Below are 55503 nucleotides of genomic sequence, written 5' to 3'. Positions count from 1 at the left end.
AGTGGTCCATTAGTTGTTTATGAAACACCAAAGGACCTTTATTCTAATTGCTTGCTATATATTCTTGATTCCTAACCAAATAACATCCTCAAGAATTGTAGCCTTAAATGTAGCTAAATTTAAAAAGCATGGACCAGGATCAATTTTTTGATTAACTAGGCTTTTGTTAACTAATTGACTTCTTGGTGTCCAAATGATGTATATGCGGTGACTTGCTTTTATTGAAACTATGGCAATCGCTTTACATTTCCCACTATCTGTCTCAAAGCACACCTCAGTAGCTCGATAGACAGAACAATGTTAGTTCGATAGGGGCTACGAAACAACAGAATAATTCATTGCCTGTAAAATTCTTTGGGATGTCCACAGAGACAGATTTGAGAGAGCGCAAATTCTTGTAGCTCTGCAATCTTTCATAGTCCCAAGCCATCCAATACACTTTACCATCTTTGTTAGATATGCCAGTCAAGGCTTTTATATTGCAGATGCAAGACACGGGGTATAACCATACACATGACTGCACATTAATACTTTTGAATATAGTTATGGAAAAGAGGCCATCCATGCTGTGATGCAACCCAATAAAATGCTTTTTACGGCGCGTCTGTAGACGTTGGTGAGAGTTCCTGGGGACATGCCGAACTTCCCAAGTCTTCTAAGAAAGTAGAGGCGTTGGTGTGCTTTCTCGGCCATTGTTTTGATAGTTGAGGGCAAGATGGTCCGAAGGGTCTTTTTCTGTGCTACGCATTGCACTCCATGTCCCTCCTTATCTGACACCCATTTGTCTCCTTTTCACCTCCAGCCTTTGTCACTTATTTCAACCATCTGTCAATCAAACCACCCTACGCGCCTGTATCCACCTATCATTTGCCAGGCTTTGTTCCACCCCAACCTTTCTTTTCCAGCTTTCTCTCCCCTACTCCACCAATCTGAAAGGGTCCTGGCCCAAAATGTTATTCTCTCCACCCGACATGCCATTCCACCCCCAGATCTGCCTGACCTGCTGAGTTCCTCCAGCACTTTGCTTTTTGCTCCAGATTCCAGCATCTGCAGTTCCTTTGTGTCTCCTGACTACCCCAAAATATGGGGTGGTGAACTGGGATAGCGGTAGAGTTGCTGCCTTACAGCACCAGGGACCCGGGTTCGATCATTATTACGAGTGCTGGCCATACGGAGTTTGTACGCTCTCCCTGTGACTGGGTGGGATTAGACAATAGACTATAGGTGCAGGAGGAGGCCATTCAGCCCTTCGAGCCTGTACGCACCGCCATTCAATGTGATCATGGCTGATCATTCTCAATCAGTACCCCATTCCTGCCTTCTCCCCATACCCCCTGACCCCGCTATCCTTAAGAGCTCTATCTAGTTCTCTCTTGAATGAATTCAGAGAATTGTCCTCCACTGCCTTCTGAGGCAGAGAATTCCACAGATTCACCACTCTCTGACTGAAAAAGTTTTTCCTCATCTCAGTTCTAAATGGCCTACCCCTTATTCTTAAACTGTGGCCCCTTGTTCTGGACTCCCCCAACATTTGGAACATGGTTCCTGCCTCTAATGTGTCCAACCCCTTAATAATCTTATATGTTTCGATAAGATCCCCTCTCATCCTTCTAAATTCCAGTGTATACAAGCCTAGTCGCTCCAGTCTTTCAACATAGGACAGTCCCGCCATTCCAGGAATTAACCTAGTAAACCTACGCTGCACGCCCTCAATAGCAAGAATATCCTTCCTCAAATTTGGAGACCAAAACTGTACACAGTACTCCAGGTGCGGTCTCACTAGGGCCCTGTACAACTGCAGAAGGACCTCTTTGCTCCTATACTCAACTCCCCTTGTTATGAAGGCCAACATTCCATTGGCTTTCTTCACTGCCTGCTGTACCTGCATGCTTCCTTTCAGTGACTGATGCACTAGGACACCCAGATCTCGTTGTACGTCCCCTTTTCCTAACTTGACACCATTCAGATAATACTCTGCCTTCCTATTCTTGGATTACTCCGGGTGCTTCAGTTTCCTCCCACACTCCAAAGATTTGTAGATTAATTGGCTTTGGTAACATTGTAAATTGTCCCTAGTGCATAGGATAGTGTTAGTGTATGTGGATCGCTGGTAGGCATGGACTCGGTGGGGGACGGCCTGTTTTAGTAAAGTCTAAAGATCTTCCCGCAACCTCCTGCGTTCAAGAGCAAACAATCCAAGTCTGTTAAGAACTGTGATGACTCAGGAAGATGGATCACCAGCAAGTGCATTTGGGGATGGACATTAAATGGTGCTCAGGTTCCCAAACCCCTCTCCAGTGAATAGACATGTCTGATTGTACTGTGATGGCTTTTCAACAACCCTGTTTTAATTCTGGGAAATACACTAAGTGCTGGAGTAACTCTTCAAATTTCTTTAAAAGATTCTTCAAAAAAACTTCAAATTTCTAGGAGTAAATATCACTAACAACTTCTCCTGGACCGCCCATTTTTAAGCAATGGCCAAGAAAGCACACCAATGCCTCTACTTCCTTAGAAGGCTTAGGAAGTTCAGCATGTCCCCCAACAACTATCGCCAACTTCTACACTTGCGCCGTAGAGGGAATCTTATCAGGAGGCATCACAGCTTGGTTTTGGGACAGCTACATCCAAGACCGCAAGCGATTGCAGAGAATGTTGGACGCAGCCCAGACCATCACACAAACCAACCTCCCTTCCATTGATTCCATCTATACTTCATGCTGCCTCGACAAGGCCACCAGCATAATCAAGGACAAGTCGTGCCCCGGTTACTCCAATTTCTCCGCTCTCCCATCAGACAAAAATTATAGAAGTATAGAAGTATGAAAACACACACCTCCAGATTCAGGGACAGTTTCCTCCCAGCTGTTATCACGCTACTGAACCATTCTACCAAAAGGTATAGAGCAGTCCTGAACTACTATCGACCTCATTGGAGAGCCATGGACTATCTTTGCTCAGACTTTACTGTCTTTATCTTGCACTAAATGTTATTCACGTTATTCTCTTATCCTGTATCTGTACACTACGGACAGCTTGATTGTAATCATGTATTGTCTTTCCACTGACTGATTAGCATGCAACTAAAGCTTTTCACTGTCCCTTTGCACATGTGACAACAAACTAAACTATACTCAGCAGGCCAGACAGTATCTCTGGAAAAAATGGACAGGTGACATTTCAGGTTGGGACCCTTCTTCACACTGTGCTGGGCTTGTTTTCACTGGAATGAAGAAGGCTTCTTGAGCTGCTGAGTTACTCCAGCATTTTGCATCTATCGTCGGTATAAATCAGCATCTGCCATGCCTTCCCACACAAAGGATACAAAGTGCTGGAGTAACGCAGCGGGTCAGGCAACATCTCTGTAGGACATGGACAGGTGAAGTTTCGGGTTGGGACCCTTCTTCAGACTGAAAGTTGGAATGAGTGGGTGGAGGGGTGAAGACCTGGAGGCGAGAAAAGACCGAGACCAAACAAGGCCGGCCACAAATGATATCAGGCAGGGTGGCGCCTGGTAGGCCCATTGTTGGCTAGGGAAGGTGTAATCTCAAAAGGGAAACAATGTGGAGAACTGTGGAACTGGTAATACGACTAAGGTGGAGGAAAGGGGCAAGGGGGGGGGGGGGGAGCAGGGAGTGGAGGGGAATGTAAGTAGAAGTTATTTTAAATGAGAAAATTTCATCCAATGTTGGCTGGGGAGAAAGGTCCCAACCCGAAACGCCACCCTTCCTTTGTCTCCAGAGAGCGGCACGGTGGTGCAGCAGTAGAGCTGCTGTCTCTAAACACCAGGGACTTGGGTTCAATGCTGACAATGGGCGCTGTCTGTACGGAGTTTGCACGTTCTCCCTGTGACCTCGTGGGTTTCCTACGGGTGCTCCGGTTCCCTCCCACACTCCAAACACGTGCGGGTTTGTAGGTGAATTAGCTTGTGTAATATAGTAGATTATCCCTAGTGTGTAGGATAGTGTAAGTGGACGGGGGTGATCAATAGACAATATCACTACCACCAAACGCATCCATGTCTTTCCCAATATCAAACCATGGATGACCAAAGGCATCCAACTCCTGTTAAAAGCCCGCAACATGGCTTTCCGGTCCGGCAATACAGAGCTGCATCGTGTGGCCAGGTCCGACCTGAAGAGGGGCATCAGAGACGCCAGAGCAGCCTACAAGCGAACGATTGAGAGCCACTTGGACAACTCAGATCCCCGTCGTGCATGGCAAGGTATACGCACATCACCAATTACAATAACAACACCAACCCGTCCACCAGCAGCAGTGCCTCACTGCTGGAGCAGCTCAACCTCCTCTTTGGCCGTCATGAGGTGGAGAGAACAGAGACCGTCATGCCCACTGCTCCAGCTCCAGCTTCCAACAGCCGGACACTCATCATTCAGACTGCTGATGTCACACGCACACTCCGTGATGTCAACATACAGAAAGCAGCTGCCCCGGACGGAGTTCCAGGACGGATTCTCAGAGACTGCGCTGCTGAGTTAGCTGACGTGTTCACAAACATCTTCAATCTATCCCTGGCACAGTGCATTGTCCCCACATGATTAAAAACATCCACGATAGTGCCAGTTCCAAAACAGACAGCCATAACCTGCCTCAACGACTACAGGCCGGTCGCACTAACACCACTAATCATGAAGTGCCTGGAGAGACTGGTCCTGAAGTACATCAAGGCTGCTCTCCCACCCACCCTGGATCCACACCAATGTGCACACAGAGCCAACAGACGACGCCATTGCCACTGCCCTCCATACTGTATTGCTCCACCTAGACCAAGGAGGAGCATATGCACGGCTGCTGTTTGTTAATTCCAGCTCTGCATTTAATACAATCATACCCAGCAGACCGGTCTCCCAGCTGTCCAACCTAGGCTTCGAACGCAACATCTGCCTTTGGATAAAGGACTTCCTAACAGACCGGCCGCAGTCAGTCAGGATGGGCCCCCACCACTCTCCCACTCTGTCACTCAGCACAGGGGCTCCACAAGGCTGTATGCTGAGCTCCCCCTCCTCCACTCTCTCTACACCTATGACTGTACACCAACCCCCAACACGAACACAATCATTAAATTTGCAGACGACACGACAGTGGCGGGGCCGATCATTGAGGGCGATCAGTCAGCTTACAGGGAGGAGGTACAGAGGCTAACAGGCTGCTGCTCAGATAACAACTTGGCACTCAACACCAAAAAAAACAAAAGAGCTCATCATCGACTTCAGGAAGAAGCAGGATGACCATCCCCCACTGCACATAAACAGAGAAAGAGGGGATAGACTCTCCAGTTTCAGGTTCCTGGGCACCCACATCTCAGAAGATCTCACGTGGTCATCCAACACAAACTCTGTGGTTAAGAGGGCACAACAGAGGCTTCAGTTCCAAAGAACACTCAGGAAAGTCAACCTGCCACAACACTGCTAGTGTCCTTCCACCGCTGCTCCATTGAGAGTGTCCTGACACATGGGATTCTGGTGTGGGATGGCAACAGTTCTGCAGCTGACAAGAAGGCTCTGCAGTGAGTCACCAACACAGCCCAGAAGATCACCAACACACGTCTGCCTGCCCTGGAAGACATCTATAGCTCCCGGTGCCTGCGGAAGGCATCCTGCATCCTAAAGGACCCATTTCACCCCGCCCATCACTTGTTTGCCCTTCTGCCCTCAGGAAACCACTACAGGTCCATCAAAGCGCACACCACAAGACTAGCAAACAGTTTCTACCCTAAGGCCATCACCACACTGAACTCTGCACTGAATGCAAACACACCCCCACCCCCCCATAGACAATATTTATATACCATACAATACCTACCTCTGTGCCATACATATATTCATTATTAATATTCATTTTTATACTATTCTGTGCAATATCTTATATTCTGATAAGGGTGCATACTTGGGCATAATGTTAATGCGTGTGTGAATCTGTATGTGTCACAGTGTGCGCACGGTGTATGAACAGTTCTTTATTTTTTTCACTCTTTTACTGTTATTTTATGGTTATTTTTTATCTTGTACATTTGAGCTTCGCTCAGGGAGTGTGCCTGAATTTCATTGTATGCACCACTACAATGACAGTAAAGAAATTTGATTTGATTTGATTTGATTTGATCGCTGGTCAGCACGTCTTCGGTGGGCCACGAGGCATCTCTAAAAACGCTGTCTGACCCGTTGAGTCTCCAGGTGGTTATGCCTCCAGCGTCTTCAAATTCGGCTGCAGGAGGTGCCGCCGTGATACAAAGATGGCCAGGCAAGGAGAGGAGAGGAGAGGAGAGGGACGTCGGTTCGCGGGAACTGCTCCAGTAGACCAAGGTCGCGGGCCAACCGGACTTTGGAAATAGCGCCAGAAAAGCCGCGCCTACATGTGCAACATACGCAAAAAAAGAATTTCACTGTGCAGTTGCATAAAGCACCATGGAGCCATCGTCCCTGGAGGTCGGGACATGGTGGACGGCGTGAGAACAAAGGGGGACCCAGCGCGGGGAGGGGGGAATGAAGAAGGGACCAACATTAGTCCCTTCTGAGGAAGGATTCCAACTTGAAACATCAGACGGGCCCGCAGTGGGTGCCAGAGGTCGGTCAAGGGGATTCGCCACTGAGAGAACAAAGAGGGAGCCGGCGTGGGGTGGGGGGGGGGGAGGGGGAAGAGCAAGGAGGGACCATTGGGACCACATTGTACACTTTGTAACTTTGTCGGCACCCTATACTTTGCATACTTTGTGTGCGCAACACAAAGAATTTCACAGTGACATGTGATAATAAAGTATCATTCATTCATTCATTCATTGAGTTACTCCATCACTTTGAGGCTATCTTTGGTATAAACCAGCATCAGCTGTTCCTTGTTTCTCCATTTTATCCACAGTTCTTTGTTCCTTCTCAGGCCAGAAGGGGTCCCCATTTTTTGCAGTGAGCTGTCCTTTGCTTTTCTTTTTTTTATACAAATACTTTTATTCCGAAAAAAACCCAAACATACAAAAAAGGTAACACGATCAAAACTGCCTTAGTGGCAGTTCACAAACCAACAGTCATCAATTCTAAAATAACGTCATCCTCATCAGTATTACACTCGACCTCCCGCGGCGACCAGCTTTCAGGGAAGGCCTCCAAAGTCCCCGTGGACACCGCGTGTTCCCTCTCCAGGGACACGCGAGCACAGACGTAGGCCCGGAAATGGGGCAGGCAGCCGGCCCCCTGTGTGGCCGTCGACTACCCGCTGCCTGGACCCGCGAATGGCCATCTTGGCCAGGCCCAGGAACAAACCAACAGGGACACCTCCCCCTCCCTCCCCCCTCTGTACTGGGTGCCCAAATATCATTGAGCTGTCCTCCCTTTGCTCCACAATCCCATCATTTGTATTAATCCATTACAACAGTAGATTTGCAGAGAGCATTGGGATTAGATTCTTCAAAGTGCTAAATAATGAGAAAAGTTCCATTCATCTGCCAGTCCCAGCTGGGAGTGTATTGTATTTGATCTGGTGACTCTGCCTTCCATTTCTAAACATTTCCCGCAGTTTATTTGATCATTTTAATTGCGGAAATTTGTTTGATCTCCAATTCAGTTGCTGGAGATTGGAAATAAATTGTATCCACTCCAAATTAGGTGCTTCTCAGCCTTCTCCCCAGCATTACGCCTTTCTTCCTTGAACTCTGGTCCCAGACCCGTCCACCTGCGCCTCAGGAGGGAAGCACAACTACCTCCAAGCCACAACACTGTTGCCCAGCACATCTATTCCAGAGCACAAGAAAGCTTTTGGCACATTGGCCTTCATCAATCGGAGTAACAAAGAGGATAGAAGTTGGGAGGTCATGTTGTAGTTGTATAAGACGTTGGCGAGGCCACATTTGCAAGATGTTGTGAAGCTTGAAAAGGTTCAGGGAAGATTAACCAAGATGTTGGACACAAAATGCTGGAGCATCACAGGAGAAATGGAATAGGTGACTTTTTGGGTTGGGACCCTTCTTCAGACCAGGATGTTGCCAGGACTTGAGAGACTGAACAGGCAAGGGCGTTATATCTTGAACTGCAGGAGGATGAGGGGGTAATCTTATAGAGGTGCACAAAATCATGAGGAATAGATCAGGTAAATGCACAGAGTCTTTTGACCTGCGTTTGGTCCATATCCCTCTAAATCCATCCTATCCATGTACCCATCTAAATATTTCTTTAAAATTTCAATAGTGCCTGCCTCAACTACCTCCTCTGGCAGTTAATCCATACACCCACCACTCCTTGCGTAAAAAAGTTGCCCCTCAGGTTCCTATGAAATCTTTCCCCCCTCTCCTCAAACCTATGTGCTCTGGTTCTCAATTTCCTTACTCTGGGTAAAAGACAATGCATTCACCCTAACTATTCTTCTCATGATTTTGTACGCCTCCATATGATCACCCCTCATCCTCCTGTGCTCCAAGGAAAAAAGTCCAAGCGAGATGTTCCTCCAGTTCATGTGTGACCTCACTCTGGCAATGGAGGAGGCCCAGAACAGAAAGGACAGTACCTGTATGGGAATGGAAAGGGGAGTTTAAATGGTTTGAACTGTAGTTTGCTGACTAGACACTGCCACCTGGTGGGACAATGCAGTGGCATGACAGGGTAATTCGAGAATATTTTTACTGAAATAGGCATGCGACGAAAAGCAAATGATAACTTTCTATTTTGTAAAAAATTGTAAATTGTCCATAGTATGTAGGATAGAGCTAGTGTGCTGATTGGCGCAGTGATTGCTGTTTGGCGCGGCCTCGGTGGGCCGAAAAGCATGTTTCTTTGCTGTATCTCGAAAGTAAAGTAAACCTGGGTGGCACAGTGTCGCAGCTGATAAAGCTGCTGCCTCATAGCACCAGAGACGTAGGTTCCATCCTGATCTCAGGTGAAATCTGTGTGGAGTTTGCATGTTCTTTCTGGTTTCCTCCCACATCCCAAAGAAATGATGGTTTGTGGGTCAATTTGCCCTCTGCAAATTACCACTAGTTTGTAGGGAGTGGATGAGAAAGCAGTTCTCACATAAAATGGACATGAAACCTCTCACAAACCTCTACAGATGTAGACAATAGAAAGCACACTATCGGGTTGTATCACAGCTTGGTTTGGGAACAGCTCTGCCCAAGACCACAATAAATTGCAGAGATAGACACAAAAAGCTGGAGTAACTCAGCGGGATAGGCAGCTCTCCAGGATGGAGAGACGGAATGGATGGCGTTTCGGGTCGAGACCCTTCTTTGCCTATCTTCGGTTTAAACCAGCATCTGCAGTTCCTTCTTACATAAATTGCAGAGAGTTGTAGATGTAACCCAGTCCATCACACAGACCAAACTCCATCTGCTCTTCATGCTGACTCGGAAAAGCAGCCAACATTATCAAGTATCTTTCCCACCTCGGTCATTCCCTCTTCCCCCCTCTCCCATCAGACAGAAGGTACAGAGGTTTGATAGCGCGCACAACCAGTCTCAGGAGCACCTACTTCCTCGCTGTCATCCGACTACTGAATGGTCCTCCCATAAGCTAAGATGTCGTCCAGATTTTCCAATTTACCCCATTGTGTAATTTGGACATTTCTTTGTTACTGTAACATTATAATGCTGTGAAACTGGCCACCTGGTTCATAAATCTGAGGAGCAAAGGGACATGTGAGTGCTGGTGCAGGATTCCCAAAAGGTAAATTTGCTAGTTGAATTGGTAGTAAGAAAGGCAAATGCAATGTTAGCATTCATTTCTAGAGGATCAGAATATAAATACAGGGATGTAATGCTGTTTCCACTAGTGGCAGAGTCTAGGGCCAGAGGGCACAGCCTCACAATAAAAGGACGTACCTTTAGAAAGGAGAACGAGGAGGAATTTCTTCAGTCGGATGGTGGTGATTCTGTGGAATTCATTGCCACAGACAGCTGTGGAGACCAAGTCAATGGATATTTTGAAGATGGAGATTGACAGAATCTCGATAAGTAAGGGTGTCAGGGTTTATGTGGTGAAGGTGGGAGAATTGGGTTAAGAGGGGAAGATAGAACAGCCATGATTGAATGGCGGAGTGTACTCATTGGGCTGAATGACCTAATTCTATTTCTTTGATTTACGAAAGCTATATTTGGCACTCTGGTATTTTTCTCTTTGCACTACCTGTTGTTCTTGTGTATGGTTTGATTGTACTCATGTTTAGAATAATTTTATGTACCTGGAGAGCACGCAAACAAAAGCTGTCCACTGTATTTCAGCACACAAGCCAATCATAAACCAATTCCTTTTACCACTCTCAATACTCAGCAGTTCGAAGACAGGGCAATAAAAGGGAAGTGTAATCTTCTTCCATAGATGCTGCCTGTCCTGGTAGGGTTTTCCTGCATTTACACCACCTGTTTATCTATATTAACTATTTTTCTCACACGGAGTGAGGGGGTATGGGGAGAAGGCAGGAACGGGGTACTGATTGAGAGTGATCAGCCATGATCGCATTGAATGGCGGTGCTGGCTCAAAGGGCTGAATGGCCTACTCCTGCACCTATTGTCTATTGTCTAATGTTTATAGAACCCTTTAAATCTCTTTCCAAATGCCTCTTAGCGAGTTCCTAATATCAACCACACTCTCAGTGAAAAACCTACCCCTCAAATCCTCTTCAAAAGTCCTTCCTCACATCCTAAACCTTTGCCCTCTTGTTTCTGGCTTAGTTTAGTTTAGAGATACAGCGCAGAAAAAAGTCCCTTTGGCCCACCGAGTCCACACTTCCCAGCGATCACCCATACACTAGTTCTATCCTACACAGCAGAGGCAATTTACAGAAGCCAAGTAACTAGACAAATATGCACATCTTTGGAAAGTAGGAGGAAACTGGAGCACCCGGAGAAATAAGTTTAAATAAATCCTCACTGCCATCGGCAGCAAAGATGGCAGCCGCTGAGGCATGACATAAAGATTAATCTCCCCTCTTCCCCTCCGATTTTATATTTTGCTTACAGTGGGAAACGTGATCAGTCTCGCTGGGATCATTGACATAAACTGCCGTCCGTATGCCGTCCGCATTTGGATCATAGACTCATCGCTTCATCGAGCCACACAGCACAGAAACAGGCCCTTCAGCCCAATTATTCCCTGCCGACAAAGATGGCTCTTTCCCCTTGTATCAGTCTGGAGAAGAGTCCTGACCCAAAACGTCACATAGAAACATAGGTTAGGCTTATACTCGCTGGAATTTAGAAGACTGAGGGGGGATCTTATTGAAATACATAAAATTCTTAAGGGGTTGGAGAGGCTAGATGCGGGAAGATTGTTCCCGATGTTGGGGAAGTCCAGAACCAGGGGTCACAGCTTAAGGATAAGGGGGAAGTCTTTTAGGACCGAGATGAGAAAACATTTCTTCACACTGCCACAGAAGGTAGTTGAGGCCAGTTCATTGGCTATATTTAAGAGGGAGTTAGATGTGGCCCTTGTGGCTAAAGGGATCAGGGGGTATGGAGAGAAGGCAGGTACAGGTTACTGAGCCGGATGATCAGCCATGATCACATTGAATGGCGGTGCAGGCTCGAAGGGCCGAATGGCCTACTCCTGCACCTATTTTCTATGTTTCTATGTTTCTATGTTTCTATAAAACCCATGCGGTCACGGGGAGAACGTGCAAACTCCATACAGACAGCACCTGTAATCAGAGTCGAACCCAGGTCTCTACTGCTGCACTACTGTGCCGTTCTATCATGGGAGAAAGGTTTTGACTGTACACCTTATCTAACCCTCTCATAATCTTGTATACTTCTATCGGGTCACTGCTCAGCCTTCTTCATTCCGGTGAAAACAAGCCCAGCATTGTCTGAAGAAGGGTCCCAACCTGAAACGTCACATATCCATTTTCACCAGAGATGTTGTCTGACCGGTTGAGTTACCTCAGCATTTTGTGTCAGCATAGACAATCTCTCCCATATAACAACATTTAAAAGACACTTGAACATGGATAGGAAAGGTTTAGAGGGAAATGGGCCATATGTAGGCAGATGGGGCCAGCCTATCAACAACTAGGCAGCGATCCTGACCTAACATCTATCTCATTGGAGACCCTTGGATTATCTTAAATCGGACTTTACCTTGCAGTATATGTTATTCCCTTTATTGTGTATCTGCACACTGCGGACGGCTTGAATGGAATCATGTATAGTCTTTCCGCTGACTGATTGGCACACAACAAAAGCTTTTCACTGTACCTCGGTATACATGACAATAAACTAAACTAAACCTAAAAATGATAACATTTAAAAGACATTTGGACAGCTACATGTATAGGAAAGATTTCAGAGGGATATAGGCCAAATGCAGGCAGATTGGACTGGCTTAGATGGGGCATCTTGGTTGCAAGGACAAGTTGAGCTGAAGGGCCGGTTTCCATGCTGTATGACTCTGCATCTCAGATCATGCGACAATGAAGTGGCATGAATCATGGAATTAATCCTCTCATAATCACGGTTCTGTCTTTACTGATTAGAGTGACAGAAAGTATATTAATGCAAATTTGCTGTTAGTTTTAATATTCCCTTTAATCTTTCAATGCAAGGTAATATGAATGCACTGGAGATCTCACTGGGGAAAAAGGCATAGACAGATCTCAAGAACATAAGCTTGAGTTGTGCAAACAGACGCGGTGAATTCTGACAGACACAGTTTAGTGGCGAAGTGCTGGCTGAAGGCCGAACTCGGAACATGTGAGCCCTTAATCTAAACTGGCAAGTTGGTGCTGAGGTGTTGAAGATGCTACCCGATAAATGAGATGCTAAATTCAGAAATTAGTTCCCTGATTAGCTATTAATCTCTAGAGACTTGCATAGAACAAAGAACTGTGCAGTGTGTACACCAAAGATAGACACAAAATGCTGGAGTAACTCAGCAGGTCAGGCAGCATCTCTGGATAAAAGGTGATGTTTCAGGTCAAGACCCTTCTTCAGATTAAGAGTCAGGGGAGAGGGATACTAGAGGTATGCACATCAACGGTATATTGATTTCTCTCATGTCAAGTAACCCTTGCATTCTCTCTCTCTCCGTCTCTCCCCCATCCTCATTCTCCTGCTAGTTTCACTGCTCATAACCCTTTGCTATCACCTCGTCCACAACCAACGATGGACCGTTGCGGGCTCTACCTTTCCTTAGCCATCGGTGATGGCTCTGATTTGTTCTGTACTTTTCATACCTCTGGTTTCCCTGTGCCCTGACTCACAATCTGAAGAAGGGTCTCGACCCAAAATGTCACCTATTTCTTTTCTGCAGAGGTGCTGCCTGACCCATGAAGTTACTCCAGCATTTTGTGCCTATCTTCGGTATGGAACAGTACAGCACATTGTTTGTGCCGAACATGATGCCAAGTCAAACCGATCTCATCTGTCTGCACATGATCTATATCCCTCCATTCCCTGCAGTTCCGTGGGCCTATCTAAAAGCCTATTAAATACAATTATTGTATTTGCCTCCACCTCCACCCCTGGCAATGCGTTCCAGGCCCCGACCATCCTCTATGTAAAAAATGTAACCATCACATCTCCATTAAACATTCCCCCTCTCACCTAATAGCTGAGCCCCCGAGTGTTGGACATTTCCACCCTGGGAAAAAGGTTCTGACTGTCTGCACTGTCCATGCCTCTCATCATTTTATATACTTCCATCAAATCGCCCCTCAACCTCTGACGTTCCAGAGAAAACAATCCCAGTCTGTCCAACCACTCCCTAATTTTAGACTAAGAACAACAAAATAAAAGTACTAATCAACAAAAACAAGGTTTGAACGTGAGCAAGAAAGTATTATTGCAGTATTCAGAGTTAACGAGGGCATCAAAGAGGTTGAGTTAGAAGGAATGGGATGGAGATATATCGTGACTTCAGGAAGGGGGGTACCCTTCAGCACCCATAGTCTCTGGTGTTGTAAGGCAGCAACTCTATCGCTGCACCACCGTGCAGCCCCATTAAAAAATTCTCCAGATCCATCATAGAAGGCATACTGTTGGGTTGCATCACAGCTTGGTTTGGTAACAGCTCTGCCCATGACCACAAGAAATTGTAGAGTTGTTGCCCAGTCCATCACATAGACCACATCCTCCACCATTGATGCCATCTACACTTCACGCTGCCTCAGGAAAGCAGCCAACATAATCAATGACGTCTCCCACATCATTCATTCTTCCTTCTCCCCGCTCTCGTCGGGCAGAAGGTACAGAAGCTTGAAAGCCAGCCTTGAGGGTGCGGAAGGCATGATTCCGGATCTTATGACCGGCCCTTTGTCCAGTGTCATTGCAGTCACTGACACCCTCCACCCTTCTCCCTGCGGCCCACAATATCTGTGCTGAACATGATGCCAAATTAAACTAATCTCTTCTGCCTGCAGCCAACCCATATCCCTCATTCCCTGCATATTACTGTGCCTTTCTAAAAAGCCTGCTGAATCCCACTATCATTTCTGCCTCCACCACCGTCCCGTGTCCCAGGCACCCGCCACACTCCATGTAAAAAAAACTTGCCCCGCACATCCCCATCCAACTTTGCCTCTCTCATCTTAAAGCTATGCTCTTTAGTATTTGATTTTTCCATCCTGGGGAAGTAAGTTCTGACTTTCTACCCTATCTATGCCTCTCAATAATCAGACACTTCAGGATGTTACTGTCTGAATTCATTCTAGATTCTGGTCTTGACAGTTCACAACTGCAATACAAAACTTAAAGGATAGGAAATATTTTTCTTCATATAATTAATTGATAGTGTAATCAAATTAACACTGCATTTCAATTCTCCCATTGCAACATCACCCGTCCTTTTTTTTCCCCAGAGATGTTGCCTGACCCGCTGAGTTATTCCAGTATGGTCATACAACGGGGAATACGCTCCGATCTTTATCAATGGGGACAGTGTGGAGAGTGTCCAGCTTCAAGTTTCTGGGCACTCGCATTTCGGAGGATCTCACATGGTCCACTAACACCGCTGCGCTGGACACATCAACGACTGTTCAACCTGAGAACACTGAAAAAGTCTGGTCTGCCCCAATAGCTGCTGATAACCTTCTACCGTTGCATCATCGAGAGCATCCTAACGCATGGCATCCCTGTGTGGTACCTCAGCTGCACGGAGGCAGAGAGGAGAGCTCTTCAGCGGGTAGTCCATAGAGCTCAGAAGACTATCGGAACACAGCTACCAGCCTTGGAGGACATCTACAACACACGATGCATCAGAAAAGCCACCACCATTCACAAAGACTCCTCACACCCCTGCAATAGTCTGTTTGAACTTCTACCATCGGGCAGATGCTACAAGGCCTTCTACGCCCGCACCTCCAGACTCAGGAACAGCTTCATCCCCAGGGCCATTGGTGCTATGAACCGGTCCTGCTGAGCCAGATGGTCACATCGCACAGTGAACTGGCACAGACCTACCTGAACTTTATACTGTTTTTAAACTGTTTCTAATTTTGTTTCACTGGGTTGTATAAATTTATACTGATTAGCTAGTTCATTTATTGCATCGTATGGAAGGCGCATTCCCAATCTCGTTGTACCCCTGTACAATGACAATAAAGATATATTGTATTGTATTGCATTATGCCAATCTTTGGTATAAATCAGCATCATCTGTTCCTTCCTACACAAAGCAGTATTGTGTCCTGCCATTAGATGGCGCCAAGTCACAGATTCCTGCAGCACGGAAACAGGCCCTTCGGCCTGTCCTGTCCAAAATGCCCCTTTTTACCCATTTATTCTAATCCCGCATTAGCACATTATCCTTCTGTACTTTGCCTATCTAAGGGTCTGCCTAAATGCCTCTTTAACATGGTAATTGTATCTAATTGTATCACCTCCTCTGATAGCTTAAAGCTTCTAGGAACTTAAAGCTTTCAAAGTTACTTTGGCACCGTCAATGCATACCAGGGTATGTGTGCAGATTCACTTCCTGCTGTCAATAGTGACGCAGCCCAGACCATCGCACAAACCAACCTTCCTTCAATTGATTCCATTTACACTTCACGCTGCCTCGGCAAGGTCACCTGCATAATCAAGGACCAGGCTCACCCCAGTCACTCCCTCTTCTTCCTTCTACTATCAGACAAGAGGTGCAGAAGTGTGAAAATGCACACCTCCAGATTCAGAGATAGTTTATTCACAGTTTTTATTAGGCAACTAAATCATCCTATCACCAACTAGAGAGCAGTCCTGAGCTACTGTCTACCTCATCGGAGACCCTCAAACTATCCTTCATCGGACTTTACCTTGCACTAAATGCTATTGCCTTTTTGTGGCAGCGACTCCATTAAATCCCTTAGATGGTGGGGAGGTCAGAACCCATGATGGACTGGGCAGTGTTCACAAATTTTTGCAGTCTTCTTCAATCCTGGACATTCAAGTTGCCGAATCAGGCCGTGGTGCAATCAGTCAATATGCTCTCTACTGTACAAGTGGAAGTTTAACAGAATCCTCTCTGACAATACCGAATCCCCGCAATCTTCTCAGGCAGGAGAGGCATTGATGGGCTTTCTTTACAATTGTATCAGTGTGCTGGGTCCAAGAAAGATCTTCAGAAATATTCACAGATCTTCAGAAATATCTTCAGGAATTTGAAGCTATTGACTCTCTCCACCATCGTCCCATTGAGATAGACAGGTTTGTGGGTCCTCATCCTTCCTCTTCCAAAGTCCACAATCAGTTCCTTGGCCTTACTGACATTGACAGCCATGTAGTTGTGTTGGCACCATTTGATCAGTCGATCGATCTCACTTCTATACTCTGACTCATCACCATCTGTAATTCGTCCCACAACCGTGGTGTCGGCGGCGAACTGAGGATGGAGTTAATCGGCCTCTGCAAATTGCCTCTAGTGTGTAGGAGGTGGATTGTAAGTGGGATAACATAGAATTAGTCTTGAGAATGTAGGTTAATTGGTGTTGGGAAAAAAAATGTAAATTGTCCCGAGTGTACGGGGGTGATCATTGGTCAGCGTGGACTCCTTGGGCCGAAGGACCCGTTTCCATGCTGCGTCTTTCAAGCAAGTCAACCTGGGTAGCAGCGAAATATGGATTGAAATAAGGGTAAGGGAATTTCTCTGACAGAGTGAAGACATGTGTGATTTGTGGGGTACAGGCAAAAAATGGTTAGCAGGCCAGAGATGGAAAGGAGAAAGGGTGACAGGTGAGATTTGTCCTTCTATAGAAAGGAAGAAAGTTCATAGCTCACAAGAGCCACTCCGTGTTCAGAAGCTGAATGTCAGAGAAATACAAGACACTGTGTGTACTGCAGATGCTGGTTTACACCGAAGATAGACAAAAAACATGCTGGAGTCTGGCAGTAGCTCTGGAGAAAAGGAATAGGTGACGTTTCTGGTTGAGACCCTTCTTCAGACTTTTCTCCAGAGATGCTGCCTGACCCGCTGAGTTAGTTTTAGATTAGAGATATAGCACAAAAACAGGCCTTTTGACCCAATGTGTCCACAGCGACCAACAATCACCCATACACCAGTTCCATGTTATCCCAGTTTCACATCTCACACACTAGGGGTAATTTACAGAAGCCCTACAAACCTCCTTAGAATGTGGGAGGAAACAGGATCAACTGCGGAACTCCAGGCCCCTCCAGGTCCCGCTGCTCCTCTCCCTGCTCTCTTGACCCCGTCCTTTCCTCCTCCTTCACCTCTTCTCCCCCCGGCGGCCCTCTGCTTCTTGTCCTTGCTCCTGCCTCCGTTCCCGGCCGCATTTCCCCTTCTCCCGCCGGTTGGCCAACGTCTTCCCAGCTGCTTCTTGCATCCATGGGCTTTGCAGCTCTTCTCCCGGTTCCTCTTCCTCCGCCGGATCCTCCAGCTTCTTCCCCATTTTCTACAGCACAAAAATTGACCATTTTGGCGTTTTTTCAAGGTAAGAAAGTACATGTTGCATATGTTACGAGTGTATGCCAGAAGCTGCCATGTCCTCCAGATAGCTTGAGCGACTCTGCATCATGCCCTTTGACCTAATGACCTTAGGGCAATCCCCCCATTCATTATTTCCACCCGTACCAATTCTATATCTCTGTCTCTTGCATCTTTTTCACGACTCAGCATAGCCACCATGCCTGGTTCCCCTTTTGGCCCAGTCTTTCGGGACATTGTATAGCAATTGGAATACTGAGCACCCCCTCCTGGTCATCCTGCAACAATATCTCTGTTATGGCTGTTAGATCATGTTTAAAGGTTTTATTTCCCCAAGTGCAATGTAGTAAAACAACCTTTAAGCATTTTACTCTATATCTGTTTATATTGCTGTATAGTTACTAGAGCATTTTGTGTCTATCTTCAATTACAAGACACTATAGACAATAGGTGCAGGAGGAGGTCATTCGGCCCTTCGAGCCAGCACCGCCATTCAATGTGATCATGGCTGATCATTCTCAATCAGTACCCCGTTCCTGCCTTCTCCCCATACCCCCTGACTCCGCTATCCTTAAGAGCTCTATCCAGCTCTCTCTTGAATGCATTCAGAGAATTGGCCTCCACTGCCTTCTGAGGCAGAGAATTCCACAGATTCACAACTCTCTGACTACCACTACCTGGTTTGCAGTTTAGCAGAAAACATTTCTACGAATGTTAGAGAAATCCTCGACCATTTCCTGGTTTGCAATTGTGGAGAAAACATTTTATGCATGTAAATAAAAGTTTTGAAATAAATTTAACGAAAGAAACGTCAGTCGAAAGAAAACGTCAGTCAGCGCCCGTGGTTAGCCAGCCGCGAACTCGCGATTGGGAATGTGGTCGATACAAACGAAGTAACCTCTGAGCTAAAGCCGACGCCAATGGCATAAGTGATATACACCCTATTTAAAGGATTACATCATATGATTGATTCATGAATGGGATTGTAATATTCTCCCGATTACCAATCACTTAAAACGTAAAATCGTCATAAGGTGCACCTCAAGATATTATTTGTCGGCACTTTCCGCTCGCTCCTTCGTCTCTTGCTATAATTCTGCATCTTTTGTCGCACTTTTACGAGTGAATTCAAAATCTCGCAATGGCGCCCGAGGTACCCAGCGCCCACTGCGGCAGGAAAGTGATCTATTAAATCCACGGCCCCATGCTTCCTGATTCCAGGTGGTCACGTGACGAGGAGTGCAGTCACGCCATCATCAAGCACCAGCTTTGAATTAGAATCAGTGAAATAGGGGGAATAAATGAGGTGTGTAGGATGGGAGGGAGGGATAACATAGAACTAGCGTAAGGATGATCGATGGTTAGCGTGGACTTGGTGGGCTGATGTGCCTGTTTCCATGCTGCATCTCTAAACTAAACTAAAAAGTAATGGGTCTATGTAGCACATCAAGTATTAATACACTAATCCCATTGACCAGCAATTCAACTGTACACTACTGTGCCTTGAGGATTCAGTCAAGCTTATTATTGGCACGTGTACCGAGGTACAGTGAAAAGCTGTTTTGTTGCATGCTATCCAGTCAAAGAAAAGACTATACGTGATTACAATCGAACCGATCCAATATCAAATCAAGAATAAAGAGTACAACTTTTAGAGCAAAAATATAACATTGAACGCCGATAAAGTCTGATTAAAGAAAGTTCAAATGTCTCCATTGAGATAGATGGGAGGTCAGGACCGCACTCTAGCTGATGGGATGACGGTTCAGTTGCCTGATAACAGCTGGGAAGAAACTGTCCTTGAATCTGGAGGAATGCGTTCTCACACTTTTGTACCTCTTGCCTGAGGGGAGTGGGGAGAAGAGTGAGTGACTGGGGTGAGACTGGTCCTTGATTATAATGGCGGCCTAGCCGAGTGTAGATAAAGTCAATGGAAGGGAGTGTGTGGGAAGGAACTGCAGATGCTGGTTTACACCGAAGATAGACACAAAATGCAGGAGTAACTTAGCGGGACAGGCAACATCTCTGCAGAGAAGTAATGAGTGACATTTCAGGTCGAGACCCTTCTTCATACAATGGAAGGGAAGCTGGTCTGTGCAACATCCACAACCCACTGCAATTTCTTGCTATCTTGGTTGGAGCTGTTCCCAAGTCTCAAGTGCTTATCCAGATATTTCTTAAATGTTGTGAGAGTCTCTGTCACCACCACCCCTCAGACAATGTGTTCCATATTGCACCCACCCTCCAGTGAAAATATTCTTTCTTAACCTCCCTCTGAATCTCTTCGGCCTCACTTTAAACGTATACCTTCTGTTCTTAGACACTTCTGCCTCAAGGAAAATTTTTGTTACTATCAGTTTAGTTCAGTTTAGAGATACAGCGTAGAAACAGGCCCTTCGGCCCACCCAGTCCATCTCAACCATCAAATCACCCATTCACACTAATTCTGTTTTCCCACTTTCGCAACCACTCTCTACACACAAGGGGCAATTTAACGCTCCATTTAACATGGGTGAACTGCTGTTAAACTTTACTTTTGAGATACATCATGCAAAGAAGCCCTTCGGCCTTCCGAGTCCGTGCTGACCAGCGATCACTCCATGCACTAGCACCAACCTACACACCAGAGGCAATTTACAATTTAGAGATTTACAGGTCAATTAACCTACAAAGCTACACATCGCGAGGATGTGGGAGGAAACCCAAGCACCCGGAGGAAACCACATCATTCGCAGGGGGAACGTATAAACTCCGCACAGACAGCACCTGTAACCAGGATCGAACACGAGTCTCTGGTGCTGTGAGGCACCGGCTCTACTGCTACGCCATTGTGCCTCCCCTACTCTGGATCCTGAATGAAACATTACCTGTACATCAGCTGTTACACTACTTCTTGCTACTGACCATACGTTTGCGACTCCTTTTTCCAACCATCATATTTCTTTTACCTATTTTTCCGCCTTTTCTTTCTGAGACCAGCTCCTGTTTGTGAAAGGCTTCTCTTGTTCTCTGCTGCCTCCTGCAGGCAGTCACCCTTCTTGCAGGTGCTGGAATCTTGAGCAAAACAAGAGTCAAGAGTATTTTATTGTCATATGTCCCAGATAGAACAATGAAATTCTTACTTGCTGCAGCACAACAGAATATGTAAACATAGTACGCTGTAAACATTATAATAAATGAGAGGGGGAAAAGCCAGTGTGTATACACATACTCACAAGTACACACACATATATATATATATATGTCTGTCTATATATATATATGGACAGACATATATATATATATATATATATATATATGTGTGTGTACTTGTGAGTATGTGTATACACACTGGCTTTTTTCCCTCTCATTTATCATATTGTTTACAGCGTACTATGTTTACATATTCTGTTGTGCTGCAGCAAGTAAGAATTTCATTGTTCTATCTGGGACATATGACAATAAAATACTCTTGACTCTTGTTTTATATATATGTCTGTCTATATATATATATATATATATATATATATATATATATATATATATATCAGTCTGAGGAAGGGTCTCGACCCGAAACATCACCCATTCCTTCTCTCCTGAGATGCTGCCTGACCTGCTGGGTTACTCCAGCATTTTGTGAATAAATACCTTCGATTTGTACCAGCATCTGCAGTTATTTTCTTACACTATATGTACATATACACACACACACACACCCAATCACATATATATATACACATAAACACAAACTAAAATAGTAGTGCAATAATAATAATAATAAATATAATAATACTAATAATAATAATGTCTATTGTAGTTCAGAGCTTATTTGAGGTTGCAGTGTTTAATAGCCTGATGGCTGTAGGGAAGAATCTGTTCCTGAACCTGGACGTTACAGTTTTCAGGCTCCTGCACCTTCTTCCCGATGGCAGGGGTGAAATGAGTGTATGGCCGGGATGGTGTGGGTCTCTGATAATGCTGGCTGCCTTTTTGAGGCAGCGACTCTGATAAATCCCTTAGATGGTGAGGAGGTTAGAGCCGGTGATGGACTGGGCAGTTTTCACAACTTTTTGCAGTCTTTTCCACTCCTGGGCATTCAAGTTGCTGAACCAGGCCATGATGCAACCAGTCAATATGCTCTCTACTGTACATCTGTAGAAGTTCAAGAGAATCTTTGGCATACCGAATCTCCTTAATCTTCTCAGGAAGTAGAGGCGTTGATGTGCTTTATTTACAATTGCATCAGTGTGCTGGGTCCAGGAAAGATCTTCGGAAATTTGCACGCGCAGGAATTTGAAGTTTTTGAATCCATTGATATAAACAGGATTATGGGTCCTCACCCTTCCTCTGGAGTTCGCACTATTTCCGGCTACACCATCATGAGTATAGAGTGAGTAGAGCAGGGGGCTGAGCATGCAGCCTTGAGGTGCTCTCGTACTGATTGTTAATGAGGAAGGATTTCTGCCAATTCGAACAGACTGTGGTCTGTGGATGAGGAAATTGAGGATCCAATTGTAGAGGGATGTGCAGAGACCCAGTTCCGTGAGCTTGGTAACTGGCTTGGAGGCGATGATGGTATTGGACGCCAAGCTCTAGTCTATGAACAACAGCCTTACATAAGTGTTTTTATTGTCCAAGTGGTCCAGTGCTGAGTGGAGAGCAAGTGAGATCGCGTCCTCCGTTGACCTGTTGTGACGGTAGGTGACTATAGTGGGCCGAGGCTCTTGTTGATTTAGGAGCTGATATCCACCATAACCAACCTCTCAAAAGCACTTCATCACCACGGACATTAATGCCACTGGTCGATAGTCGTTGAGGCACATCTCTTCTTGGGCACCAGTATTATTGATGCCCTCTCAAAGCAGTAATGAGAGGTTGAAAATGTCTGCAAAAACCCCAGCCAGTGGTCTGCACAGGTTTTGAGAACTCGACCGGGTATACCATCAAGTCCAGGCACTTTCCGAGGGTTCACCCCCCCCCCCCCCCGAAGGATCTTCTGACATCAGCCTCTGTGACTGTGACCGTAATACCATGTACGGGGGCTCGGGAAGGCACATCAATGTTCTCTCTATCAAAGCATGCATAGAACGCATTGAGCTCGCCAGGGAGTGATGCTTCGCTGTTGCTTGAGCTGCCATCTGGTTTCGTCTTGTAGGAGGTGATGGCATTCAAACCCAGCCACAGTTGCCGAACATCCGCCTCATCCTCCATCTTTGAGCGGAAATCCCTTTTGTCCTTTTTGATGGCCTTGTCAAGGTCGTATCTGGACTTCTTATTGACATCTGCGTAATCAGACCTGAATGCCCGGGATAGAGCCTCAGAAGAATGTGGATCTCCTGGTTCATCCAAGGCTTCCGGTTAGGAAACACTCAGAAGGTTGTTGTAGGAACACAGTCCTCCACACATTTCCTTATGAAGTCTGCAACACAAAGTGCCGGAGGAATTCAGCGTGTCTGGCAGCATCCGTGGACAGAAATGGACAGACAATGTTTTGGTTTCAGTCTGAAGGGCCTCGACCCAAAACGTCACCCATTCCTTCTCTCCTGAGATGCTGCCTGACCTGCTGAGTTACTCCAGAATTTTGTGAATAAATATCTTCGATTTGTACCAGCATCTGCAGGTATTTTCTTACACAATGTGCAGAGGGATCTTGAAGTCCAAGTTCACAGTTCACTGAAGCTGGCAGCATATGTAGATAGGGTGGTAAAGAAGACATAAGGTATGTTTGCCTTCATTGCTGGGGCCATTGAATACAAAAGTCAGAAAGTCATGACGCAGCTCTATAGCACTTTGGTTAGGTCGCATTTGGTATTATAAGGCAGAGAGAGATAGATTCTTGATTAGTGCGGATGTCAGAGGTTATGGGGAGAAGGCAGGAGAATGCGGTTAGGAGGGAGAGATATATATACACACATACCTTTCTACTGTTTATTATGGATTTTAAAGAGTACTATGCTTACATATCTGTAATGCTGTTGCAAGTAAGAATTTTGTCCTTCTGTTTCAGGACTTATGGGAAGAAATCACTCTTGACTCTCTAGACTCTATCCTGTCCATGTGTCTTTTATCGTATATTTATACACTTCCTGACTGAATGCCACTGTGAAAACTGGTTCCCTTGTTCTCTCTTTCAGTGAACTGCAGATCAGATCGCTATGTGAGTGCAATATTATCTTTCCACATGTCGCCTTAATTTGCTTAATCTATCAGACCACAACAAAGGCCACAAAGCCCCTCAAGCTTCCCCAGATATTCGTTGCGTGACACCAATGTCCTTTTGGTCTGCAGCCCTTCAGCATATGGTGACATTTACTGCTTAATTACTCCATCTAATCCCCTGATAGTTCTGAACACCAATGTAAAAGTTTGCTTACAACTTCTCTCCTCTAAAGGACAACAACCATAGTTCTCCACACGACGACCATCTCTCATGTTGTAGAAAACCTCATCCATAGCCTCGCCAATCCTTGATGTCCTTCCTAAGTCTTCATCTCAGGTCTGAGAGTGCCCACTGCTTTCACATTTAAATTGAAGCAGTTTATTATTGGATTGCCTCTCCAGAAGAGATTTCAGGCCACCCAACTAGACCCTGAAGAAGGGTCTCAACCCAAATCGTCACCTATTCCTTTTCTCCAGATATGCTGCCTGAGCTGCTGAGTTACTCCAGCATTTTGTGTCCACCTTCAGTGTAAACCAGCATCTGCAGTTCCTTTGCACCCAACTAGTATCTGGGGCAGCATTGCGGCACAGCTGGAGTTGCTGCCTCACAGCGCCAGAGACTTGGCTTCGATCCTGACTACAGATGCTGTCTGTGTGTGGAATGTGCAAGTTCTCCCTGTGACTGCATGGATTTTCTCTGGGTGCTCCAGTTTTCTCCCACCTCCTAAAGTCGTGCAGGTTAATTGGCTGCCTGTAATTTGCCCCCTGGTATGTAAGGAGTGGATGCGAAAGTGAGATAACATAGAACTATTATAAACAGGTGATTGACGGTCAGCATGGACACAGTGAGCTGAAGAGCTCGTTTCTATGCTGTATATGCCTAGTTAAAGTTCATTTAATAGGAACCTGAGGGACAACTTTTCACATTGGGGATATGGAATGTGCTGCAGAGTGGGTGGTTCAGGCAGGTACCATAACAACATTTAACAGTCATTTGCACAAGTACATGGATAGGAAAAGTTCAGAGGGATATGGGCCAAATGCAGGCAAATAGGACTAGTGTAGATGGGGCATCTTGGTCAGCATGTTGGGTCGAAGGACCTGTTTCCGTTGTATGACTCTATGCCTAAAATCAGTCCGTTTGAATGCAGACTCACCTCCAGTCCAGAGCTGGGGTAAAGAGTTTGGGAGAAGATAGCAAATACGTAGAGGGACATAATGCAGGTCAACAATGGATATTATTCCTGATTTAAAAAAAATACAAGATACATTTCTGAATGGAAGACAGATTTCTAAACCACCTATAACATCCTCTTCCTGTCTCATTCATGAGTTGGTTTTAAACATGATAGACAATAGACAATAGGTGCAGGAGTAGGCCATTCAGCCCTTCGAGCCAGCACCGCCATTCAATGCGATCATGGCTGATCACTCTCAATCAGTACCCCGTTCCTGCCTTCTCCCCATACCCCCTCACTCCGCTATCTTTAAGAGCTCTATCCAGCTCTCTCTTGAAAGCATCCAACGAACTGGCCTCCACTGCCTTCTGAGGCAGAGAATTCCACACCTTCACCACTCTCTGACTGAAAAAGTTCTTCCTCATCTCCGTTCTAAATGGCCTACCCCTTATTCTTAAACTGTGGCCCCTTGTTCTGGACTCCCCCAACATTGGGAACATGTTTCCTGCCTCTAATGTGTCCAATCCCCTAATTATCTTATATGTTTCAATAAGATCCCCCCTCATCCTTCTAAATTCCAGTGTACACAAGCCTAATTGCTCCAGCCTTTCAACATACGACAGTCCCGCCATTCCGGGAATTAACCTAGTGAACCTACGCTGCACACCCTCAATAGCAAGAATATCCTTCCTCAAATTTGGAGACCAAAACTGCACACAGTACTCCAGGTGCGGTCTCACCAGGGCCCGGTACAACTGTAGAAGGACTTCTTTGCTCCTATACTCAACTCCTCTTGTTATGAAGGTCAACATTCCATTGGCTTTCTTCACTGCCTGCTGCACCTGCATGCTTCCTTTCAGTGACTGATGCACTAGGACACCCAGATCTCGTTGAACATCCCCTCTTCCTAACTTGACACCATTCAGATAATAATCTGCCTTTCTATTCTTACTTCCAAAGTGAATAACCTCACACTTATCTTCATTAAACTGCATCTGCCATGTATCCGCCCACTCACACAACCTGTCCAAGTCACCCTGCAGCCTTATTGCATCTTCCTCACAATTCACACTACCCCCCAGCTTAGTATCATCTGCAAATTTGCTAATGGTACTTTTAATCCCTTCATCTAAGTCATTAATGTATATCGTAAATAGCTGGGGTCCCAGCACCGAACCTTGCGGTACCCCACTGGTCACTGCCTGCCATTCCGAAAGGGACCCATTTATCCCCACTCTTTGCTTTCTGTCTGTCAACCAATTTTCTATCCATGTCAGTACCCTACCCCCAATACCATGTGCTCTAATTTTGCCCACTAATCTCCTATGTGGGACCTTGTCGAAGGCTTTCTGAAAGTCGAGGTACACATCCACTGACTCTCCCCTGTCAATTTTCCTAGTTACATCCTCAAAAAATTCCAGTAGATTTGTCAAGCATGATTTCCCCTTCGTAAATCCATGCTGACTCGGAATGATCCTGTTAGTTAGGATGGCACAGTGGCTCAGCTGGTAGAGCTGCTGCCTCACAGCGCCAGAAACCCAGGTTCGATCCAGACCTCGGGTGTTGTCTGTGTGGAGACTGATGGTTCTCCCTGTGACCACAAGGGTTTGCTCCGGGTGCTCTGGTTTCCTCCCACATACCAAACCCCTATGGGTTTGTAGATTAATTGTCCCTCTGTAAATTGCCCCTAGTGTGTAGGGGGTGGATGAGAAAATGGGATAACACAGAACTAGTGTGAGCGGGTGATCGATATTCAGTGTGGACTTGGTGGGCCGAAGGGCCTGTTTCTATGCCACATCTCATAACTAATGAAAATGGTGTGTGTGCGAGCGTGTTTGAGTGAGAGTGAGAGTGAGTAAGTGGGATAACATAGAACTTTCTTCTAAACACGTGCAGGTTTGTAGGTTAATTGGCATCTGTAAATTGTCTGTAATTGTCCCTAGTGTGCAGAATAGAACTAGTGTAAGGGGTAATCGATGGTCGACATGGACTCAGTGGGCTGAAGGGCCTGTTTCCATGCTATATTTCTAAACTAAAAATAAATTGCCTCTGAAAATTAGATTGGGAAATCTTATAAGGTTAAAGGCTATGTTCGATATTGGCCAGCGATTCTCTTTTTTTCCCCTTTAGGTGCTTTGGTCTCATTAATAAATCAATAATATCTTAATCTCTAATTGGAACTGACACAGTACAATTCACAAAGCCCAGTGACAGAAATAGTGACCTTTTTATTGTGATCGGAATGAATGCTGCCTCAGTGAACATCTTCAAGCTTTTTAGCTCCCGATGGAATAATAAAATGGTCACATCAAGATACATAACCTCAAAAATCATCGACCATGCCCGTATCAACTTTACATTGGAAAAGACAAATTATAGATTTTAAATATTCCACAATATTCTTTTATATACTACTAGACCGATTGGACCCGTTGGGCCCAAACCTCTCCTGCATTGGTTCAGCCCCTTCTCCCCCCCCCCCACTCATCCACTCCATCCCCCCTTATCCGCCCCTCCTCCCCTCAGTCACTTACCCACTCCATCCTCCCTCAACTTCTCCTGCATTGGTCTAGCACCCTCCCCCACTCCATCCCCCCTTCCTCCCCTCCCCCCCCACTCCATCCCTTCTGAACCCCCCTCCCCCCACTCCATCCCCCCCCTCCTGCTCTCACCCACTCCATCCCTCCTCAACCCCCTTAAGTCCCCATTCGCCCCCCTCACCTCAGCCACTTACCCACTCCACCCCCCCTCACGTGACCGGAAGCGAGCTGCCGTTTGCACCATCGCAAAGTTGAAATATCGTAGGTCGAAGCATCGTAAGTGGAAGCCTCGTACGTCAGGGAGCATCTGTATTAGATCAATGGGCCCCAACTGCGCACGCGCGGACTGACGTCGAAAACGCAGCTCGTCCTCCCGGTGGGGGGGGGGGGTGCTCATTGGCTCAGCAGCTCCCCCTCCCCCTCATTGGCCGTCACTCCCATTACACTGGCGGGTCCCATTGTGACGTCGAACGCTGAAGATGGCCAGGGTACGTTGAAAAGGTAATTTTTAATCTTTAAAATGTCTATAACTTTAAATCTATAAGACCAATTTGAATGAAACTTGGGTACTAAAGATCCCAGGACAATGGTGAGTAAGGTGGGCCTAAAATTGTCGCGCTATCGTGTGATGGGGGCACAAAGATAAGGCATGAACATATGGGGGGAACAAACAACCCGACAGTTTTAGTAATATATAGATTCTTTAAGCTTTGAGTATTGTATGCAGAGCGCTATAGATATGCTAATTTGACTATAATTTTTAAAAACATACATACAAAGTGTTGGAATAATTCAACAGGTCAGGCAGCATCACTGGAAAACATGAATAGATGTTTTAGGTGGTGAAAACGAGAGTCTAAAGAAGGGTACCGACCCGAAATATCACATATCCATGTTTTCCAAGTTACTCCAACACTTTGTCTCCATTTTTTTTGTAAACCTGCATCTGCAGTTCCCTGTATCTCCATCATCTATCCATGTTGTCCCGAGATGCTGCCTGATCCACTGGGTTACTCCAGCCTTTTGTGTCTATCTATTGATAATCCTCTGATAGATTTGTGGCTGCTGGTGTAATTTTTCCCCTGCAGCTACCAGGTCTGACAACAGGGCATGAATCTATCATTCACACTGACAATTAACCGCCTCTCTAGATGACTGCTGCAGCAGTCTGTGGTCCCAAGGGTTGTCCTCTTACCAGCAGAGCTGTGCGTTATGTAACTAATATCCAATCACCCGGTACTCCAGTCTGATTAGTTTCTTGCAGCAAAGACAATCCTTTCTGTTGTGACAGAGGGCTTTTTGTTTTAACAATCAGAGTGAAGGCGGCACAGTGGTGCAGCGGGTAGAGCTGCTGCCTTACAGCGCCAGAGATCTGGGTTTGATCCTGACTACAGATATTTACTGAGTTTGTTCATTCTCCCTGTGACTGCGCGGGTTTTCTCCAGGTGCTCCGGTTTCCTCCTACATTCCAAAGAAGACGTGCGGCTTTTTAAGTTAATTGACTTCTGACAATTGTCCCTAATGTGGTGGATAGAATGAGTGCATGGATCAGTGCATGAGTCAGCACGGATTCGGTGGGCCGAAGGGCCTGTTTCCAAGTTGTATCTCTAAAACTAAAAATCCTAGTTTTTCTGTTTATAAATTGCTATATACCATGCCTTATAAAAATGAATGTTGTTATATATTATGTCATAGCACACACTAAGGGTTCGACCCAAAACATCGCCTATCCATTCCCTCCCCAGATACTGCCTGACCTGCTGAGTTTATCCAGCACTTTGGGTCCTTTTAGTTGTGATTGTCTTGACATCATGTTCACCACCCACATTGAGGGCTGAAGGGCCTGTTCTTGTGCTGTATAATAAACATCTCCACATTACAGGAGTGGAAGAATTGGCAGACTAAAGGCATATTACAGTAGATAAATCACCAGCACAGTAGCGAAATGGTAGAGTTGCTGCCCTACCGTGCCAGAGACCCGGATTCAATCCTGACTGCGGATGCTGTCTGTACAAAGTTTGTACGTTCTCCCCGTGACTGCGTGGGTTTTCTCCGGGTGCTCCGGCATCCTCCCGCACTCCAAAGACGTAATGGTTTGTAGGTTAATTGGTTTCGGTAAAAAAAACGTAAATTGTCCCTAGTGTGTACGATAGTGTTCATGTACGGGGTGATCGCGGTCTCGGTGGGCCGAAGGGCCGGTTTCTGTGCTGTATCTCTAAAGTCTAAAGACTTGATCAAGTGCATGCAAGGACATTGTGGGAACAGGACAATAAATTACAGCCTCCCGAGCACAGATATTTCTATCATCTACAGACACAGGCGAGAAACCAGAAGACTGAAGGGTGATTCATGTTGTGTCTTTATTTCAGAAGCGCTTCAACGCAAGCCTGGAACTACAAGACGGTGAGCCTAACATCAGTGGTAGTAAAGTTACTGGAGGGGATTCAGAAAGGTAGTGTCTATCTACAATTGAAAAGGAAAGGATTGATTCGGGATAGTCAGTCACGGCTTTGTGTTTGACAAGTTCATGCCTCACAAATTTGATCTGCGGCTTTTGAAGAGTTGACCAAGAGTTCTGATAAGGGCAGTAGACGTTAGTAAGGATTTTATTTATTTATTGTCAATTTGTGAACTCTTCTATTTTTAAATGCAGGAACTACAGAAAGTCATAGAGTCTCATAGTTGATGGGTGGCACAGTGGTAGTTGCTGCCTCACAGTGCCAGAGATCCGGGTTCGATCCAAACTACGGGTGCTGTCTGTATGGAGATTGTATGTTCTCCCTGTGACTGCATTGGTTTTCTCCGGTTTCCTCCCACTCTCCAAAGACATGCAGGTTTGTAAGTTAATTGGCCCCAGTGTGTGGAATTCAACTAGTGTATGGGTGATGGTTGGTCAGCGCGGACTCAATGAGTTGAAGGGCCTGTTTCCACGCTGTATCTCGAAACTAAACTCTAAATTAAACTAAATTCTTGCCTTTTATTTATTATCAATACTCACTTTCAGAATTAAAAAAATATATCTTAAAAAAGTCAGTCATTCAGCACAGAAATAGGCCCTTCACCCCAACTCATCCATGCCAACCAAGATGTCCCATCTAAGCTAGTCACATTTCCCTGCATTTGGCTCATATCCATCAAATCCTTTTCTATCCATGTACCTGATATAGAGCCATAGTCATACAGCACAGGAACAATTTATGCAGCACAGAAGGTCATGCTATCTTACTCCAGTCTGAAGAAGGGACCAGACGCAAACATCACCTGTGTTCACCAGGGATGCTGCCTGATCCAGAGTTACTCCAGCACTTTGTGTTTTATTGCTCAAGATTCCAGCATCTGCAGTTCCTTGACCCTAAGTCTTACTATCTGTTTTTATATTACAAACAAACTTTATCTCCTTGAATTTTCCCTTCCACTTTGTCAAATCACAACTGGCTGACTCAACCTGTTAAAAGGATCTGAAACAGAAGTCCTAGGTAAACATAAACAAATTTCCTACTGCATCCCCAACACTACAATATCAGCTGCATTTGACTGGCTTCTAAATATTCTGGGAGATGTCCCCAAAAAAATACTATCGGAATTTCAAACAGAGAGGGAGAAAACTGATAGAGGATTTTCAATGAGTGAAAAGGCATAGGCAATGTTAGCATTAATTTTGAGAGGACTAGAATATAAAAGCAGGCATGTAATGCTAAGGCTTTATAAGCCACTGGTCAGATAGCATAGAGAGAATAGTGAGCAGTTTTTGGCCCCATTGGATTTACAAGGATGTTACCAGGACTCGAGGGCCTGAGCTATAGGGAGTGGTTAAGGAGGCTAGAACTCTATTCCCTGGAGTGCAGGAGGATGAGGGGTGATCTTGTGGAGGTGTATAAGATCTGTGCTGTATGGCTCTAACTAATTGTCAAAATATAGTTTTCTGTTTTAAGGCTGGCAATTGTGATTTGTAATGTTCTGTGCTAAACGGGTGGGAAAAGCAGATTTAAAATTGCTTTCAAAAGGGAGCTAGATGAGTTTGCAGATGACACTAAGTGGGTGATATTGTAGATTGTGAAGATGGTTGTGAAAAATGACAGCAGGATCTTGATCGGTTGGGCTGAGGAATAGTTAAGGGAGTTTGATACAGAGAAATGTGCGAGGTGTTGCAGTTTGGAATGTCTAACCTGGGCAAGACCTGCACAGTGAATGGCTCTTGGGAGTGTTGAGGGGCAGAGGGATCTAGCTAGCAGTGTAGGTAGGTACATAGTTCCTTGAAAGTGGCTGTGGGTAATCTTTCATTTCACTGCGCATTTATGCGTATGTGACACATAAAATTGACTATATTGACTATTGAGGTATGTAGGGTGGTCTAGAAGGCTTTTGGCACATTGGCCTACGTCAGTCAGAGTATAGAGTATAAAAGTTGGGAGGTCATATTAGAATTGTACAAGTGATTGGTGAGGCCACATTTTAGAGTATTGTGTTCAGTGTTGGTCGTCTTATTAAATGAAAGATGTTATTAAGCTGGAAAGGGTAAAGAAAAGATTTACGAGGATGTTACCAGGACTCAATAGACAGTAGACAATAGGTGCAGGAGTAGGCCATTCGGCCCCTCGAGCCAGCACCGCCATTCAATGTGATCATGGCTGATCATTCTCAATCAGTACCCCGTTCCTGCTTTATCCCCATACCCCCTGACTCCGCTATCCTTAAGAGCTCTATCTAGCTCTCTCTTGAATGTATTCAGAGAATTGGCCTCCACTGCCCTCTGAGGCAGAGAATTCCACAGATTCACAACTCTCTGACTAAAAAAGTTTTTCCTCATCTCTGTTCTAAATGGCCTACCCCTTATTCTTAAACTGTGGCCCCTGGTTCTGGACTCCCCCAACATTGGGAACATGTTTCCTGCCTCTAACATGTCCAACCCCTTAATAATCTTATACGTTTCGATAAGATCCCCTCTCATCCTTCTAAATTCCAGTGTATACAAACCTAGTCGCTCCAGTCTTTCAACATATGACAGTCCCGCCATTCCGGGAATTTACCTAGTAAACCTACGCTGCACGCCCTCAATAGCAAGAATATCCTTCCTCAAATTTGGAGACCAAAACTGCACACAGTACTCCAGGTGCGGTCTCACTAGGGCCCTGTACAACTGCAGAAGGACCTCTTTGCTCCTATACTCAACTCCTCTTGTTATGAAGGCCAACATTCCATTGGCTTTCTTCACTGCCTGCTGTACCTGCATGCTTCCTTTCAGTGACTGATGCACTAAGACACCCAGATCACGTTGTACGTCCCCTTTTCCTAACTTGACACCATTCAAATAATAATCTGCCTTCCTATTCTTACCACCAAAGTGGATAACCTCACACTTATCTACATTAAACTGCATCTGCCATGCATCCGCCTACTAACACAACCTGTCCAAGTCACCCTGCAACCTCATAGCATCTTCCTCACAGTTCACACTGCCACCTAGCTTTGTATCATCGGCAAATTTGCTAATGGTACTTTTAATCCCTTCATCCAAGTCATTGATGTATATTGTAAATAGCTGCGGTCCCAACACCGAGCCTTGCGGTACCCCACTAGTCACTGCCTGCCATTCCGAAAGGGACCCATTTATCCCCACTCGAGGGCCTGAGCTATAGAGAGTGGTTGAGGAGACTAGAACTCTATTTCCTGGAGTGCAGGAGGATGAGGGCTGATCTTGTGGAGGTGTACAAGATCATGAGAGGAATAGATACGATAAATACACAGTCTTCTTGCTCACAGCAGGGAAATCAAGAACCAAAGGTTTAAGATGAGGGGGGAAAGATTTAATAGGAATCCGAGGGGTGACTTTTTCCACACAGAGGGTGTTGGGTATTTGAAGGTATCACAAAATGCTGGAGGTCAGCAGGTCAGGCAGCATCTCGGAGAGAAGGAATGGGTGACGTTTCGGGTTGAGACCCTTCTTCAGACTGATGTATATTGGGTATATGAAATGAGCTGCCAGAGGAGTAGTTGAGGCAGGTACAACATTTAAAAGATATTCAGACAGCTACATTGATAGGAAAGGTTTAGAGGGATATGGGCTAAACACAGACAGGTAGAACTAGTGTAGATGGGTCATGTCGGTTGGCGTGGGCAAGTTGGGCCGAAGGCTCTGTTTCTGTGTTATATAACTCTATTAATCTAATCTTTTGAGGATAAGAAGTCAGTCTTCGGGTAAGGTGCTGTAAGGATACATTCACACCAAGAGTTAATCAGGAGCGAGAACACAGTCTGAATACTTCCAGCACACTCATTAGGTCAGCATTCATCAAAGATTTCAGGACCATCCACCCACCCATTTACCAACCAACCCAAACAAGAGCGTCCATTTTAGCAAAGAGATGCATTTATGAAAGGCTGTCATTTCAGTGGCCAAACTTAAAAAAGTCTTGAAGTGGCATTAAAAAAAAAACAGGCAGCAATGAATTGAGAGGCATAGAAAAATATTTTGCAGCAAAAAAAAAGGACATTAAATTTTGCGAGTAGCTTCTTTCTTTGCTGTTTAAACCTTTCCTTGGCACGCCACTCCTCCCAAGAAACACACAACACAATTTTCAATCAAATGAATTGTTCAGGTGTTCGAATATAAGAAAATAACTGCAGATGCTGGTACAAATCGATTTATTCACAAAATGCTGGAGTAACTCAGCAGGTCAGGCAGCCTCGGGAGAAGGAATGGGTGACGTTTCGGAATGGAATGGAATGGAACCCGAAACGTCACCCATTCCTTCTCTCCCGAGATGCTGCCTGACCTGCTGAGTTACTCCAGCATTTTGTGAATAAATCGAATTGTTCAGGTGTTAGAGTTGGCTTGGATAGTGAACCAGTCAAACGAAAGGTGCGTAATAAAGGATTTATACTGTACATCTAGATATGAACCAGAGGAGGTTTAATAAAATTAATGACTATTTGTTCAACGGTTTTTAGATTATTGCCACCATTCTGGCTCGAGAGATCAGGGGTTCTCCAGATTCGCATCAAAGCAGTAATTTCCCATGCAACAATACGTATTCAAACGTAAGGTTATCAGGGATGAACTTAATGCTTTTTATATTTTCTGCAAGAATTGCTGCTTAATAATTAGTGCTAAGGAATCTGCTTGCCTCCCACCCTATCCCAAAAGGATGCTGAGCCAATTGACACAACCCTAAACTCTGAAGGGTCCCGACTCAAAACGTCAACCAGCCTTTTTCGCCAGACCTGACCTGCTGAGTTACGTCAGCAATTTATGTCTATCAACACTAAATTCATCCCGATTTTGACCGGCGATTTTGTTATAGATCAGGAAGATAACTAGAGGTTATCTATGCAGAAACAAGGAACTGCAGTTACCTGTTTATTAAAAAAAGACACAAAGGCAATTGACGTTTCAGGTCGGGACACTTCTTCTTCAGACTTGAAATATCTCCCATCCATGTTCTCCACGAATGCTGCCTGACCTACTGAGTTTTAGAGATACAGCGTGCCCTTTGGCCCACCGAGTCCGCACCGGCCAGCAATCAGCCTTATTCTGGACTCTATCCGAGACTCTAGGGACAAATTCTAGTTCTATCCTAGACACTAGGGACAATTTACAGAAACCAGAGAACCCACAAGGAACCTTTCAACCTCAAGCCTTTGCAAAACACAACTCATCCTAGATTCTATAGCTGGAACTACCTCCTGTTTTCCCCTCTGTGCATACATTGCTGTTCCCCAATGCCCATCCATGTTCTCCAGAGATGATGCCTGGCCCGCCGAGTTACTCCAGCACTTTCTGTCTTTTTTAGGAGGCGTTATCTATGCCACAGCTACTAAGCCTCAGGAGAACCGTATAGAATAGAACAGTGGATGCAGGTTTATACCGAAGATAGACATAAAGTGCTGGAGTAGCTCAGCGGGTCAGGCAGCATCTCTGGAAAAAAAGTATTGGTGACGTTTCGGGTCCGAATCCTTCTTCAGATTGAATGTAGAGGGGAGGGAACAGGAGGTAAGAAAAGGTAAGAACAAGGGAAAAGATGACCAAGAAAGGGTGGGGTCCACAAAGGCCCACTGTTGGCTGGGGAAGAGGTGATAACGAAGGTTTACAAGGATGCAAACAGTGGAACGTAGGGAGATGGGGGGGGGGGGGGGGGGGGGAGAGAATGTAAGAGTTACTTGAAATTAGAGAAATCAATGGTCATACCGTTGGGTTGTAAGGTTCTCCAATTTGCGTGTAGCATCACTTTCACAGTGGAGTCGTCCAGGGCAGAAAGGGCAGTGTGGGAGGAGGGAATGGGGAAAGTGGGAGAAACCACTGGAATTACCTTTACCAAATGAAAATACATACAGGTTAAGACATGATCTAAATGGAGGTCAGAACTCAGGCTCAGGAGACTGAAAGGCTTCTCCCACCTGCCCAAGAATAAAACTCCAAACAGCTGAAACTAAAAGCAACTTTCCGTGAACGGGCCGGAGAGGAAGGGGTAACTTTTCTTTTTACAAAAAAACTTTTATTAACAAATACCTTCATTCACACTGCACGCGACCCGATTCTAAATGGGAGTAAGAGGTTTAAAAGGGGAGAAAAAAGGAGTGACGGTAAAGACAGAGGTGCCTTTGTTTGGTCAGCTGCTCTTCTTTGATGAACCGAAGCCGGAGAAGCCCATCACTGCTGCCATTTCGTCATCTTCCTCAAACGTCAGCTCCTCCTCCGCTTTTCTCTTCTTCTCTTTCAGTTTCTCCTTCCGATATGCCTTTGCTTTCTCCTCCTATAATGACAACAGAGTGCCTTTAATGTGATGTAGTTTAGTTTAGAGATACAGTGCAGAAACAGACCCTTCGGTCCACCGGGTTCGTGCCGACCAGCGATCACCCCGTACATTAGCACTATCCTACACACTAGGGCCAATTTACAGAGGTCAATTAAATGACAAACCTGCACATCTTTGGAGTGTGGGAGGAAAATGAACTACCTGGAGAAATCCCACACGGTCACAGGGAGAATGTACAGAAATAGAGTTCTGGAGTAACTCAGCAGATCAGGTAGCATCTCTGGAGAACATAGATAGATGATGTTTTGGTCGGGACCCTTCTTCAGAGTCCAGAAGCTTGTCCTCCAGATATACTGCCTGGTCCACTGGGTTATTCCAGCACTTTGTGTCTTTCCCTTTCTTTCCCTTTATCCCCCCCCCCCCCCCCCCCCCCCCCCACCTCTCTTTTCCAGATTCCCCTCCCTCCACTACAATCAGTCAGAAGGGTCCCAACCCGAAATGCTGCCTACCCATGTTCTCCGGAGATGCTGCCTGATCCGCTGAGTTACTCCAGCACTTTGCATTTTACTCAAGGTTTCAGCATGTGTAGTTCCCTGTATATCCAACACTTACTCTTTCTTTGCTGCAGAACCTTCTGAATCCAATGCAGACATCAATACTTTTCATTCATAAAAATACACCGAGAATAAAGTCATTCCCTTACAACAGGGCAGTACAGTGGCTCAGCGGCAGAGTTGCTACCTTACTGCGCCAGAGACACGGGTTCGATCCTGGCGATGGGTGCTGTCTGTACAGAGTTTATACGTTTCCCCTGTGACCACATGGGTTTTCTCCGGGAACTCCGGTTTCGTCCCACACTCCAAAGACGAACAAGTTTGTAGGATAATTGGCTTCTGTAAATTGTAAATTATCCCTAGTGTGTGGGATAGTACTAGTGCACGGGGTAATCGATGGGACCACGTGGACTCGGTGGGCCGAAGGGCCACTTTCCACGCTGTATCTCTACAGTCCGAGGTAAAGTCTAACAGCAGTTCACTCATGCTACATAGGGCGTTGTCGTGCAACTTGCATAATGACAGAGTCAGAGTCTAGATTGATTTAACAGTTAATCAATATTACAGGCATAATCAAAGCTTCCAAATGTAATAACAAATTAAATAAATAATGTTTTGTCTGTACTGATGCATCAGTGGCAAATAAATTCAGAACACTGGATCATTACTGGGATATCTCTCCCTAATTACATGTGTGCACCACAGGGCTGCCTGGGGCACTGATAAATGCAAGGCAGGAAAGATGACCCTTGTTCCATGAAAAACAAACCAGCTCAAAGCTCACTGATCTAGTTCTGTTAATGGATCCCTGGAACCCAAACCCTTCAGTGCACAACTGTTTAGTTTAGTTTAGAGATACAATGTGGAAACAGTGCATTCGGACAACCAAGTCCGCGCCGACTAGCGATCCCCGTACACTAGCACTATCATACACACTAGGGACAATTTACAATCTGTTACCAAAGCCAATGAACCTACAAACTGAAGAAGGGTCTCAACATCAAAACATCACCTATTCCTTTTTTCCAGAGATGCTGCCTGACCTGCTGAGTTACTCCAGCATTTTGTTTCTTCCTTCGGTGTAAACCAGCATCTGCAGTTCCTTCCTACAAACCTGTGCATCTTTGGAGTGAGGGAGGAAACCAGAGCATCCCGGAGAAAACCCACGCAGGTCACAGGGAGAACATACAAACTCCGTATGGACAGCACCCATAGTCAGGATCGAACCCGGGTCTCCGGCGCCGTAAGGCAGCAACTCTACCACTGAGCCATTGGTGATATTGGTGGCAAGGGTGACTGGTGTTAATCTAACACAGCCGGAGAATGTAGGGCATTGAGTCTAAAGCGTCACTTTGCAATTACTCTCCACAAGGCTCCTTTCTTCCCATTACAGTATCTCTCGATTCATAGGTCCCTCATAATTATTCAGCTTTTTTTTCTTAAAAGCGCTTCTGTTATTTGTCTCAAACTGTTCCTATGGGAATGAGTTCCACAGTCTCACTACTCCGGGTTTTAAAGTAAATCGTTTCTCCTGAATTCCCTGTTGGGTTTATTAGTGGCTGCCTCGCATTTTGATGCCTCGCTTATGAGCCTGCAAGTGGACGTACAAAGGGAAGGCTGCAAATTGCCACAAATCCTCAAACAAAGAAAGCGTGACTGTTCTAAATGTACAGCAGGAAAATAAAATTGAGAAAGAAAAGTAAATGGGAGGTTCTCCATTTTAAACATTAATCCAGCTTTTTCTTTTGCATTTGAATCATAGAATCATAGTCATACAGCACAGAGATACGACATTCGGCACAACTTGCCAATGTCGACCAGGATGCCCCAACCACACTAATTCCACTTGCCCCAGTCCCAATATTGCCCAATTTGTTGTAACATAAATAGAATTTTCAGTCACCCTACATCGAACATTCCCCAAACACAAAACCCGAAAACACTCACTTCCTCCCGCAGTTCCTTCATGCGCTCCTCAAAGTCGTACTCTTTTTGTTTCTCCTCAATTTTCTTCTTATTGATTTCGAAACGTTTCTTTACTTGGTCCAATGTTGAGCGTTCTACCTTCATTGACATCCCCAGGTTCCTTTGGTCTGCCAAGCAAAACAGAAACAGCATTGCCCAACTTGTGGTAACATGAGACCATCAGATCAAAAGACGTAGACTCAGAATTAAGCCAGTCAGCTCATCGAGCCTACTCCGCCATTCAAAGGTAGCTGATCTATTTTCCCCTCTCGATCCCATTCTCCCGCCTTTTCCCTGTGATCTTTTGACGCCCTTACTAATTAAAAACCAGACAATATCTGGTTTTAAAATACCCAAATGACTTGGTCTGTGGCAATGAATTCCACAGATTCACCACCCTCTAGATAAAACAATTTCCTCCTCATTTCCTTTCTAAAGGCACATTATTTTACTCTGGTCCTAGACTCTCCCACTGGTGGAAACATCCTCTCCACATCCACTCTATCCAAGCCTTTCATTATTTGGTAGTTTTCAACGAGATCCCCCCCTCATTCTTCTAAACTCCAGCGAGTACAGGTCCAGAGCCACTAAACACTCCGCATACATCATTAACCCAATTATCCCTGGGATCATTCTCGTAAAACAAGAGAATTATTTCACGAATAAACATAATTTGAAAGTGTAAAATAAAATCATTGGTGGGAGAGGCATTAAGTTAAGGATAGGTATCAACTACAGTCTAGTCATAAACAGTATTGCATTGATTTTTTGTTAACGTATAATGAGCATTTGATGGATCTGGGTCTGTACTCACTGGAGTTTAGAAGGATGAGGGGGGACCACATTGAAACTTACCGAATAGTGAAAGGCCAAGATAGTGCATGTGGAGAGGATATTTCCATTAGAGATAGAGTCCAGGACCAGAGGGTACCACCTCAGAATAAAAGGAGGGTCCTTCATAAAGGAGATGAGGGGAAATTTCTTTAGTCAGAGGGTGGTGAATCTGTGGAATTTACTGCTACACTGTGTGTAGGAAGGAGTTGCAAATGCTAGTTTATTACGAAGATAGATACAAAATTCTGGAGTAAGTCAATGGGCCAGGCAGTATCTCTGGAGAAAAGGAACAGGTGGCGTTTCGTGTAGGAAACCTTCTTCAGACCCCAAGTCCAGCCTGAAATGTCACCTGGCCCTTGTCTCCAGAGATGCTGCCTAACCCACTGTGTTACTCCAGCATTTTGTGTCTATGTTCTTTTTGTACAGTGTTTGTTCTGTTGCAGTCAACTTACAAGAAATACTTCTGATTTGTTCTATTTAAAATGAAATGGAATACAAATTAGAGCCCAGAGATTTCAATATTCCATTACTTCTCCAGTAATGTTACAAATCCATTTTTTTAAACATTTTATTAGAGCCGAACTGCCTTCAAATCCCATCATGGGAATTAGATTCTGACTGGATGACCTTGTCCATTGAAGTCTGTGATGATGGGAGGAGAGAGAAACTTTTATAAAACCCTTGACACAGAGAAATACCAATTATCTTCAAGATTACAATAAATTTGGATAGGGTAGATGTACAGAAGAAGCCTCTGCATGCTGGCCAGACCAGAACCAAGGGGCCATAAATATTTGATAGCCACTAATGAATCCAAACGGGAATTCAGTAGAAATCTCATTCTCTACACTCACTGGGCAAAGATGAAAGTCATTACCACATGAAATCATTGATGCAAGAAGTACTGATGCATTTCAAGGAAACAGGATAAGCACCCAAGGGAGAACAGAATGGTAGTGTAGTGGTCATTTTACTTAACTATTAACCCTGAGACGTGTTCAAATCGTGGGTCTATTAATACAGTTAGTTCAATAAAACACATCAATTAAAGTGCAATCACTAATGGTGGCTGGAAACTACCCACCTTAGTTCCGTTTAGATTGAGATACAGTGTGGAAGCCGGCCATTTGGCCTACTGAGCCCGCGCCGACCAACATTCACCTGTGCACTTGTTCGATCCTACACACTAGGGACAATTTACAGAAGCCAAATAACCTACAAACCCGCACATCTTTGGAGTGTGGGAGAAAACCGGAGCATCCTGAGAAAACCCGCGTGGTCACAGGGAGAATGTACAAACTCCACACAGACAGCAGCAAAGGTCAGGATCAAACCCAGGTCTCTACCGCTGTTCTGCCTCATTAGTTGAGAGATACAGCAGGGAAGCTGGCCCTTCGCCCACTGAGACCATGGATAACCCATTCGCACTAGTCTATGTCATCCCACTTTCTCATCCACTCTGCACGCTGAGGGACTATTAATGTATAAATCCACACATCTTTGGAGTGTGGGTGGAAACCAGAGTTCCCAGAGGAAACCCCTGTGATCAGGGAGAACGTGCAAATTCCACACACAAAAGCATCCGAGGTCAGGATTGAAACCGGGTCTTAGTTCATACGTTCTAGGAGCAGAATTAGGCCACTCGGCCCATCAAGTCTACTCCACCATTCATTCATGGCTGATCTATCTTTCCCTCTCAGACCCCATTCTCCTGCCTTCTCACCATAACCACTGACACGTTTAAGAATTTGTCAATCTCAGTCATAAAAATATCCATTGATGGCCTTCACAGCCATCTATGGCAATGAATTCCACAGATTCACCACCCTCTTGACAAAAGAAATTCCTCCTCATCTCCTTTCTAAAGGTACGTCCTTTTAATCTGAGGCTATGGCCTCTGGTCCCACTCTCAGGTCCTAGTCTCCTGTGCTGTGAGGCAGCAGCTCTACCAGCTGCGCCACTGTTCCCCCCCGGACACCTGAATGGGCCTGTTAGTCTGAATCCGTCAGTTTTCTATGCCGCGAGGTGAAGCTGCAGTCTAATTTACATGCAATCCCATTTTCCCTTTTGGGATCAGTTCACCAAGAGGGTTCAGATGAAAGGCACGTAGACTAAACTGAAAATGCAGATCACGATCGCAATTCATTTCCTGTCCCACGCTAAACTCCAGAGTTGCGCCTGATTAGAATGTGACACACATATGTTGCTGCTTTACAGCGAATGCAGCGCCGGAGACTCAGGTTCGATCCTGACTACGGGTGCTGCACTGTAAGGAGTTTGTACGTTCTCCCCGTGACCTGCGTGGGTTTTCTCCGAGATCTTCGGTTTCCTCCCACACTCCAAAGACGTACAGGTATGTAGGTTAATTGGCTGGGTAAATGTAAAAATTGTCCCTAGTGGGTGTAGGATAGTGTTAATGTATGGGGATCGCTGGGCGGCACGGACTTGGAGGGCCGAAAAGGCCTGTTTCCGGCTGTATATATATGATATGATATGATATGATATGATCGAGTCTGCACAGGTTCAATTGAAGTGTGTTCCTCAAACACTGTGTACAATTTTAAATCTACTTCTAATCAGCCCTATACAGAATCCAATCTCTGCTGTGGGCAAGCAGCCCTTTCAACAAAGTAAATAAACCAGTCTTAAGCAGCCTACTCGATGAGTAAAACCAAACACTCTAGATCGGGGCCTCCAAACTTTTCAGCACGAGGGCCACATTATATATTTGGCACATTTTTGCGTGCCGTAGGAAAAAAATAAAGTAGTGTGAGTTTTATAAATTTAATAAACTCAAAAAAGTTTAGACTAGGATATGTTAGATTAGATTAGGAAAGGTTAAACTAGGTGAGGTTAGATTAGGTTAGTTTACATTAGGTTTATATGGCAACAAATAAATAATATTCAATTTTTAAAAAGAGCTTGAAATATTGGAATATATATACCGTAGGTATACAATTATTTATAAAACGGAAAAAACAGTGACCACCACAGGGGGAGAGAGCAGAGAGAGAGGGGTAGAGAGAGAGAGTTGGGGTAGAGGGAGCAGCAGGTGAGAGCGGGAGCGCAGGGGGGGGGGTGTCAGAGGGTCTGGTGAAGGAGCGCCGCCACTTGCGGGGGCTGCTTCCTCCCTCTCTCCCAGCACCAGCGAGATCTGCGCCGCTGCTTCACTCACTTCCCCGGCCCCGTCTCCCTCTAACGCAGCAAAATAAGAACAAACACAAGTGTAGTTGTTGTTCAGAAGTCCCACATCCCCGGGGTGAGCGGCGGCAAGGAGGAGGGAAGTTTCACGTGTTTGTTCTTATTTCGCTGCGTTAGAGGAAGACGGGGCCGGGGAAGTGAGTAGACCAGCGGCATAGATCTCGCTGGCTCTGGGAGAGAGGGAGAGAGAGTGACTGCGCTCCTTCACCCTCCGACACCCTCCCACTCCCCGCGCTCCCGCTCTCACCCGCTGCTCCCTCTACCCCCCCCTCTCACTCCCGGGGTGAGCGGTGGCGGCGATGACGAGGAGGGAAGTTTGTTGTTTGCGAGGGGGCGCTGCGATCTCTCGCCTTGTCCCGGCTCTGGGTCGGTGGCGATCCGCTGTCCGGTGAACCTTCGCCGGCAGTCCCTGCCCCCTAAGAGCTTGCTGCAGGCTGGATAAAATCTCGTGGCGGGTCGGATGTGGCCCGCGGGCCATAGTTTGGAGATCCCTGCTCCAGTTTAACAAATAATGGTAACCCTGACACTTTGTCTTAGAGGAACATCCAAAGTCAAAACAAAATGCCAAAAAAATAGGCCTTTTAGCATCTCCATATCCTTGCTCCACCATTTATGTTAGTTTATTGTCACGTGCACCGAGGTACAGTGAAAAACTTTTTGTTGCGTGCTATCCAGTCAGCGAAAAGACTAAACATGATTACAATCAAGCCGTCCACACCACAGATGCAGGAAGAAGGGAATAACGTTTAGTTCAAGTCCAATTAAAGATAGTTCGAGCGTCTCCAATTAAGTAGTTGGGAGGTTATGACTGCTCTCTAGTTTGACAGCTTGGTTCAGTTAGATGATGACAGCTGGGAAGAAACGGTCACTGAATCTGGAGGTATGTGTTTTCACACTTCTGTACCTCTTGCCTGATGGGAGAGGGGAGAAGAGAGTGCGGTACCTGGATGAGACTGGTCCTTGATTATGCTGGTGGCCTTGCCGAGGCAACATGAAATATAGGCAGAGTCAATGGAAGGGAGGTTGGTTTGTGCGATGTCTGGGCTGAGTCGACAACTCTGCAATTTCTTGCACTGTTGCTCTTAGATTATGAATAAGATTATGGATGAAACGTTACCTCAGCGCCACTTTCTTCCACCAATCCCTTTTGATTTATTTAATGTGGGTCAGAAAACATATATATATTTCAAAGCAAGTGCTGAATGATACAAATTTAAATGGGAAAGATACAGTTTCAGGACTTTCTAAATTCAGTTTCAGTTTAGTTTATTGTACCGAGGTAGTGAAAATGTTTTTGTCGGGTACTAACCAGTCTGCAGGTGATAGAAAACTGAATGTTTATCTGTCCCTCCATTCTTCATTGGGGTAGTGGTTATAATCATAGAGTCATGCAGAGTGGAAACAAGCCCATATGCCCTACTTGCCCACACCGACCAACATGTCCCACCAACCTGCGTTTGGCCCACATCCCTCCAAACCTTTCTTATCCATGTACCTCTCTAAATGCTTCTTAAATGTTGCGATAGTATCTGCCTCAACTATCTCCTCCGGCAGCTCATTCCATACACCCATCACCTTTTGTGTGAATCTGTTACCCCCAAGATTCAGGTTAAATTTTTCCCTTCTCATCATAAACCTAAATAACCTAAGAACCTGCACGTCTAAGGGATGTGTGCAAACCGGAGCACCCGGAGGAAACCCACGTGGACACAGGAAGAGAGTGTGAACACCACACACGCATACAGGATCGAACTCGGGTCTGTGACGCTGTGAGGCAGCGGGTCTACCAGCTGCTGCACTATGCCGTCCAAACTCTCCCTATAAGCCAGTCCCACGAATCAGGGCAACATCCTCAAAAGTCTTTCCAACATAAAATTGGGTAGGGAGTTCCAGGGTTTGGATGCAACAAGGGACAGCGATGTACTTCCTGGTCTAGATGTTATGCAACTAACATAAGAACCTCCAAGTGAAAATCTTTCTTTACCCTACTCCCATCAACAATAGGAAAGCAGCAGAAGGTCATCCCTCTTTGCACCAATTCTACCATTGATGACTGCAGCATCACTCACCTACATTACGTAACAGACAAGAAAACTATGGGCTTCCCACCCTAAACACACTCAATAACTAAACAAGCACAGTCACCTCCCAAGATTCACTACCCTCTAGGTGAAGATATTTCTTTAAGTTTAGTTCAGTTTACAGATACAGCACAGAAACAGGCCCTTCAGCCCGAGTCCGCGCGAACCATCGAGCACCCTTTCGCACTAGTTCTACGTCATCCCACTTTCACATCCACTCCCTACACATTTTTTTACAGAAGGCCAATTAACCTACAAACCTGCATGTCCTTGGGATGTGGAAGAAAACCGGAGCACCTGAAGGAAACCCATGGGGTCACAGGGAGAACGTGCAAATTCCCCAGAGACACAGACAGCACCGGGCGTCAGGATTGAATACAGGTCTCTGGCACAATGAGGCAACTGTTTTACCAGCTGAACCACTGTGCCGACCCACTGTAATTGCTTCTTGTGTGTGGGTGAATGGTAGAATGTGGGGAAATGATGGGAATATATGGAGAATAAACAAAGTTTCGTGTAGCATTAGTGCAAATGGGTGCTTGATGGACAGCAGAGCGCCAAAGGGCCAGATTCCGTGCTGTGTCCCTATAAGGAGACACGAGATGAAGCTTTATTTGTGCATCGGGTAGCTGTGATCTGGAATATCCTTTCTAATACGACAGTGAGATTAGATTTGCATTGGTTTCAAGAAGGAATTTATTATACACTGGTCCACCACTGATTTTCAGACACATCCTTTAACCCGGACAAAATTCCGAGAGCGTACTTGAAACACCCCCATCCTGTCCCCACGAAAGTGTGGCGCCTTCACCAATCTCAACCTTCATCGGGGCTTCCGCACCGATCAACAGGTTGAATTTGTCCTCTGCGGTGGGGGCTCTGGAACTCCGGCCCCGCTCGAGCTGGCAGATCTGTTCCCATAGCCGACTTCCGTAGCCGATTGACAGGTTGGTTTTGCCAGCTGCAGCCGGAGCCAGTAGATCTATTCCCATAGCTGACTTTGAGGGCCGGTATCTCGACCCCCAGAGACTGTGACCTCCGTTGGTCGGCAAAACTGATAATACAGCAAGGCTCTGGAACCAAGGGCGTTCGAAAATCGGTGGTGGACCTGTACTTGAAAGCAAATTTGCAAGGCTACAGGGAATGAGGTGAGGAATGAAATTGACTGAATAACTCTGAAGAAAAAGCCAGTGTGGGATCGATGGGCCAACAGGTTTCCTGCAGTGTTGTAACGACTCCATGATTCACCTTGCGGAGGCCATTAGCCCTAGTCAACGCTAGTGAACTGCTGTGCTGCATTTGACTAAATGAAGCAGTCCATCCCAGCATGTGTCCAAGACCTAGATAGCATCAAAGCGTAGGCTGATAGGTAACATTAATGAAGTAAGCTAGGAAATAATAATCGTCAAGTAAGGAATTACTGATTCCTGAGGTTGTCATAGTCAGTCATACAGCAGGAAAACAAGCCCTTCGGCCCAACTTGCCCATGCTGACCAAGATGACCCATCTGCACTATTTCCACCTGCCTGCATTTGGCCCATATCCCTCCAAACCTATCCTATCCATGTACCTGTCCTATGTCTTTTCAACATTGTAATAGCACCTGCCTCAACTACCTCGTCTGGAAGTGCATTCCATATACCGACCACCCTTTGTGTAAAAAAAGTTGCACCTCAAGTTCCTATCAAACCTTTCACCCCTCAACTTAAACCTATGTCCTCTGGTTGTTCACTGCCCTAATCAGGGTAAAAGAATCTGTAAATTGTAAATTGTCACCAGTACGTAGGATTGAACTAGTATACGGGGTGATCGCTGGTCGACACGGTGAGCTGAAGGGCCTGTTTCCACACTGTATCTCTAAAGTAAACTACAGTAAACTAAAAGCATTCCTGGAGAACATGGACAAGTGACGTTTTGGGGCTGAAGGGTCCCGACCCAAAACATCACCTATTTCATGTTCTCCAGGGATTCGGTCCAACCCACTGTTCAGCACTTTGTGTCACCTTAAAATGTGCTACGCGCTTACCAATCTTCCTATTGTATAAAAAGGCTTTTCTCTGTACCTCGGTACGCATGACAATAAACTAAACTGTGTAATATTGAACCTATCCTATTCTTTTACAATACGTTTAGACTTCAGATATACAGGGTGGACAGAGCAGTACAACCCATTCCCTATCTCAGCAACTGCACTACCATAGACTTGCTTTCCAATTGACATTAGACTTTAAAGAGATAGCGAGGAAACAGGCACTTTGGCCAACCAAGTCAACTCCGACCAGCCAACACACTAGCACGATACACTAGCACTATCCTACACTACACTACACTAGGGACAATTTTGCAGCAGCCAATTAACCAACAAACCTGCCCGTCTTTGAAGTATGGGACGAAACTGGAGCACCCGGAGAAAACCCATGCAGTCAGAACCTGGGTTCAATCCTGACTACGAGTGCTGTCTATACAGAGTTTGTACGTTCTCCCTGTGACCGCGTGGGTTTTCCTCGGGTGCTCCGGTTTCCTCCCACATCCCAAAGACTTGCAGGTTTGTAGGTTAATTAGCTTCTGTAAATTGTCCCTGGTGTGCAGGATAGAATGGGTGTACGGGTAATCGTTAGTTGGCAAGTATTCGCTAGGCTGAAGGATCTGCTTCCACGCCATAATCAGTGATGTATCTCGCAGCCACAGAAGCAACACCCGATGTCATCAGTTATTTGCTTAGCTGTATCATGGTCAAGTTACACTGAGCAACATCTCTGACAAACATTTTTTAATTCACCTGCACCACCTGTTATCGCCCTGTTTACTTACGTTTTTTGCCATTTATGTGATCCAAGAAGTTGATTGAATCCTTCACGACGCAGTCACAAACATTACAGTAATATCTGCCGAGAGAAATCATGTAAGTCCATCAGGGTACGGTTCATTGCTGAAAGCTGAGGAGACATTTAACTGAGAGAGGCCGAGACGGGATGAATGGCAAACAACTGCTCCCAACTGTAGAAACAAAGAACTGCAAGTGCTGGTTCATACCAAAAATAGACACAAAGTGCTGGAGTAACTCTGCAGGTCAGGCAGCATCTCTGGAGAAAAAGGACTCAGCAGGTCAGACAGCATGTCTGGATAGAAAAGAATCTCAGCTTTTTTCTCCAAAGATGCTGCCTGATCCGCTGACCTATTCCCAACTATTTTATAAACCAGCAACTACAACTCCATGTGGCTATAAAGAACCATTCCCCTCGCACAATGACGAATAACTGGAAGACCAAGATTTAAAGATGATGTACAGGAAAACCTTTTCACACAGAGTCTGGACATCACTGGAGAAGCAAGTTATCCCTGTTCCATTCTAAAAATTATGTCATCAAGAGGATTTAAGTTTATTGTCACATGTACCGAGGTACAGTGAAGTGCTTTATTTACAGTGCTATCCAAACAGATCAGATATACCATAAATAGATACAATCATTTCAAACTCAAGTACAATAGATAGAGCTGAGGGAGTGTAGAACAATGGAACACTTCGGGTAGTGGAGAAGTTTTCAGCATTATAGTGCACCAGTTCCTTAGAAATGTCCTCAATGGGGTAGAGGTGAATCGGACGATACCCTAGCTTATGGAAGGACGGTTCAAAAGCCTGATAACAGACAGGAAGAAGCTGTTCCCGAGTCTGGTTGTGCACGCTTTCAAGCAACTGTACCTTCTGCCAGACGGGAGTTGGGAGATGGAATAACCAGGGTGGGCAAGTCTTTGATTATGTTTAATTTATTGTCACGTGTACCGAGGTACAGTGAAAAGCTTTTGTTGCATGCTTTCCAGTCAACGGAAAGATGATACATGATTGCAATTAATCCATCCACAGTGCATAGACACATGATAAAGAGAATATGTTAGCTGCTTTCCTGAGGCAAAGTAAAGTGTAGATGGAGTCAATGGTGTGGAGTCTGATCTGTGTGATGGACTGGTCTACAACGACAACTCTTTGAAACTTTTCGTGGTCTTGGGCAGAGCTGTTCCCAAACCAATCAATCCGACAATATGCTTTCTATTGTACATCAGTGGAAATTTGTAAAAGTCACTGGAGACATGCTGAATTTCCTCACATTTTGCAAAGCCAGACATGAAAACAGATCACCGTGTCAAAGAAGCAGTGGTACACAGAGAACACAGTACTGGTCAACAATGGTGGCACAGTGACATAGCGCGAGACTTGCTGCCTTACAGACCCAAGTTTGATCCTGACTACAGATGCTGTCTGTATGGAGTTTGCACGTACTCCCTGTGACTGCGTGGGTTTTCTCTAGGTGCTCCGGTTTCCTCCCACACTCCAATGACGTACAGGTTTGTAGGTTAATTGACTTTGGTAAAATAGTAAATTTGTCCCTAATGTGTAGGATAGCGCTAGTGTATGGGGTGACCGCTGATCGGCGCTGACCAAATGGTCCGAAGGGCCTGTTTCCAAGCTCTATCTCTGATCTAAACTAAACTAAACCAGTGATTCAGTTTGTGTAGAAATGAACTGCAGATGCTGGTATACACTGAAGAAAGACACAAAGTGCTGAAGTAACTCAGCAGGAGTAACTGGAGCAACTCGTTCGGGACACAAAACGTCATCCATCCATGTTCTCCTGAGATGCAGCCTGACCTGCTGAGTTAGTCCAGCACTTTGTGTGTATTTCCAGTGACTCAGTTGAACCATCCTATCTACAATTCAGACAGCCGTCCTGAGGTACCATTTGTCTCACTGGAGTCCCTCGGACTTTAATCAGACTTTACTGAACTTCATCTTGCACTAAACGTTATTCCCTTTACCCTGTAACTAGACACTGTGGATGGCTCGATTGTAATAATGTATAGTCTTTCCACTGACTGATTAGCACACAACACAAAGGTTTTCACTATACCTCTGTACACGTGACAATAAACAAATCTAAACATGGATAGAGAGAACATCCTGTGGAAGGGGAGAGAGATAAAAAGGACACTGGATTGAGAGAGAGCAACACAGCACTCACCCTCCCATTTCGGACTGGGGCGTCGTCTTCGTGATGACAATCGTTTTTCCCAGTTTTGATTCCAAATCCACTTTGTAATCCCTGTGACGTAGCAGCTCCCGCTTGATTGGCACCGGAGGTTTTGCTAAACAAAAAGCATCAAGATGTAAAAAATAAACTTTATATTTGAGAACCCTGCAGGGAAAATAACTTTGCTATTGCTCATAAGTTCATAAATTACAAGGGCAGAATTCGGCCAGTCGGCCCATTGAGTCTACTCCACCATTCACTCATGGCTGATCTATCTTTCCCTCCCAACCCCATTCTCCTGCCTTCACCCCATAACCCCTGACACCATACTAAGTTTGGCCCATATCCCTCTAAATCTATTCCCCAGGGCCTGATGGTCTGCATCCCAGGGTACTTAAGGAGGTGGCTCTAGAAATAGTGGAAGCATTGGAGATCATTTTTCAATGTTCTATAGATTCAGGATCAGTTCCTGTGGATTGGAGGATAGCAAATGTTATCCCACTTTTTAAGAAAGGAGGGAGAGAGAAAACGGGTAATTATAGACCAGTTAGTCTGACATCAGTGGTGGGGAAGATGCTGGAGTCAATTATAAAAGACGAAATTGCTGAGCATTTGGATAGCAGTAACGGGATCATTCCGAGTCAGCATGGATTTACGAAGGGGAAATCATGCTTGACAAATCTACTGGAATTTTTTGAGGATGTAACTAGGAAAATTGACAAGGGAGAGTCAGTGGATGTGGTGTACCTCGACTTTCAGAAAGCCTTCGACAAGGTCCCACATAGGAGATTAGTGGGCAAAATTAGGGCACATGGTATTGGGGGTAGGGTACTGACATGGATAGAAAATTGGTTGACAGACAGAAAGCAAAGAGTGGGGATAAATGGGTCCCTTTCGGAATGGCAGGCAGTGACCAGTGGGGTACCGCAAGGTTCGGTGCTGGGACCCCAGCTATTTACGATATACATTAATGACTTAGACGAAGGGATTAAAAGTACCATTAGCAAATTTGCAGATGATACTAAGTTGGGGGGTAGTGTGAATTGTGAGGAAGATGCAATAAGGCTGCAGGGTGACTTGGACAGGTTGTGTGAGTGGGCGGATACATGGCAGATGCAGTTTAATGTAGATAAGTGTGAGGTTATTCACTTTGGAAGTAAGAATAGAAAGGCAGATTATTATCTGAATGGTGTCAAGTTAGGAGGAGGGGGAGTTCAACGAGATCTGGGTGTCCTAGTGCATCAGTCAATGAAAGGAAGCATGCAGGTACAGCAGGCAGTGAAGAAAGCCAATGGAATGTTGGCCTTCGTAACAAGAGGAGTTGAGTATAGGAGTAAAGAGGTCCTTCTACAGTTGTACCGGGCCCTGGTGAGACCGCACCTGGAGTACTGTGTGCAGTTTTGGTCTCCAAATTTGAGGAAGGATATTCTTGCTATGGAGGGCGTGCAGCGTAGGTTCACTAGGTTAATTCCCGGAATGGCGGGACTGTCGTATGTTGAAAGGCTGGAGCGATTGGGCTTGTATACACTGGAATTTAGAAGGATGAGGGGGGATCTTATTGAAACATATAAGATAATTAGGGGATTGGACACATTAGAGGCAGATAACATGTTCCCAATGTTGGGGGAGTCCAGAACAAGGGGCCACAGTTTAAGAATAAGGGGTAGGCCATTTAGAACCGAGATGAGGAAGAACTTTTTCAGTCAGAGGGTGGTGAAGGTGTGGAATTCTCCGCCTCAGAAGGCAGTGGAGGCCAGTTCGTTGGATGCTTTCAAGAGAGAGCTGGATAGAGCTCTTAAGGATAGCGGAGTGAGGGGGTATGGGGAGAAGGCAGGAACGGGGTACTGATTGAGAGTGATCAGCCATGATCGCATTGAATGGCGGTGCTGGCTCGAAGGGCTGAATGGCCTACTCCTGCACCTATTGTCTATCCATGTACCTGTCCAAGTAATTTTTAAATGCTATGATAGCACCTGCGTGAACTCTGACTCTATCTCCTCTGACAACTCATTCCATATACATGACACCATGTCAACAGGACAAAGCATGCAGGGGCCTCAGTTTAATTTAAAGTCTCACCCTTTGAGTGGAAAGGTTATCCCTCAGGTTCCTGTTAAATCTTGCCCCTCTCACCTTAAACCTGTGTCCTCTGGTTCTTGATTCCTTTACCCTGGGTAAAAGATTCGGTGAATTCACCCATCTATTCACCTCGTGATTTTATACACCCCGATAAATTATTCCTCAGCCGTCTATGCTCCAAGGAATAAAAACCAAGCCTGCCTAACCCCTGTCTATAGTTCAGCCCCTCAAGTCCTGGCCACATCCTCGTTTATTACGGTCACTGTACCTTGGTGCACGTGACAATAATAAAACTAAACCTGAACATGGCATGAAACCAGAACACATTGGTGCAACACGCATTAACGTTACAGTTACTGCACATTATCTCCATGAAGTTTCAAACCATTCCAAAATATAAGGTTCAGCGCTGGCATTAAAATAGAAGGGTGGAAAATCCAGGCGACTTTATTTCAGGGAAGGGGAATTCTTCATTCCGCAGAATCCACTCACCATCTCGCTTCTCCCTTTCTTCCTGTAACCGTTTCTGGGCCAATTTCTCGTACTCGTCCTTGTCCCATTTCTTACGGAAGTCCATACTTTTCTGCAGGATTGAGAAGGATTAATAGTAAGAAATGGACTGGGACAGTGGGGAGGTTATCAAAGCAATGAAAGAGCAGCTTATGCTCACAGATATGATTGGTGTCTCCACAAAGGCATTCGAAGTGTACATGCAGGAGGGAGGTCCATCTTTATCCTAGGTTGCTCCAACGTCCTTCCATTTCAATTAAAGTACTATTAAAGGGTTGTAGATGTCCATCACACAAACCAGACTCTCCACTTTTGATTCCATCTAAACTATACTCTCCCTTGGGAAAGCAGCCAACATAATCTAAGACTGACCCACCCCGGTCATTCCTACTTCTCCCCATTCTCATCTGGCAAAAGGTACAGAAGCTTGAAAGCACCACCAGACTCACGAACAGTTTCCTCCCCTCTATTATCAGGCTTCTGAACTGTCCTTACATAAGCTAGGGTGCTGCCCGATTCATCTCTACCACATTGCAGATATTGTACTTTGTCTCTGGAACTGGTATACTACAATGCTGAGAACTATATTCTGCACTCTGTATCTTCCGTTTTGTTCTACTGTATTTGAGTTTGAGTCAAACATAAACTTCAAATTTTAAGTATACAAGTACAGTATAGAAATTTATGAGAGGTGTAGATAGAGTATAGTCAGATCCTTTTCCCCAAGGTGAAAATGTCCAATACCAGAGGGAATAGCTATAAGGTGAGAGTGGGAAAGGTGAGAGTGGGAAAGTTTAAAATGGGGCAGTTTTTTTGCAGAGGCTGGTTGGGGCCTGGAACGTGCTGCCTGAGGCAGTGGTGAAGGCAGATACGATGGTGCGATTTAAGAGGTTTTTAAGATAGATGCATGGAAGTGCAGAGAATAGTTTGGTCAAGCGTCCATAGTGTAGTTACAGGATAAAGGAAATAACGTTTAGTGCAAGATAGAGTAACGTCCAACTAAACATATAGATCTGGTACAGGCAGATGAGATCAGTTGAACTTGCCATCATGTTCAGCACAAACATTGTGGCTGAAGGGCCCGTTCTATGCAAGTTCTATTTTGAATGTAGTTTATGCTGCCTATGTGGCTAATTTGCATGCAGCAAGCTTCCATAAATGGCAATGGAACAACAACTCGATCTTGCCCTGTCCTCAATTACCCTACAGCCTCCTGCCAACCCGGACCCCTTCCTTTCTCCTGAATGCTCTCCCGGTGACCCGTACCCATTCTTCAACCGTGTGACCCCTGCCCTCTCCCTGTGACTCCTCACCCCTTCCTCCTCCCTGTGACCCCTCAACTCTGTCCCTACCCGTCCCAGTGACCTCCTCCCTGAGACCCCTCACCCCTTCCTCCTCCTGAGACCCCTCACCCCTCCCTGTGACCCCTCACCCTTCCCTGAGACCCCTCACCCCTTCCCCCTCCTGAGACCTCACCCCTTCCTCCTCCCTGAGACCCCTCACCCCTCCGAGACCCCTCACCCCTTCCTCCTCCTGAGACCCCTCACCCCTCCCTGTGACCCCTAACCCCTCCCTGTGACCCCTCACCCCTCCCTGTGGCCCCTCACCCCTTCCTCCTCCCTGTGACCCCTCACCCCTTCCTCCTCCCTGAGACCCCTCACCCCTCCGAGACCCCTCACCCCTCACTGTCACCCCTTCCTCCTCCCTGTGACCCCTCACCTCTCCGAGACCCCTCACCCCTTCCTCCTCCCCGAGACCCCTCACCCCTTCCTCCTCCCTGTGACCCCTCACCTCTCCCTGAGACCCCTCACCCCTTCCTCCCTGTCACCCCTCACTCCTCCCTGTGACCCCTCAACTCTGTTCCCATCCTCTGACCTCTTACCCCTGCCTCACAGTGACCTCCTCCCTGTGACCCCTTCCCCATCCCTGTGACCCCTCACCTGGCTCTGCCACCTCCCTAACCCCCCCCCCCCCCCCCCCCCTCCCCCGCCGCTGGCAGGTTTCACCCACCAGCTACGCTCCGCGGCCCTCTCTGCCCCACCCCCGGTCTCCCAGCGCCAGCGCCACTCACCCCGCTCCCCGACGCCATCCTGGCTCCGTCCGTCCCCCTGCCGCCGCTGCAAACCTGCCGCTGTCGCCGCCGCCGCTCCCGATGCAAACACGGGCAAGAGGCGCCCCGGGGCTGCCAGGGACGGCGGATCACAGCGCCGCCGACAGGCCTGGAGGATCGACTCCCAAAGCGCATCACAGCGCCGCCCACAGGGCTGGAAGACTGACTCCCAGAGCGCATCACAGCGCTGCCCACAGGGCTGGAGGACCGACTCCCAGAGCGCATCACAGCGCCGCCCACAGGGACTGAGCATCACCCAACTGTCAGTCAAAGCACAGCAGCTGCTCCAACAACTACCTACATTTACACAGCGCCTGCAATACCAGGGGGCAGCGGTTCACAGCAGGTAGAGCCGCTGCCTCGCAGCACCAAAGACCTGGGCTCGATCCTGACGACAGCTGCTGTCTGTAAGAGTTTGCACATTGTCCCTGTGACCTGTGTGGGTTTTCTCCGGGTGCTCCGGTTTTCTCCCATAGTCCAAGACATGCAGGTTTGTAGGTTAATCGGCCTTCTGTAAATTGCCCCCTAGTTTGTAGGGAGTAGATAAGAAAGTGGGATAACATAAAACTAGTGTGAACAGGTGAGCATTGGTTGGCGTCGACACGGTGGGCTCAAGGGCCTGTTTCCATTTGTTCTCAGTTCCCATTTCATGGTCAAACACTAATTACTGTTTTAATAGGAACCTG

At 45.9% G+C, this 55503-nt stretch overlaps 1 protein-coding gene across 1 annotated transcript; it reads right to left on the bottom strand.

The window, feature by feature from the left end:
* Positions 1-34495: 34495 nt before the first annotated feature.
* On the bottom strand, positions 34496-54908 carry zmat2 (zinc finger, matrin-type 2). The gene is made up of 6 exons (XM_078411169.1): positions 54779-54908; positions 52690-52780; positions 50110-50233; positions 47906-47979; positions 38961-39106; positions 34496-36456 (listed from the first exon to the last, which is right to left on the bottom strand). Exons 1-6 carry the CDS (start codon positions 54794-54796, stop codon positions 36313-36315), a joined length of 597 nt encoding a protein of 198 aa, XP_078267295.1. The 5' UTR covers positions 54797-54908; the 3' UTR covers positions 34496-36312.
* Between the last annotated feature and the right edge of the window lie 595 nt (positions 54909-55503).

This window comes from Rhinoraja longicauda, chromosome 14 (genome assembly GCF_053455715.1).
Source record: "Rhinoraja longicauda isolate Sanriku21f chromosome 14, sRhiLon1.1, whole genome shotgun sequence".
NCBI classification, from domain to species: Eukaryota; Metazoa; Chordata; class Chondrichthyes; order Rajiformes; family Arhynchobatidae; genus Rhinoraja; species Rhinoraja longicauda.
This window is presented reverse-complemented; position numbering and strand designations above follow the sequence as displayed.

Bases quoted from the DNA above. Each gene is read 5' to 3' on its own strand.
- zmat2 (XM_078411169.1), bottom strand. The intron at 50,234-52,689 runs GTGAGTGGATTC...CTTTTTGTTTAG, and splicing joins AGAAAGGGAGAAGCGAGATG to CAAAACCTCCGGTGCCAATC. The intron at 39,107-47,905 runs GTAAGTAAACAG...TTTGCTTGGCAG, and splicing joins TCACATAAATGGCAAAAAAC to ACCAAAGGAACCTGGGGATG.